Source organism: Mirounga leonina, unplaced genomic scaffold (genome assembly GCF_011800145.1).
Source record: "Mirounga leonina isolate KUSES-001 unplaced genomic scaffold, KU_Mleo_1.0 Mir_104, whole genome shotgun sequence".
NCBI lineage: Eukaryota > Metazoa > Chordata > Mammalia > Carnivora > Phocidae > Mirounga > Mirounga leonina.
The window spans coordinates 17,809,955-17,881,747 of NW_023270231.1; the positions used below are offsets into that span (position 1 = coordinate 17,809,955).

At 46.5% G+C, this 71,793-nt stretch overlaps 1 protein-coding gene across 1 annotated transcript; it reads left to right on the forward strand.

The window, feature by feature from the left end:
- The first annotated feature begins 2,991 nt into the window (after nt 1–2,991).
- Nucleotides 2,992–57,182, forward strand: NSG2 (neuronal vesicle trafficking associated 2). The gene is made up of 5 exons (XM_035012526.1): nt 2,992–3,023; nt 3,931–4,081; nt 19,462–19,545; nt 54,236–54,346; nt 56,991–57,182. The coding sequence occupies exons 2-5, from the start codon at nt 3,953–3,955 to the stop codon at nt 57,180–57,182; spliced, it is 516 nt and encodes a 171-aa protein (XP_034868417.1). The 5' UTR covers nt 2,992–3,023; nt 3,931–3,952.
- The last annotated feature ends 14,611 nt before the right edge of the window (nt 57,183–71,793 follow it).

Below are 71,793 nucleotides of genomic sequence, written 5' to 3' on the forward strand. Positions count from 1 at the left end.
TATTCCACATCATATGTCATCATGGAGATATAAATTAAACAATAATGTAGTGCTACTCCATACTTATTAAATGGCCAAATTCAAGAGTCTTGAAATCACCAAATGTTGGCAAGGATATGGAGTAATAAGAACTCTCATCTCTCCTGGGAATGCACAATGGTACAGACACTTTGGAATATAGTTTGGCAGTTTCCTAAAAAACTAAACATACTCTTATCATATGATCCAGGAATTGCACTCCTTTGTTTTTACCTAAAGAAGTAAAAAACTTATGTCCACACAAAAACCTGCACACAAATGTTTATAGTAGCCACATTCATAATTGTCAAAATGTGGAGGCGACCACAATGTCCTTTAGTAGGTAAGTGGATAAACTGTGTTTTACCCAGACAATGGAATCTTACTCAGTGCTAAAAAAAAGATGATCTAGCAGGCCATGAAAAGACATGGAGGACACATAAATGCCTTTTACTATGTGAAAGAACCAATCTGAAAAGGCAACTTACTATATGATTCCAACTACGTGACATTCTGGAAAGGCAAACTATGGAGACAGTTAAAAGATCAGTAGTTGCGAAGAATTGGGGGAGAGGGAGGGATAAATAGATGGAGCACAGAGGATTTTTAGGGCAATGAGACTATTCTGTATGATAACCAGATGATGGATACATGTCATTACACATTTGTCCAAATCCACAGAATGTACAACACCAAGAATGGGCTCTAATGTAAACTATGAACTCTGGATGCTAATGCTAAGTTTGGATTTAAGTCTACGATTTCATTATTTGTTTTCTGCTTGTTTCCTTTGTTTTTGTTGTTGTTCCTGTTTTTTCTTTCCTGCCTTTTTGAGTTATTTGATTTTTTTTTTTAGTATTCCATTTATATTTCTTTATTGTAGTTTTGATCTTTTCTCTGTATATTTTTGGTTATTCTGGGGATTAAAATAGACATAGCTAACTTTTCACTGTTCAGTGGGAATATACTTTACCACTTAGAATATAGAAACATTACCGCTGTAGTGGCCCATTTATCCTCTCCTCTTCATGTTGCAGTTATCCTATATATTACATCTACACACATGGAAAACCTCATAAAAATGCTCTAGTTTTGTTTTCAACTGTGAAACATATTTCCCAGAACTCAACAAAAGAATAATAGTCTATTATATTAAGCTCCTCTCAATATCGTTTTCCCATAAGGGGCTTTTCCACATCACTCCAGCCCCCTGTTACTTCTTGCAGCCTCTCTCTTGATTCCACACACCAGGAAGCCTGGATTTCCCATTGCCACGAGACAGGCGCTTCTCTTGGACGTTTTACTAAACTATCAGGACCTCTGGCTTGGAGTTATTAAAGGTGTGACTTCTGCTTGTGAATCAATCATAAGCTGTGTCAAAGGGACTTTTTTTTTTCCTTTGGAGACAACAATAATTGGATCAGACACAAGTGTTCACAAGTGACTCCATGTCCATGTGGGTGTCTACATTGTGTTGTCCTTAGATGATGCTTGCACATGAAGATCATCCTGGTCTTTGGAAAGGAGAGAGTGAGAAACTAATATTAAAGTAACTTCCTCTCATATATATGCATACGTCTATTAATAGTACCCTGGGCAGCTCTGATATGTTATAGACTTTACTGTCTCAGAAACATCTCTCTTTACACACACACACGCACACATGCACACACATGTCCATTTCATTACTGAACAATACAGATAATATGCCTGTTTTCTCCTGGCCTTTTAGGTGGTAGAGTGTATGCTCACCATGTGAGCACTAATTAAGGTGACCAAACAATTTATCATGGGAACCAGGATATTTTTGAAAGTGAAAGGGGATGCTATTACTAATGCCAAGACCACTCGACCTCATGATGTGCATCATAAACAGCACTGCAGCTGGGGATAAGTGACCAACAGTGATTTGAACCACAGCGAGGAGAAACCTGTGGCAATAGTCTTAATCTCAGAGGATTCTAAGAGTGTAAGAGCAATCCCCAGAGATGAAATAATTCAGCCACTCAGAACCTTGTCCCTGAGCTAAAAGAGGTTTCCTTGAGCACAGTCTCATCTTATTCACAACCACCCTGCAAGGGAGGTATTATTATTCCCACATCATAGATAAAGAAATGGAGACTTGGGGAGGGAATGCAAAATGTCCAAGATCTCCACAGTCAGAACTTCATAGAGCTGATACTAGGACTTCACCTTCCCTGATTCCAGACACCAACTTGGAAGCTATACAAAGTTGTGGACTGCATGCAAACATCAGTGGCCATGGATCAGGGCTCAAGGTCCAGCTCCTGGTGCTCTACCTGACCTGTGTGATTCCAGCGGCATTGTGAGAACAGTGTGCCCTGCTCTGAGCTGCTTTCCTGTTGTGATCACATTCCCACCTCACACTAATCCCATCACATTTTGCAAATGAGGGAAATAGTCTGAAAGAGCCTGGAAAAGTGCCCACTGCGTGGGAAATAATAAATATAGGTTTCCCTTCACTCCTTACAACAGGTCAGAGCACAGCACAGGTCCTGAACCATTTTGGGTTTCATAATATTGCTCTGGAAGATTTTAAAAAGTGATTCCTTCTCCTAATGAATATGTCTCTTTCTTCTGTTTTTCTAAAGACTCAAGGATTGCTTATTATATGGTTATTTATTATTATTATTATTATTATTATTATTATTATTATGGCCAGAATCCCTCCCACTTTCTTGAAACCATTTTGTCCCATGCCCTGGTTGTGGCCATGCATGAGAAACAGCAGGTGGTGCCAGATGACAGATGGTGTGGGAGCCCGTTCCCCGATGGGAGGGGGCGCGAGCGAAGGAGCAGGCAGGCAGCTGCCAGGAGCTCTTCCCCTCGCTCGCGCCTCGCTCTCAGAAACTCCCAATCCAGACACAGGCAAGGCGCTGTCCTTTCAGCACCACAAGCTCGGGCTGAGGAGGGAGGACTCCTGGCCGTCCTCCTCCTCTTCAAATTGGCTTGAATCTGCTCTGACCCCCCAAGAGTGCATCACAGTAAGTAGGCATTTGTTTTTGTTATAATCACTCCTCAATATCCTCCGACCCTTTACCATCCCTTTGATCTCCACAACAATCCTATTTTGTCTAATAATGTTCCATCAGCAGGATTGACAAGAGAAATCCAGTTGTCTGGGCTTCTAGGGGTGGGGTGGGAGCATCGTTTGACTTCCAAGGGAGCTTGAGAGAAATAAATGTGATTTGTTTATTTAGTTGGCAATCTTGCAATACGGGGGTTGCTAACTTTCCATGGAAGCAAAAAAAAAAAAAAAAAAATGGCCCTTCGCTATTGAGGAAATGGAGGCATTCCATGGCTGAATAACAGGATCAGGTTCAAGCCAGCCTTTTTTTTGTTTTAGGAAATTGTATCTCTTGTACAATCTACATATCATGTGAAAGGGTATGGTACACATAGAGACACTGAATGTATTTATTGTGGTTTAAGGAGATTGCTGAAGAAAAACCAACATCATAAAATAGCAAGGTGGTAATGTGTGGTGGTAAGGTGAAATTTATCATACTGCAGGGTGACCCAGAATAATAGGATTTAATTTTGCGGTAAAAATAAGCTTTTCACTGAAATTATATGACTGTATTAGCTCTAGTATCTTGGATTTTTTTTTAAAGCTTGTGTATTGTTTGTGTAAGTCTGGGATTTCCTTGAGTTTTCCTGAATTTGAGGGCTGTTGAACTCCATAGGCAGGTGGCATATTTTGATGATTAAAGAAGTTTTGCTGGATAATGAGAATCATGTCATGAAATCTAGCAGAAGATATATAGATGACTGATTTCTACACTGAAATCCGAGTGGACCCGTTGAGGACACTGCTGTTTTCTCTGTCGTCAGCCCTCTCTTACCCTGCTTCACCTCCCACTGTAACCAGAACCCCACTGCTTGCCTTAGGTCTGGGAAGAAAGGCATAAGGATGGTGAAGCTGAACAGTAACCCCAGTGAGAAGGGAACCAAGCCGCCTTCGGTTGAGGATGGCTTCCAGACCGTCCCTCTCATCACTCCCTTGGAGGTTAACCACTTACAGCTGCCTGCTCCGGAAAAGGTAAAGCAGTTGCTCTTCTCCCCATCAGTCCCTCATGCTCCCCCCATCTCAGGAAATAAAGCAGTAAAAATTCCACCTCTCCAAACCCTTTCATTCCCTCTGCCAAATATGTCCCCTTTCTTGTAAAATGTGGTCATTCCTTCCAGAGACATGAATGACATCTCTTGTGTTATTTCAGGTTTATGGTAAGTGTTTACTCATTTTTTGTTCACATATACATACATGGGCAAGAAAATCTTTCTTTTTTAAAGTTTTATCATAGCAGATGAATACTAATAAGCTTGTGGATGGTGATGGAGAAAATTGCCTTGATTATTGGGGGGAGGTGTTTCAAAAATTCACTGGTATAGATTTGAGGACAGAGATATTGGATGCAGTCCAATAAGCATTTAGTTTGCACCTGCTAAGGCCCTATCCCTGTGCTACAAGTTGGTTATGAAAAGGCAAATTACAAAATCCCTATCTAGTGTAATGCTTAATGTAATGCATCAGGGTAAATGTTATACCTGAGAATTTCACAGGTTATGAAAGCACAGGGGTGGAAACAATTAAATTCTCTTGGGGTGGGAAGGGACTGGAAGAACAGATTAGGGTAAACTGCAGAGGAGAACATGTGAATTTGGCTTGCAAAGGTGAGTGAAAACCTTCCAGATAGACCATAGGAGGAAAAGACATTTAAGACATATGCAAAGCATGGAGAGCTTTTGAGAAATAGCATGACTAGAGTAGAGTGTCTTTGGGGAGGCGTGGCTGGAAATGAATGACTGGCTGATGGCACATCTCCTGACATGGGAGTAGTCCATGAAGAATGGAGGTGGGCATTTACGCAAAGGTGGGCAATGATACAAAAGTTACCCAATGGGCAGAGCTGGGAGAAACGTTATTGTTTAAGATCCAGTTGAGAGAACTTGGGGTTTTAGAATATGAGCTTTTGCACACTGTAAGAGATAGATTTGGAGGTAAATGATGGAGTTCCCTGGCTGAAGAGCAAACAATGGATCATTCCATCTGTTTGATTTTCTCATTGGCATCTCCAGGAGGGCATTGTGTGTCTTAACCAATTGGCTCTAGCCAATGAACAGAAGAGGAGCCAAAGCTAGATAAAGGGCCTGGCTGATTGGCTGGGGGTTGAGTCATCTGTTTTGAAAGTGCAGAGGTTGTCAATATGAGAATGTGCATGGGGGTGGCAGAAATAAAGAATCCTTGAGCCATCCTGTGAGACTGATAAGGCTTTTAAAAATAAAATGTGAACAGGCACTTAACACTAAAGAAATGTAAAAGAACAGTATTAATTAGGTATCTGCTACATGGATAACAGAGGCTCTCAGTTTTTGGCTGCATATTAGAATCACCTAGGGGAGCCTTTGAAAATCCTGATATCAAGGCTACACCCCAGAACAATTATGTCAGAACCTCTGGGGGCGAGACCCAGGCATCAGTATTAATTAAATCTCCCCAGGTGACTCATGCATGCAGCCAAAGTTGAGAACCGCTGCGTTAGATGCACATTTCCCCATGGGAGTCAGGGATTATGCACTCAAATTTATAGGTGAAAAGGTGAAGGATCAGAGACATTTGGTTAGTTATCCAAGCTTAGAGAAGGAGTACATGGCAATGCTGGAATTTGAACCCAGATATAATGGAAATTGGAGAGGAGCAAGGGGATATTTTCTTGAGGTTTTGTGAGGTTTCAGGAACATTGTTTACCCTTCTGCCAACAGCTACAACTGGGAAGATCTGCATGTCCCTAAAAGGTGCACAAGGAAAAGGGATTGTGGTGAGATCATCCCTCCCCCCATCCCTAGACACATCGCAAGTCATCCAGACATACCGTGGCCTCTGTTTCCCCTTACTCTCCCCATCCCACCCTTTTGCCTTCAAGGGCTTCCTTCTCTTCTTTAGAAAGGAAAAGGCACAATAACCATTGAGTGCCCAGGCCAGATGAACCAAAAGACTGTCCCAAAGCCTGAAGGACAAATACACTGGCGACCTGCACGCATGGAAAGGGAAAGCAATGCATCCTGAAAGATGCAAATCCCTACTGGGACACATCCTCACAGGGGCACATTACAGGCTCTTTCTGATGTTCATGACCAAGTCTTCCTACCAGGCACCACCATTTCCTCCTTTGTGAAGGGGGGAGGATCACCCTTACTCACAATGGTCAGAACAAAGTTAGATACAGCCTCATATGTAAAGTTCCTGGCACAAAAGTAACTATAAAAGAATAATAATGATCATTTTCAAGTGCTTCCTAAATACTAGATTCTGTTCTAAATCATATGTACATGCAGTGCGTGTGCACGCACACACACACACACACACAAACACACTTTTCTTTTACCTGTGAATAGTTAATAGGACCCAATAAAGGAATTGCTATTTTAATCCAATTTTTGATGATGACAAAACTCAGGCACGGAATGATAAAGTAACTTCCCAAAGCACATAGTTAGCAAGCATCCTGGCGATGTCTAGAGAACCCAGAACCTAGGCAGTGTTGTTCCAGAAACTTCACTTCAGCGGGAACAAGGAGCCAGCTGGCCTGGGAGTCCACAGACTTGGGCTTTAGCTCAAACTCAGTTGCAACCCACAGTGTGATTTGTGTAACTTGTTTCTCCTCACTCAGGCCTCTGTCTACTCTTCTCTGAGTCGGAAACTCTAGTAGTGGTTTTCTGTGCTAGAATTTTGATATTATAATATTTACAAGAGTAAACAAGTTTTCCCGACATCAGAACAGATGTGTTAGACGTGAATTCCACTTGAGAAGCCAAATGGGTCCTCCAAATGCTTATTTAGCAGCACAGACTCTGAAGCTACCTCTCTAGGAGGGTTCACATCTCTGCCCTATCTTTTACTGTTTTATTTACCTTGGCTAATGACTTGAAACAAATTTCCTAGACTGCCTCAGCTTCCTCATTGTAAAGTGGGGATAATGATATTGGGACTCAGGGCACAGGACTGTAGGGAAGGTGAGGTGAGTCCTGACACAGGTATCAGCTCTTTGGTTAGGTTCCAGTCAGATGGTGAGTGTTTGAAGCCAAAATATTCATCACAAAGAAGTATATTTGACATCAATGTTAAATCATATCTTTTTTGAAAATGTAAAATACAGAGTGTGCTTGGTGTGTGATATGATAATCATCTTTAGATTTGTTCACTAAATGCACTATAGTATGGAGTCTATGAGTTTCAGGGGGAAAAGCTTTCAGAGGCCAAATGGAGAAATGAGCAGGTCTGAAGCACTTGTACTGGGCTGGGAATGGGCCACAAAGGCATTCATATCTGTTGTTTCAGTTAATCTTCCCAATGGCCCTGTGAGGGGGATTTTAGTGCACCCATTTCACTGATGGGGAAATTAAAGCTCACATCAATAGAGTGGCTTGCCCAAGCCTCACAGATGGAGTGGGAGAGCTGGGGTTGGAATCCCAGTGCACCTGAAACCCCAATATTTCCCTCTGCACTGTGCTGTCCTCAATAACAAGAAGTCTCCCACTTCCAAGAGTGCTTCCTCAAACTCAACATCCCTCATCCATGGCCATGCTGGGTTCCCTGGACCAGCTGATGGGGGCTGGGTGTGATCCTCCAGAGAGAACATCCCAGCCCCAAATGCTTCTTCCCTGCCCAGTACTGGAGGGATTCATGCCTGCCTTAGGAGAGGAGATGGGCTAGCTTCCCATCTTGTCTAGCACTCTAATCGAATCCTCCACACTGCACCTGAGGGAGCCTCCCAGAGTTGGGACCAGGTGCTTCTCCCATGGAAACCCTTTTCAATCGTATTTACAGGCTACAGTCTCAAATCTTTACCTTGGCAAATCCTTATCTGCCCCACTGGCTTCCATTCCCACCATTCCCACTTTGTACCTTGAACACCAACATGTCAGACATATCAAGAGCAGTGGAGGGTGATTTTTCCCCCCAAGGGGACATTTGACAATGTCTGGAGACATTTTTGGTAGTGAAAACTGTAGCAGGGGGGAACACTATTGACATCTAGTGAGTAGAGGCCAGGAATGCTGCTAAGTATCCTACAGTGCATAGAACGTACCCTTCCTCCAAAACTGAAAGAATTATCCTGCCCCAAATGTCAACAGTGCCAAGGTTAAGAAACCCTGCCTTAGAGTTTTCCACAGTTTCCAGGGTGGTTCATGCTCCCTCCTCCTTGCACATGCCATTCCTTGTGCCCGGAATGTCCTTGTCACCCCTTGCCTGTCTGTTAAGCCAGTACTCATCTTCCTAAGCCCAGCTCAGATGGCAGCTCCCCTGGGCTTCTTCCCTAGCCACCCATCATTATAGCTATGATTTATTTATCACCGTGGAAGGTATCTACTCACTCACTCACCCAACACATCTTTTTGGGCACTTCTATGTGCCAGGCACTGTGCCAGGCTATGCATATCCAGCCATAAGAAGCCAGGCCTAGCCACTGCTTTCATGGAGCTTCCAGTCCAGTGGGGAAGAGAGACTTCAAACAAGCCATCATACAAACAGATGCACAGAGACACAAGCTGAAAATGGGCTATTAAGGAAACAATACAGAGCTGTGGCGTGAGAGATGATAAGACTTGAGAGACCTAACTGTGATAGAGGTTGATCGAGGAGGTCCTCCTGAGGAAGGAGCCCCACCTGAGACCTGGAGGTTGGGTGGTCAAGGGAGTAGGGGCAGCGGGTCTAATATGTGGACAGGTATTGAGGGAGTTGGAGGGATAGGCAGGAAAGTAGGTGGGCTGGACACACTGATGAGGGGGAGAGATTTGGGAGATGAGGGGAGGTGGGCATGAGTTCATGGGGGTCTCAGTGTATTTTTTTGGAGGGGTTTAAAGCAGGAGAGTATTGGGATCAGATTTCTATTTAAGGAAGATTCCTCTGGCTGCTGTGGGCCACCCTAGGGATGAGGGACTCATGATGGGTCTCCTCTTCCTCATTCTTTCCAACTTATCCCCCTCGCAGCACCAGAGTAGTTTCTCCAAGACAGAGGTGACTGGTTCCCTGCAGCATGCCCACCATGAATGGTAGAAGTAGAGAAAAGAGTGCAAGGCAGGAGGTCAGCTAGAAGGCCACTGCTGTGTTCTTGAAGGAGGTGGGGGGTGGCACTAGGGCAGTGGCAGTGAGAATGGGGAGGTGGGTGGATTTAGGCTGACTTTGTGTCTGGTTGGCACTGAGGAGATTTGCCCACTAGGCCCAAGGGCCCTGGCTCGGCCTCATCATGAATCCTGGCATGCAATGGGCAGTGGGAAGTACTGGCTGAGCGAGGACCCCTGTCCCTTCCATAGCCTAGAGCTGGGCTTAGTTTCTCCACTTGACAGATGTGGGAATAGACTTGAATGTAAGCAGTTGGGTGACTTTTTCAGCCCATGAGGGCAAGCTCTTGAGAAGCTGAAACATCAATCTGCAGATAGCAAATTCTGGGACATGCCTGTGGGGCCTCGTTGCCTTTGGTGTGTCTAAGTGAGCACAGTTAATCTGGATATGCCCCACAACCCATCTGTGAGGTTGCAACCATTATTGCCGTTTAACAGATGCAGAAACAGACTCAGAGAGGTGAAATGCTATCCTAGGATACCCAAAAGAAAACAGTGCAGCCAAGATCAGCACACAGGTGTGCTGGGAGATGCCAACTAATGGGTGGCAGGTCTGCAGAAAGTAAGCCACAAACGGGCACAGCCCCACCTTGGCAAATCCCCAGATGAATCATGTATTTGGCAAGCCAGCAACCAAGCTCTGGGAAAATGTTTCTTTCCTTTCTACTGATTCCTAAATCTTCACATGTCCTGGATGAGGTTGGCTTACTTGCTTGTGGGAGGAAAAGAATGCAGATATTTGGAGATCCAGTATTGAGGTTTGATACACTTGGTATTTTGTATGGTAAACCACATGTGCTTTGCCATCCTAGAGGTCAGGGTTCAGATCTCAGCTAAGCTATTTCCTTACTGTGTGGCTTAGGCAAGTCGCTTAGCCTCTCTGGACTTTTTTTTTCCAACTGCAAAATGAGCATAATATCTACCTACCAGGGTTATTGTGAGGAAAAAGCATGAAAATTGTCTAATGGCACACAAATGGTGCTTTATTGATATAGTTTCCTATCTTTCACTGGACATCCAGAATATGTGTCCTGAAATTCACATTTTTGAAAGATGACTGTAAAAATGAAACATGATATGAACGGGGTTTCCAAGGTGAAGGTACAGGGGATCCGACAGGGTGGACCTGGACGGATGTGGCCAAAGGAGATGCTTCTCCTGTCACTGAGTCCCGCAAGCCTTCTTGGCTTCTCTCGTGGCTTTAAAAAGAGGGTTCTTTTTCTCCCTGAAGCACAGGATCAGAGAACCGCCAGCCATTCCCTAGGGAGCAGCAGAAATGCACATCTCTGCACATTTGAGGTTCACAGAGCCCCTTCGTTCTGCTCTTCAGACACTCTCAAGACACAGATTATAAATCACCATGAATCCGGGCAAAGGCTCTGACCAGGCAATTCCAGTAAATAGATATAAAAATGACCACTCAGCATATTTAAAATTTTTATAATTTTCAAAATATAATTTTAAACAAAATATAACTTTTTACCTATTAGAATGGCAAAAACAAAACAACCCCCCCCCCCCGACCCCACAACATTTGATAAAGCCCAGTGTTGCTAGTACTGAGGCAAAGCAGATCTCCATACAGTCTGGTCGGTTATATAATTTGGTGCAATGTTTTGCAGAGGGTGTTTTGACATTGTTTATAAAATTTAAACTATGCGTACCTTCTCTTGGTATGCTTCCTACTGGTAGGAAGTTACCTTATGGGTATACTCTTTCAAGTATGCAAAGGCTTATGCATAAAGAAAACCTGTGAACAACTGGAATGTTCCATGCGACTGGGCTGGTTAGATGAACCCTAGCGCGTGGATGTGGAATACTGAGTGGTTGCTAGGAGAATGAAGCATTCTTGCTTGTGCTAATGTGAGAGGAACCACAGACACCCGCTCAGTTAGAATAGCTTTAAAGAGCATGGCACGGAGTCATCTCATTTGTGGAAACACATCTGTGTGTATGTTTTGTTCTTATCATTCATAAAACAATTCTGGACAGATGCACAAGAAACCATTAAATGTTCAGGGAGTAGGGATAGGGGTTGGAGGGTGGACTGTTTAAAGACTTTCATTCCATATTTTTCAAGCTTTATTTTTATCATGAGCATGTATCAAATTTTCTACTTTTAAAAAAATCACCCCCATTCTCACAGATGGTGAGACAGTCTTGGAGCACGGAAGTGACTTGCTCACACTCACACACGGAGCAAGCCGGCATCCCTGCATGTAGAGGAAGGCATTATAGCAGTGCACTTTGAATTTGAACCCTCACTCTTGCACCTACTTGCTGTGTGACCCTGGGCAGGTTTATTAACCACTCTGTCCCTCTGTTTCCTCGCTGGTAAAATGAGGACAATAATCTCTTCCTCTAACAACTGTTTCAGGGGTGAAATGAGAAAATGCATGTCGAGTGTTCACCCCAGTGTCCAGCACAGAGTAGATGCTAGTGCGAGGCTGTTGTTATTGTTGTTGCTTATTACCATTCTCATCTGTTTATGGGCAGCACAGGGCTGGCCCCAGGCCTCAAGGAGTGCTGAGCAGGGAAGTGGGCTGGGCCTCTGGACCACAGAAGACAAGCCCAGGGGCAGATCTGAGGATCTCTACTATAAAGATTCCAGCCCAGGAGGCTAGTTTCCACTCAGAACAGAAGTTGGAGCCCTCCCCACACCCCAAACCCCAGAGAGGACTATATGGAGAGTCCCTCATGTCCCCGCATGCTACGTACTGCCAGGGGGTTGGACAGTCATAGGCTTAGTGGGCTGGCCGGTGCATTTGAAGCCATATGGGCCCACCTTCCATTCTGCCTCGGAAAAAGTAAAAGCCCAGCAAGGAAAAGAGACCTGATCCCATGGAAAGGGCCCTAGACTGGGAATGAGCAGGCCCTTACTAGAGTCCCGCTTCTGACCCAGTCTTGCTGTGTGACCTGTAGCAAATACCTTCCCCTCCCTGGGCTCCCATCTCCCCATCTGTGAGTTGATAGGGTTGGACAACACTACCGTTAATGTCCTCTGAGCACTGACATTTTACCCTGTGTTCTGGGCCCTTACCAAGCTTTGAGGGCCCAGAGAAAGAGAAGAGACTCAAACCCAGAAAGATGGAGTATGGGTTGAGGTAAGCAAGGGAAATGGGAGAAAGTTCCCAACTAAGTATTCAGGCCCCATCTGGTCAATTTCACCTTGTCTCTTTACAGATGGGATTCACTCATTCAAAAGTATGTATGGATTCCCCTCGTGTGTACCAGGTGCCACAAGATCAGAGTTAGAATTCTTGAATGGTGACCTTCCTAGTGGGTGGCACTTGGATCTGAGCCAAAAGCTTAGATTCAAGCTTTGGTTCTGCTTCTTAGTGGCCTTGTGAGGTTATGAGGTCATTTCTGCTCTCCAAGACTCAGGTTCCTCATCTGTACAATGGGGATAATCATTCTTACTTCAGAGTGATTGAGAGGGTTTCGTATGATATAAGATGTACAGCTTTTGGCACAGTGGTAGTGGGTACCCATTTTATTTTATTTAAAATTTTTTAAAGATTTTATTTATTTTGGGGAGGCAGAGAGAGAGAGAGAGGAGGGGCAGAGGGAGAGAATCTCAAGCAGACTCCCTGCTGAGCACAGAGCCCAATTCAGGGTTGGATCCCAGGACCTTCAGATCATGACCTGAGCAGAAATCAAGAGTCAGATGCTTACTCAACTGAGCCACCCAAGCGCTCCTGGGTACCCATTTTAAAACAATGATAGGAAAGAGCAAGGTAATCTTGAGTTTGAACCACCAGTTCAACTACTTACCAGTCATTTGATCATAGGCAAGTGACGAATTCTCTGAGGCTGAATTGTCTCATTTGAAAAATGGGAATAATAATGATTTTAAAGGAGATACATGAAGATTGGAGAGAAGGTTGTGAGGAAAGTTATGAGAATTAACAGAGTACACATCAGTAGACCCCCTAGAACAGTGCCTGGCACATAGTAGGTGCTCGGCAGATTCCCTGTCCTGCTCTGAACTTCTCTCTTAGCAGCAGGGATGAGCAGCAGGGTACAACTTAGATCTATTTTTGGCCTGTGCAAGTGCAGCTCATAAAAATACAATCTTGGTCATTGTCAGCACTTCTGCACTTTTATTTATTGTTCTTGCCAATCCTGGGGCCTCTCCATGTGGGAACCTCTTCATTATTGATAATCCCGGGAAGTAGTATTTTAAATTTTTATGATCTGTACTTTGCGCCATCTGAACCACCATGTATTATCTGGCCTTGCCAGTGAAGGGAGAATATATCCAGACTAGGGGTCCTTTTGGGATGAATAATTTATCCCATTTTCACAATGCCAATTATGTTAAATTATGTTCTTCATATCAGCCACTGACAGGACAATGGGGACTGATGTATAAATATGAAAACAAATTATATCTTTGCCCAAATCCACAATGGTATTTGAAAATCTGGAGGTTCATTTTCCCAAATATTTGTAAGACCCCACTTTAAATGATAAAAAGCATAGAAAGGATTTTTCCTCTTCTCTCTCCACTTCCCTCCCCCCCTTTCTGTTATTAGTCAAGAGCTCAGGGCTCCATTTTCCCCACTTTTTTTTTTCAACTGCAGAAAATAGAGCCTTTCTTTGCAAATATATTTTCTCTTCTCTCTTTCTTTGCTTATGTAAGCTGATTCCTCCAAGGTACAATTAATGATTTGCTAACATTTCTTATGCTTTCCCCTTCATAGTACTAAAAAAAAAAAAAAAAAAAAGCGACTGTTGCTGTATCTTCTTTTATAGAAGGGAAATGTTTCTGGCTCCCCTCCATGGGAACAGAACACCAAATTTCATGACACGCCCAATAGCTGGTTGATTCCAGTAACTCTGTAGGGTTGTATTTCTCCTGTTCTCTGCATCTTTCCAGTGTATCTCACTGTGGCCAGAGGCTTCTCCATTACCTGTAATATACATCTGGAAAGCTACTCTCTGGTTTATAATCCTTCCTTGGATTTTCACAGCTTTCAAGTTAATCTTCAAGATGCTTGGTGTGGCATTCAGAGCCTCTGTTTACCCCTCACTTTCACCTACCCTATGCTCTGGCCACTCAAAGCCATTTCCTGTGGCTCCTCCATGTGCCAGCCTCCTGAGTGTCTCCTGAACGTATGCTGGTATATGCTGTTCCCTCACTCTAGAAAACCCTTTTCCCTAAGTTTGGGGAGGCAAGAATGGAAACAAGAAGCTGGCCAGAGAAACCATTCATGGAGAGATGACAATGCTCTGGACTAGGGTGAAGGCAGTGTGACTGGACAGATGGGTTAATTTGAGAGAAGTTTTTGAGAAGTAGGAGCTGGTGCTGAAATGGATTTGGAGAGTTCAGGGAAGGGAGGAGTCATGGGAGAATTCCTGTATTTGACATAAGCACTGGCATGGATATTGCTGCTATTTGGGGGGGATGGCTTGGGGAAGAAATGTTAAGGGGCAGGTGGATCTGGGAACCCAAGAGCTTTGCTGTGGACATGGTATATTTAGGCAGATTGGTCCAAGGGCAAATGTCCAGTAGGAGAATCTGAATGCTGGATGAGGTCTGAATTTAGTTATAAGGATAAAGATGGACTTGGAAGTTATAGGAGTGCGAACACTCAGAGGAAGTGTGTAGGAGGGAAGCGTGCCCATGACTTCACCCTGAGAAATTCTATCATTGAGAGGTTAAGCAGAAGGGGAGGATCTTGAAAGGGAAACTGAGGAGAGCTGGTCAGTGAACAGGAAGAGAACCAAGAGAAATATGGCCATGGACCCAAGGGAGAAGGGCATTTCAAGGGGTAGGGAGCAAACAAGCCTACCAGTGAGAGGTCAGAGAAGAGGCCAGGACTGTCTGTTCTTGTTCTAGGCAAATGGGCAAAGACCTGCTTTTGATGTGGAGATGGGGTTCTAATGAGCTAACATTTCCTTAGGGGCGATGGTAAAATATTAAGCAACCTGGATTGCTTTTGGGGAAAATGTGGCTTAGCTAAAGAGAGGAGAAGACTGAGGACCAGCCTGGGTCAGGTACCCACCTGACCTGTGGCCTGTGTTTGATCTTGGTAGTTTGAGAAATGGGGCTCCAAAACCAAAAAGACCCCTTTCATTAGAAAGTCACTCAGGGCATAAGCAGCCTGTCATAGGGGTTTAGGGCAAAGCAGGACATGGATTTGAAGGAGGGCTATGACCTCAACTCTGCCTAAACTCAGCACCCCCACCATTACTGCAAATGGTAAACGGGAGACTTTAAAAAGAAATAGTATATATATACTTATAAATATTACATGTTATTTATGTATTTATTATAAATATTATATATAAATTATATAAAGTAATATATAAATTTTCTATATATATTTTGAACTTGATATAAATGAAATCATACAATATACAAAAAAATTTTGTGTCAGATTTTGTTCAAGGTAGTGTCTGTAAGATTCACCCATGTGTGTGGCATTCCATTTTATGAATAAACCATAATTTATGCATTCTCCTATTAATGGACTTTTAGATTGTTCTCAGTTCAGGGATATTATGAAAAAAGTGGCCATGAACATTTTATTTGTATGTTTTGGTGGATCCATTATATTTTGAGGTTTTTTGTTTTTGTTTTTTTTTTTGCTGGTGCCAAAAAAATCTGATTTTTTTATGCTTATTTACTATTTGGCCGTCTTACTAAATTCTAATAGCTTTTCAGTTCATTTTTCTTGGAACATATTTTTTATCAGCTAGAGCTTTTTACCTCAGGTAACAGAAAACCTAATCCAAATTGGACGAAGGCTCAAAGAGTATATATTGGCCCCTATAACTGCAGAGTTCAATGTGAACTTTAGGCAAGGTGTGATCCAGAGGGCAGTGTGTCATCAGGGCCCATCTCCATTTCTCTAGGTTCCTCTTAGCTCTGCTCTCCTTCATATGCCACCTTTGTCTTCATCTTGGCTCCTCCTTATTGTGACAACAATCTCTACAGAAGTTTCAGAACTCAAGTCCTCACCACACCAGCCAGAGGAAGAGCATGCTCTTTGAGGAACACCCATAAAGAGCAAGGAGGCTTCTTTCCCCAAGTCCCTAGTCAATATTGCCTCATATCTCATTGGTCCTAATCTTGAGCCAATCATATTTTGTGATCAAGAGGATAGTAGGCCCTGATTGGCTTAACCTACCATTCCTATCATGAAGGGAGGCATCAATCTCACCAAACCACATGGCTGCCACACAAAGGGGCAGCAGTGGGTTCCCAAAAGGAATATCTGGGGACTTTTGATCTAAATGGATGCTAGGGAAGCAACCACAAAATGTTTGATATGGTATTTAGAATGTTATTCCGACAGTAATATTTTTAAAGTTCTGTCACCTGTCTCAAAATGTCGGCTATGCATAGGGTCTTTTAAATTTATGTGGAATGATGAAAATGATTTTGAGCTTTTTGAGAAGCTTTGGAAAAAAATGTTTATAGAAATTAAGGGGCAGAGAGAAGGACTAAGAAGCAAATGCTTCTTAACATTTCCTCTGTGATGCGTAAACACCTGAGATCTGATGGCTAAGGATCTAGCCGCAAATAGATCAACCCAAAAGATGGTTGTTGGTTGAGATGGACTTGGCAGTGTGGGAAAGCATATCAGTTTTCTATCGTTGTACAATAAATTTCCAAAAATGTAATGGCTTAAAACTACACAAATATATTATCTTGCAGTTTTTGTAGGTCAGAAGTCGGGGCACAGGTTAGCTGTGTTCTCTGCTTGGGGTCTCACAGGTCTGAAGTCAAGGTGTTGGCCAGGCTGCCTTCTCGTCTGGCACTCAGGGTCCTCTTCCAAGCCTGCTGAGGTTGTTGGCAGTATTCAGTTACTTGTGGTTGTAGGACTGAAGTCCCCATCTTCTTGAGTGACCTGGCTGTCAGCTGAGGTCACTTTCAGCATCTAGAGTCTGCCTTCCAGCTGCATAGTCTTCTTGTAACATGTCAGCTTATTTCTTCAAGGCCAGTAGATGACGCTTTCTCTAGTCTGTTATGATGAAATTTTTTTTTTAAAGATTTTATTTATTTATTTGAGAGAGAGAAAGTGAGAGTGAGAGAAAGCACGAGTGAGGGGTAGAGAGAGAGAGAGAGAAGCAGAGTCCCCGCTGAGCAGGGAGCTCAATGCGGCATTCGATCCCAGGACCCTGGGATCATGACTTGAGCTGAAGGCAGACGCTTAACCAACTGAGCCACCCAGGCGCCCCTCACCCAGGAAATTTCTATTCATCCATCACTCCCTACCTTTTTTTTTTTTTCCAGACAGGAGGTCAGGAGCATGCTTGAACAGCATTGTTGTTGAGAAGCCCTTGTGTTGCTCTTGTTGGACTGGGTAGGGAGGACCTGCAGGCTGACAAGTGCAGGCCAGGCTCCATTCCACATCTGCTTTGAACATCCATGGAAGAAAATTTGGCAGCACTCAGAGGCAGTGTGCAAATAAACATTTGTTTTTGAATGAATGGTCTGAGTGCTTATCTTCTATTAACTCATTTAAGCCTCATAACAACCCAATGAGATATTTATGGTTATTGTCCCATTTTATAGAGGAGAAAACAAAGACACAGAAGGCTTAGGAGTGGAGCTAGTGTTCAAACCCAGCACATACCCTTACACCTTCCTACAGTACTGACAGTATCAGTGTCTGCTCCACAGCATGGAATTAAGTGAGATATGCATGTCAAATGTTCAGTGCCTGCTATATGGTAAATTTGCAAAGCATGAGACTTATTTTTATTACCTGTGCCAAAGAAGCTTCTGCTTTCCTATTCTTTGGAAGGGGAGGTGGAAAGAAAATAAAAATAACAGAACAACCCACCCCACCTCCCAAAAGACCGTCACCCTTATTTGGCTGCCCTACTTCCCTATTTGAAGGAGCCAAGGCTCACTTCCATTGTTTGGAGGAGCAGACTACAGAGAGGGGTGGGACACAAGAGCAGACTGACATCTGCAAATTTTGGGTTCTAGGTCATGGGGAGGAAGAGAAGTATTAGATGGGCTGGTCGCCGAGCCTCCTTAACCAGCATATGTAAGTGCCACACAGGCAATGTTCAGTAATAGTAGTCCTTTCTCCATCCTTTCCTTTTTGAGCTACATTTAGTTAATGGCATGCCTTACAGACTTAAAGATTATTCTTCATAGGAGAATTTTTTGCTTGAGTCAGTACACTTGACTACTGTCTCCAGGAAAACGTGGTGGGAGTTTTCAGTGAAGTTTCGGTTAATTTAAGCTCCAGTGAGAAGTAAGAGTGATCATGGTTAGAAGGCAGCTTCCTTTTAGCTGAGTGACCTTGGGCAAGTGACTTAGTATCTCTGAGCTTCAGTTTCCTTATCCAAAGACTGGAAATAGTAGTGGTATGTAGATAAAGGCTTATGAAGTGCTTGATCTAGTTCTGGCACATAATAAATAATTCCAAAAATATTACCCATTTTCATCTCATTTAACCCTCAAAACAACCTTATGAAATAGGGATGATGATTATGATTATTGCCCATATTTTACAGGTGAGGCCCTGAGTCTCAGACAGCTTCTGTGTTCCCCTTGACACTGTGGCACTTGGCCATGGTTATTGATTATCTGTCAGGTTCTTTTTTTCTTTCACTTTGCCTACACAGTGGGATGGAGTTCCATAAATGTCTTGGCAGGTTGACAGCATATCTTGATAAGATATTAACCACCTCTGCAAAATATTCAGACTTTAGAAAAACAAGATGATACAAGAAATTCAAAGACCTTTATGTTTTTCTCGGTGCAAGTGCCTAAGTCAAATTGGAATCAAGTGTATATATAAAGGTTGAGCTACAAGATGTTCATCATAACTTGTTTACATAACCCAAACTGTGGAAACAACTTAAATGTTCAACAATAGAGACTCATCGGATTCATTGTAGTATATGCATACGGTGAAATATTATGCTTCATCAAAAGGCAAAATACAATTGTGTATTTGTCTACATAAATATATGTTAATATATTGTTGTATGTTTAAAGTAGGTTATAATTCATGAAGTATGAATCTGTCACATAAAAAGAAAATATATGTTTATATAAATAGCACACATATATCTAATATATGCGTATGTATGCATATAAAAACATCTGGAAAGGTGCGAACCAAATTGTCACTTATGGTTGTCTCTGTTGGCATGGGGAAGTATGGGTAATTTGAATTTTCTACTTTCTTGTATGTTTGAGAAGGAAGTTCTTTATCTTCTGATCTTTATGCAATGTATAAAAATTCTAGCTACTGAGAAAAAGAAAAGAAAAAAGAAGCAGTTCAAGTCTCCAGTTGTGCTAACCCTCGTTGAACATTTCAGGTGATTGTGAAGACAAGAACAGAATATCAGCCTGAACAGAAGAACAAAGGGAAGTTTCGGGTGCCGAAAATCGCCGAATTTACGGTCAGTTTCTTTACACAAATTGTAAAGCTAAGGCTGGCTTCAGCCAGCTCAAGACTCCCCACGCTAGTAAAGCAGGTGCTACTGGGGAGTGGGAAATGATAGAGGCTATTTCTGGAGGATTTCCTGAGGCCACACTATCTGGCTCACTGAGTCTAATGAAATAACAAAAGCTCTGCCTCTGGAGGACTATTTATGCTCTCTTCTGCTCTGGAATGCTCAGATAATTTGATAATTGATGAATGTGCCTCCTTTCTTCTTTTTCCCCCTGTCCCCATCTCTCTACCTTTCCATCACAATCTCCAGGAAATATGATGGAAATGTATATATATATATAAAAAAAAAACCCTCAGATTTTAGTCAGTGGATGGTTGTAACAAAATACAAAAAAGACGAAGGGGAAAAAACCCCTGACTTCTTAGTGGAAAAAACCCAAATGGTTGACCTTCTATTTCTTGGTGAGCGGTCACTAGGAGGGCTGGTAAATATATATCACTGTGATGAAGGAGTCATGAAGCATGCTCTGCAAGGACGAAGGGAGGAACTTGAGGGAAGTGCCCTGGAGAAGTCACTTAGGAAGCTGAGAAGAGCACAACTTGTGTAAAGGCCCTGAAGCTGGTCCCAACTCTGAATAAGAATACGGGCAGTGAGGCTAGGCTCTTAGAAGGGGGCAGGGAGCAGGCAGATATGAGACAGGAGAAGTGGGCAGAAAGCAGACAATTCTAGGCTGTGTAGACTCTATGGAGGAGTTTGGATTTTATGCTAGAAGCATAAGGGAAGCCTCGGAAGGACTTCAAGAAGGGAAGAGACACGATTTAATTGAGTTTTAAATAAAGTCCACTGGCTTTTATGTGGCCAGTGGACTGTAGCGGGAAAGAGGGAATGTTTGGAGACTATTAGGCTACTGCAATCGTCCAAGTAGAAAGAGACAGTGGCTCCAACAAGAATGGTGAGCAGATGGAGAGACATGGACAGACTTAAAAGGTCTTTAGGAGGCAAAATCAGCCATGATTTAACTAGAACAAAGTGGTTCTCTAGATGGATATTGGAGCAGTCTGGCTGGGTATGAGCCCTGTTTCCACTTTATACCAGGCCAAGTGGCCGCGGCAAGTCTGCAAACCTCATGTATCAGATGGAGGTAATAGTAGGGTCACTGTGAGGGTCAAGTGCAGAAGACATGCAGAGCACTACGATCTGTACATGACAAATACAAAAGAACAGTAGCTCTTCAGTGTCAGCTGTGACTGGGGGCTTTGAAAGTGAAAACAGCCCTTGGTTGGAGTGTGTACATGGATAAACGTGTTGGTCTGTTCCCGTCCCTCCCTATCTCCCTGTTAAATCTGGGTTAGAGCCGCTGGGTGTGTGAGCCTGAGAGGGTGTGCGGCCCCTCTGTATGCATCCCTTGGAGTGTGGGAGCTCCCTGGATGCTGATGCCCTCTTTGAGGGCAGGGGCTGCTCGTATTTTTGGCAGTAACTTCAGTGTCTGGCTCACAGTGTAGGCCCCGTGAATATGGACCTGGCCTGAACTGCATGCCCACAAGAATGAGCCTGATCAGAGCTTCAAGGGGAAGGTGAGGGTACCTTGGTGCACAGGGCCAGAGAGTAAGCTGACCTGTTCTCCTGGCAGCGGAGACAATTAGAAATATGCCCAGATTCACATGCAAGAACTTTTACTGCAATGTTATTTAGAACATCAAAGTATTGGAAATAATGCTACATTTTCAACAACTTCCTCATGATTCTGTAAATAAGACCACAGCCATACGATGGATTATTTTAGCAGTTTCTCAGGGTTCCCTTTCTCTCAGAAAGTATTTCATTTACTCAGAATTATGGGCTTCTGCAATATTTTCATCTCTTTTTACTTTCCCGTGCTTTCCAAATTTGATATGAGCATGCATGATTTTGATAATCAGAAAAAAAGTAGGATTATTAATTTCTTTTTTTTTTTTTTTTTTTTTTTTACCAAATAGAGTGTTACAAGCTTCTGATGGAATTATTCCTTATTTATCAGTTGCTTTACAATGATAGCTATGAAGACACAATAATTTGGGCAAATACTTCAGAGGGAAAGTTGAGTGAAGAAAGCAAGGATTCAAATTGTGTGTTTTCCAGGATTGGAACTATGCAAAAACCCACAAGTAAACAGGGAAAAAGACATGGCAAGAATGTATCAGTATATGCCCTCTGTGGCCATGTTACAGCGGTGATGTTGGATGATTTTTTCCTCTTCTTTGACCACTTTTGGTGATGTTGCTATTTAATCGTATTTACTGCCCACAAGCCCCTGAGAGACTGATGTAATCCTCCATTTCTCGAAGGGGAGCCATGGCTCGGAGCAGTGACGTGATCTGCTCCTCTAGCCAGCAAGTAGCAGGGCCGGGGCTCAGAGCTGAGCCAGAGCGACTTTTCTGTTCAGCCACGCCACCTGTCGTGGTGGGTCATTCCCCATTCGAGCAGAACAGAAGTGAGTCAACGAAGAGAAAAGGAGGGGCTCAGTCAGGGTCTGGGGCTGCAGAAGCTCCCCCAGGCAGCTTGACTCGATTAGTCCTGGGGGTCAAGAAGGAAGGGTGTTGGGTTTGGGGGCAGCAGTCCTTTGTCAGCACGGGTGTCAGGGGTGGGCAGAGGACCCTGCCACTAGGAACAAAATGGGAGGAATGGAGGAAATCCGTTTGTTTATGTAAAGTTGTGAGCATTCATTAGCCTTTTTTTGCTTTCTTAAAGAGAGCTGCCTCTGGGTTGTGTGGAGGATATATCTGTTGCGGTGAGGGTGGCTTGAGGACCTGGGAGGAGGCTTTGTGGGAGAGTCTGAGGGTCTGAGCTATTGGCTGCAACAAGGCTTGGGGCCCAGGTGGTCTGTTTTGAAGATAGAATTTATAGGACTTGTTCCTGGTGGGAAAAGGGGGACTCCTTGGTGTTTGGCTTGGCTGGCTGGGCAGGAGGACTCTGTCCACTGAAGGAGAAACTGGGGGACCTAGGTTGGGGGCATGCATTGAGTGAGAGGTGCCTGGAGCATATGGGCCATGAATGGTGGTCTGGTCACCCTTGTATGTAAATGGCCTGGGGCTCAGGATGGAGCTCTGTGCTGGAGAACCAAGGCTGGAAGTCAGAATTCCCAGTTAGTCTTAGAGAGTGTGGTGCTGGTAAACAGTGGCTGGGCTACTTCCCAGGGATATTGCTCGTGGAGGAGTAACCATGGGGATGGCAACGATGCATCTGTCCCTTATTCCAATACCCTCACAGAGGTGGAAAGGCTTATGACTTCACATTTCAGAGCTGATCTAGACAGAGCGGCTCAAAGCCACATAAGAGAGAATGAGAGGAGAGAGTGGCGGGGCAATGAAGTGAGAAAGCCTGGCTGAAAGAATTGCCTGGACTTTTTGTCTTTTCTAAAACCAAGAAAGCTCTTGTGAGAGGTCACAGACTTGAGAAAGTGTTCAGCAGACTATTTAAGAAAACAGTAGCATGCAGAGAGGAGCCCCTCCTTCTTTCTTAGTCTTGGGAGCTGAGTGTTCCTCTAAAGCTCATTTTGCCATGGAAGGCGCTGTGCAGGGTGCTGTTCTGTGCAGGGTGCTGGTCTGTGCAAGGTGCTGTTCTGTGCAGGGTGCTGGTCTGTGCAGGGTGCTGGTCTGTGCAGGGTGCTGGTCGGTGCAGGGTGCTGGTCGGTGCAGGATGCTGGTCGGTGCAGGGTGCTGTTGTATCCGGCCATGCTGTCAGACCTGGTTGTCCCCCAAGCTGGTGTGAGAAGGAACTGAATTTTTCATTTGGAGGCCACTGTGTTAGGTTGATGAGAGGTTGTTCTAGGGCCTCGGGGCTAGAATGACCTGGGAAGCTGAGATCACATCTCTGTCACCTCTTAGCTCCATGACCTTGGGAAAGTCCCTTCACCTTTCTGAGCTCCTGATTCCTCATCAATAAACCAAGACACACTGTGGACATAACAAATAGTGTAAGTCCTTGGCACACTTTAGATCTTAATGAATGATCATCTTATTTCTTTCCTGTTCAGATCCCCTTTCTTCCTCCTGGGTTCTTAGTTTCCTGCCTAATTAGCCAGCTTTTGTCTGTTGGTTGAGACAAAACTGGGCCTACCTTTCTGGCTTTCCCCTTTGGGAACATGGCTGGGGAAACATGCAGAATTGTTCAAGGGTGGCCAGTTCAATGTCAGGATTCATGGGCAGCCCCTGGCTGCCTACCGTGACCTCTTTGCCTACTGGGGAGTGTAGGCAATTTTTTTTTGTAGGCTATTTCTCAACACATTGGTTATAACATGAATAATCCCGGTATCTATTAAAAAACGCTTTTAATCTACTTTCCAGCCTAACAACAACAATGCTTATTGTTATCCCCATTTTACAGATGAGGAACTTGATGCTCAGAGAAGTGAGGTGGCTTCGAAGGTCATTCAGCCCGGAAGTGTTAGAACAAGATAGGAACCCAGCTATAGCTCTCTCTGCCACACCTCCATGCCACCTTGCCATTGCCCGTGCCCATTCTGTGGCTGGCTTGCCTTCTTTCCTTCCTTTTTCCCCCTCTTTCTTTTTTGTCTTTATTAATATTTTTTCTGGGCTGGTCCAAATGCTTGTTGCTGGGAGACACAAAGATGCATAAGACAAAATCCTTGCTCTGGGGGAGTTCACAAATGTGGATTCGTCAAGAACATTCTGGCCACCTTCTCAGCTATATTGTGCCTATAGGATCAGCTCCTCTGGGATGCTTCCCCTGATCCTCTCAGCTGGGTTTGGTGCCTCCTCTTGGCTCTGCAGGTCACATGGGGCCTTGAATGCCGCTGTACTGTAGCTAGCTGCTCCTGTATCTGCAGACCTGCCCCCAGCCTCTGGTCCCTGGAGGACAAGGTCACTTCTGGCCTACCCACATTGTCTCCAGTTCCCAGCACGGGGCCTGGCATAGAGTGGGTGTCTGCTGTGTGGCCACTGGAGCCCCAGTCTTATGGGACTGCCTCAGTATTCGTCTCCGACCACAGCCCGATTTGGGGTCCAGAAAGTCTGACTCTGGTGGCTATGGCCCGGGCAAGCTCAGGTAGGGGGATGTCTGCAGATCGGACCCAGAACACAGTCAGTGGGAGAAGTCAGAATGGCAGGGATGCATAAGTGGTAAGGGACTAGAACTCACCATTCTTGTCAGGCAAACGGACACATTACCAGGAAGTCAGGTGGGGGAGGACTGGAAGTGGGAGGGCTAGTAATTCTTAGAGAATAGGGGTCTGTGGGCTATTACTAAAAAAAAAAAACAAGCAACAACGAACAAATCACACAAAATAAACAAAAGTCCAGTTGAAACTTTAGGCCTAACATTATAAGGCTTTGCTTTTTCACTATTTCATCTACCTGCTGTGATCCACTCAGTTCTTTTGGATTCCTGCTCTGCTCCTGACCTGTGATTGGTGCCTTATGTATGCTATCTCACTGAGTGATCCTGGCATGCGGGGCTGGTGAGCTCATCACCCCACTTACAGGCAAGGGAAACAGGCCCAAAGAGCCTGTGCTTCCTCCAAGTTCCACACCAGGAGGCTGTGTGGCTGGGCTGGGCTCCCAGGCCCTACGCAGGGGCTCAGCAGTCAGGCAAGGCTGCTTGCAGTGGAATGGGAGCTGGGCTACCAGTGAGTAGCTCTCTGGGGATGTTGCTGAGCCAATTTACCTGCCGGTTGTTCCTTTCCTCCTTCCCTTCTGTCTGGCCAAAGGATGGGGCCTTGGTACTCCATCTCAGGCCTCTGCTCCGCTAGCGTCCCCCCCGCCAAACATGGGAAAAGGTATGGGGCAGCCCTGGAACCAGCCTCGCCAGGCTCAAGTGCCACGTGTAAAAGCCGGCAGAGTCCAGGCCCCTCTCCCTCCTGAAAGTCTCCAATAACTGTACCTTCTTCTCCGTTCACCCATCCTCTCATTGCCCAGCCTCATCCTGGGTCCCTCTGCCTCCTTTCTTAGGCTCCTGTCCATTCTTCTCACCACTCCAGAGGAGGACTCTTCCTAAAGCGCATATCCCATGAGGGCTTTGCCCCCTTTAAAGTCCTCTGCAGCTCCACAACTCACCTGCCTCTCCCACAAGCGCTCTGACCGCCCAAAGCACTTCCCTTATGACACTGTCCACAGTATGCCTCCCTGTCTTTCTTCGTGCTGTGCCTTCCAGCTGGAATGCCTTTCCTGCCTTCACCAGTGGGCATAGTCCATACTCACCCTTCAACACCCAACCCAAATGGCCCCTGGCCTGTGCGGTCTTGCTGGCTTGCCCACATGGTCTGTCCTTCCTCCTTGGTTTCCTGCACCTGCTGTACGAGCCTCTATTCTAGCACCAGTTACACGGTGTTGGCGTCATGGACTTACCTGCCATGTCTTGCACTGACTTGGGATTGGAATGGTTTTCCTTCATCTTTGCACCTCAAGAGCCTAGCCAGTGCCTGGCCACGTTAGGAACTAAAAGATGCCTTCAATGACTGAATGAACAGGTGCACGAGTAAACAAAAAAATCCCCCTGGCTGACCAAGAAACTCCGCATTTGAATAACCCCAGAGCTCTGGCTGCCTCGTTTTCAATATCTTTATTTAAAATCAGGGCTTTATCTCTGTTCCTAAGCTTCTTGACGATGACACATTCTCATAAATGTCTTCTTCTTGATGCCACATTCCAAGGGAGGTGAGACCCCATTTATACCTTTGCCATTTGCTTCTGCCAATTTTTCATCAAAACCCCAGGGGCTGCCTTCCTTGGATGGGATTCTAATCTTTGCTGACAGCAGCAAATGGAGATAAGACATTTTACTTTATTATCTGTTGTCTTGGTTCTTATTGCTCTCCTATTTTTTTTTTTTAATTTTTTTATTCTGAGGAACATTCTAGGTGAGTTATTAAAAACATTGCCTGCTGGGTTAAGAACAGAGTCATTATCTGGCAGGAAAGGAAAGAATTTGCATATGAGTACTTGGTAGAGAAAGGCCCTGATCATATTTGATGTTTATTATTGCATTTCTGGCTAGGGTTTTATTGAAAATCAGAATAAAGATGCTGGCCTATGTTTCTGTCTGGGTGCTTTCTCCAGGCCTGATAGAATCGTACTGTTAGAGTAACTTCCAGAAATATATATATTGTTATCAATTGATCATTGAAAAGCAAATGTGGCTTTTTTTTTTTTTTTTTAACAAAAACTTCCATGGTGCTGTCTCAGAAGGAATGTGCTCAGGGTTTCAGTGAGGGCCTGGGTGTCTGGGTGGCTCAGTGACCACTCTATAGCTCAATAACTGAAGCTGCTTTTAATTGCTGACTTCTCATGCTTGTTGACTCAAACAAACACTGGTAAGTAAATGCTGCAATAAAGCAAGTGACTAGTTAATACATTGGATGTACAAGAAGGCTGCTAGAGTTTAGTGAATATTCTTCTTTCCTACGGGACTCCTCAGCGGGGGCTGGAGCTGGCTCACATCCCCTCCTGAGGGCCAGTTATTAAAAGTCTGCAAGCCAGTTGTTAAACTGTTGCAAGCTTGTAACCAACCATAGTGGGAGTATTTACACCATGGAAATGGGCAAACACAGACAAATTAGCCCCCCCCCACTAAAAACAATATGAAAGGCAATATGGAAGAAGGGGGAATACAGGGGTCGGGGATTTGTGTGAACTAAAGCAGGTCATTTCACCTGTTTGAACTCATGTTTCCTGATCTGTAAAATGGGATAGTGACATCTACATTATAAGCCTGATGTGAGGACTGAGTGAGATAATATAAACTAACACTGTCCCATGGGAGCTCAGTAAATGTGAGCTTCCTCTTGTACATTTCTGGGGAGTTGGTCATCTGATCGGATGGAATGCATCCAACCTAGGTCGGGCCTCCGGTGGGAAGCCTGCCTCATTCCATCTCTGTGAGCCCTTTGTCTCAACTGACATTGCCTGGGCACACCTGTCCCTTCCCACTCGCCCTTTCTACTGTGCCAGCTTTTGACCCTCCATCTCCCTCCCACCTCCTTCCACCCATTATGAGCAACATCAGATTGGATCATTGATCTTGCCTGAGAAATCTTCAGTGGCTCCCTACTTCCTACAGGCAACAGCATGAGGACCTTATTATGGCATTGCAGACTTGTCCCAAGGTGGTCCTCGCTGCTAGTTCCAGTCGCTGTGCCACTGACCTCCTGCACCCCCAGGACTTCAGCCTTCTCGTAGTTCTGTAAAGCCACCATGCCTTTTCTCACCTCCGGATCTTTGCCCGTACAGTCTCCCCCCACCTCTATCCCATGTTCTCTGACTTGTGACCCAGCTCAAATGTCACTTCCTGCAGAAACTAGTCTTTGATTCCCCAAGTCAGGTTCTCATCTGGGAGTCCCAAGGTCCCAGCATTGCCCTTTGTCCCTGTATCTGTCTCTGCTTGGGCAGAGTTCTCCTGCTACCTGGTTGGGTTGCTGAAGGTAACACTGAAGGCAGGGCTTTATAATGTTTCTTGAATCCCATGTGGGGGTAGTAAGAGGAAGATGTTCATAGAAGGTAAAGCAGTATTTAAAATTCTTTGTAATTAATTAATAACAATAACTTTCATTTTATTGAACATCTATATGTGTCAGGTAGTTAGCTAATCATTTTCCATCTCATCTTTACTATAGCTCATGAAGTAGGCATCATTTTTGATATACAGAGGAGAAAACTGGGGATCAGAGAGGTTAGTTAAGGTACCTATGATCACACAGCCAAAAAGGGGCAGAATCAGGCTTTTCTGACCCAGAGTGGTGTGTGTGACTATGGATGCTTTTGAGTATATGTGCTCTTTTGTCTATACCCATCTTCCAAATTGGGAAACCCTGCACATTTTGGGAACTGGCTAAATGAAACTAAACTGAAAAGTGGTTGTTAGAATTCTAAATTTTGCTGCTTTTCCTTGTTATTTGCCAAGAATTAGGCTAATTTTGCCTTGGCTCTTTCCCTTTTTCTTTTCTTTGAATACACTGTTTGGCCAAGCCCTGAAATGCATTGATCCAAAAAAGAAAAAAAGAGAAGCAAAATTTCCCAAGGGAGAATTGCCATTTTCCTCACTGCTTGTCATGTGGCTTGCCTCATGGTCCCATCACACGGTGGGAGGGTGAATCTCCTGACTTTCTCGCTCTCTGGGCCTCCACTGCTGCAATGCATGATTATATTAAATGTGATTTAAAAAAATTTATGATGTTTAAGCTCCTGGAAGTGTCAGAGGCAGACAGGTCCTAACAAAGTGACTGTATGTGCAGCTTGTGTGTCACCACCATGTTCTATAATTATAAGAAAAGTAGTTGTCATAGCAACTGCCAGAGGCCTAGCTTTCTCCTGGAGATGCTGACAAGCTCCTTAGCTCCGTGATCCAAGAAACTGGGAGGCAATTTGGTTCTCTGAGGACATTCAACTTTCACTTGGGTGTTAATCGTGAGCTCACTCTAATTCTCCACAACTTGAACTCAGTTGTGTTATGCATTCTGACAGATGCGGGTTTGAATCTGGTTCTAGAACCACTCATTGGCTCACTGGCTGTTTGACCTTGGGCAAGTCACCTCACCTCCATGAGCCTCAGTTTTCTCTTTTGCAAAATGGGGATACTAATGCCCACTTCAGAGGATTGTTGTAATGATTCTGTTTGTGATGTATCTGTCAGGGGCCCCTGATATGTATTAGATATGTTCCCCTTAACCTCTTCACTGTGAACAAATAAAAAATGAAAAATGCTGAATTAGAGAGGGTAGTTGTTTTAATAATAACAGAATTATAATAATAATAATTTTGGTAGCATTTGTGGCTAGAAAACCAAATTAGTAAATAGAAATTCTACGATGAATCATGTATATGAGGCAAAGAAAGAGAGAGAGATGGAAAGAGAGAAGAGAGAGAGAAAAGATAAATGAATATGCACCTAGGTGAAATTGACTTGAATGAAAATTCTGCCAATTTTTTTTAAACTACATTTCTTTGAAGCTAAGAAAAAGATCTCTGGTCTCCAAAAAATCTCTAACCTGTGTGAGGAAAACTAGCTTCTAGTCTCAGTCTCTGGACCTCAGTTTTCCCATCTGTAAAATGGGCAGTTGGGTAGGATTGCCCCCAAGGTCTCTGCTGTCTTTGATGTTCTTACGGTGGTTCTCAACCAGGGATGATTTTGCAATGAGGGGAGGCGTTTGGCAATATGTGGAGACATTTACAGTCGTCACAGCTGTGGGGGGTGTGTGTGCATGCATGTGTGTGTGCATACTACTGGCATTTAGTAGGTAGAGGGCAGAGATGCTGCTAAACATCCTGGAATGCACTGGATGACCCCTACAATGAAGAATTATCCTGCCCCAAATGTCATGGGTGCCAAGGCTGAGAAACATTTGCCTAGGACTTACCACCATGTTTATCGGTCTAAAAAGAGGAATCATGCCATTGTCGCCCCATTAAGATGTGTCAGATTTGTCTGGGTATTCGGTTTCTTATCCTAGTCATCTCCTAGAGAGTTGAAGCCCTAGGAAAATTAGTTAAGGTAAAGACAAAGACTTCTCAAGATCCCAGGGGCTTAATAAAAAATGAGATGGCCTTGGGAGGTGGGGAAAATACGGTCCTGTGAATTTTCTTTTTTCTGGGTACTGCATAACTCTAAACACACCAAATGTGATTGTTTCATGGGCAAACAGTGCAATTTTAGACCCATAAATATTATTATTTCTTTATTATTATTGCTTTATTATATTATTATATAATAAATGCTTTATTATTATTTCTCTATAGAGAATAAAAATAAGTCTTTGTGTATATTTCAACTGCACCCTCATTTCTAGCTTCAGCCTTTGATTTTGACATTCCAAGTCACAGTCAGTGTGTGTCTCTCCTCAAAGTCATTGTGATCACTCCTTACTCCTGCTTAAAATTATTTTGGGGCTTCCCCTGGCCTTCAGGGTGAAATCTGAACCCCTTAGTTCATTGTACCTGGTCCTTAGAACCTGTCTTTTGCTCATCTCTTCAATCTCCTCTCCTTCCTTCTGCCAAACTCCTCCCACCAACCTACATTACCCACTGAATCCTGGGCACACTCTGCCCTATCTCCTCCACTCCTCAGCTTGGCTGTTTCTTGCACCCTGAATATTTTTCTCTCCCCCACGGTCTAGTGCACACCTGTTCATCTCATTAGCCTGGCTCAAACATCACCTCCTCTCTTCCCTGCTGTCAGTTGTGGAACAGACCGTTTCCTCTGGGATCTTCCTCACTGCACAGAGTTTGTCAACTTGACTTCCTTCATGCAGTTATTTCCTTACCTGCGATTTTCCATGGCCCTGTGAAAGCCTGGGCTCTTGGAGACAGATGTCACCCCTGGCTGAGTTCTACATCCCCCATAGCTATTGATCATGGGGCCTTGAAAACAATAGGTGGTCAGTAAGTTTTCTTTTTAAAAAAGAGTAACACATCTACATGTGCAAAATTCCCATAGTGTAGAAAGGCATAGAATGAAAAATGTCTCTTTTTCTCTCCCTTTGTAATCCTTCTCACCTCAAATACTCATCATCTATGTCTGTGCTGTCCAAATTGGAAGCCTCTAGCCAGATGTGGCTATACTCCTTTATCAAAATGAAATAAAATTCAGAATTTAATTCCTCAGTCACACAAGCTACATTTCGAATGCTCAGTAGCTGCAGGAGTCCAGTGGCTACCATACTGGATAGCTCAGATTTACAGGACGTTTCCATCATTGCAGGAAGCTCCATTGGATGGCCCAGGAATAGTTAATGTTCTCATCTAGAGACATTTTCTACATGTCAGCATATATAGATTTATATACACATGTATACATTTGATATCCTTTTTGTTTTCTCAGATGGGACCATTTTATATATATTCTTCTGTACCTTGCTTTTTTTCTCTTAATAATATAGCTTAGGGATCCTTGTACATCAGCACATTGAGATCCTTTTATGTTCTTGTTAATGACTGTAGACCGAGGGTTTTCATAATCTTCCTAATCAGTCTCTTATTGTTGTTCTAGCTTTCAGTCTTTTGTCGTTAAAAACCCTGCTGCAGTGAACTTCCTAGTGTGTGTGTCTACACACACACACACACACACACACACATCTTTCATATATTTTACAAGTATATTGGTAAGCTATGAGAATCTTCATCTTACAAGCTTTGCCAGAGAGTCTGTGAATCTTCGATTTTAATAGATTTGGTCAAATTATCTACCAAATTTTTTTCCCACCAATCTATACTTCCTCCATCATGCCTACAAGTGTGTTCTTCCCCACATTGCTAGTTTTAGCAAACTTTAAAAGTTTTACCAATCTGATATAGAGAGAATGGCGCCTCTTCTTTGTTTTAGTTTGTATGTCTTTCATTATCAGTGAGATGGAGCCATTTTCTGTGTTCTAATTGACTGTTTGACCTTTGCTTCCTTCCTGGAACACATCTTATTTGGTTGGGTGACTTGCTGTTCCTTCCTACTGATTTGTGTGGCCTCTTCCCAAAGCTAAGAACTTAGTCATTCTCACCTATTTGGTACTTTCTTAGTTGTCCTTTGCCTTTTGGTTTTGTTTATGGTGTAACTTCTTTTTTAAGCCTGCAGGATTTCCTACTTTTGCTTTAACTGAGATTAATCACCAACTCTAGAAGTCATAAAGGAAAATATTGATACATTTGACTCTATAAAAATCAAGGCCTTCTCCCACCCTAAACTCATGTTTTCTTCTGGTACTTTTATGATTTTATTTTCTATATTAAAATTTTGATCCATCTGGAATTTGCAAAGAGCAAGGTAGGAATCCAACTTTCTTTCTTTGTGAACAGCAGTTTGCCACTGGTTCCACATTTATTAGTGAATCCTTCCTCTCTCTGATTTGACATACCCCCATTTTTAGATAGTGCATTCCCATTTGTATTTGAGTTTATTTCTGGGTTCTCTTTTCTTCCATTGATCTGACAGTTATTTGATATCAAAAATTGAGACAATACCAAATTGTTTCAATTACATAGTTTTATTATTTATTTATTTTTTTTAAATTTTTTTTATTTTTTTAAAGGTTTTTTTAAATTTATTTATTTGAGAGAGAGAGAATGAGAGAGAGCACATGAGAGAGGGGAGGGTCAAAGGGAGAAGCAGACTCCCTGCTGAGCAGGAAGCCCGATGCGGGACTCGATCCAGGGACTCCAGAATCATGACCTGAGCCGAAGGCAGTCGCTTAACCAACTGAGCCACCCAGGCGCCCTATTTATTATTATTTTTAAGTAGGCTCCAAACCCAGCATGGAGCTCGGTGTGGGGCTTGAACTCCCAACCCTGAGATCAAGACCTGAGCTGAAACCAGGAGTCAGATGACCAGGAGTCAGAGCGCCATCCAGGCGCTCCTTTGTCATTTACATTTTGATGGATTTTTTTTTTTTCCTCCCCAAATACCTTTTCTGCATGTACTGAGGGGATCATATGGTTTGTCTTCTTTGGCCTGACATTATGGTAAATTATATGAGTAGATTTCTAAATACTAAGCCATTCATACATGTCCACATTTGGTCATGGTGTACTACTGAATTCTGTTTGATAATATATTCTTTGGAAATTTTGCTTTAGTAATGTTGTGAGTTTGTGTTGAGTAATTTTGTGAGTTTGTGTTGAGTACATGCCTTTTCCTTTCTCTATGCTCTAGAAAATTTGCAAGAATAGAGAAATACTGTTTCTTTGAGTTTTTTTTTTTTTTTAAGAATTAACACATAAAGTCATCTGGCTTAGTATTATTGGGAGGGTGTGGGTAGTTTTCAGTAAATATGGAAAGAACTAATAAACAAATTTCATTTGTACCCAGCTTCCTCTCTAAAGCTTTGAAAGTTTATCTTTTGAAATGCGCCCATTGTCATTCTCTTAATTGTAACTCCCTTCAGCAATTTTTCTCTAAGTGGCCGCATTCAGTAAATAAATATTTACAGAATAGCGACCAGGACCCAGACCTTGGGGTAGGTGGTGTGGGTGATTCATGGAAGTACCAGACTTGGCCCACACTCTCATGTTCCCGGCATAAAGCTAAAACCTCCATTCGTGTGCATCTATTTGATTTTAAAGCAATATCATTTATCATTGAATATTAACAGAGCTCCAGGCTCTGTATTTACAGTTTCCCCTTTAGGCATACACGAATTATTTTTGGCTCTAGAGTGCAACATCTCACTCCCTCACACAGCAAATTGTCTCTCCTTTTTGTGTTGGAGCCTGCTGCAGTCTCTGACTCTGGTCTGCAGAGCAGGGCCACGCTGGTCTTCAGTGGGTGGAGCTCCTGGTGCTACTCACCTCTACTTCTCTAAGCTAGGTTTTTTTTTTTTAATCTGTAAAATGGAGATACTGATCTTGTTTTGTGATACGTAGATGGGAAAACACTTGTAAAACATCAAAATGCAGTGGGCACCCAGTAAGCCTGAGTTTATCTCCTTATTTTGGTATTTCCCCAAATACCTAGCTTAGTACTAGGCTATCAAGAAGCCACTCATGGAATATGTGTTCAGGTCTGGATTAGTTTTAGAGCCCTTGACTGGTCTTCCTACCTCCCAATTTTACCACCTCCAATTCAGTTTCCATCCAAACTGCCAGAGTAATATTTAATGCTCAAATGGAACCACATCAGTGAACACCGGATATTAAACACGGGTTAGCTTTCTGGTTCTCCCAATAAACTCTAGTCTGACATCAAGCTCTTTCTTGAGCTTGCCTCTGTTTACCTTTCAAGCTTCCTCTTTCACCGTCACGTACCATCCACACCCCCATACCTTTGCACAGGCTGTTCTCTCGGCCCACATCACCCTTCCCCGCCTCCTTCCAGGCTGCCTTAGGAGCCCTCTTGCCTGGTGCTGTCTTCATCACAGCTTGCCTTCTAAAGGGCTCTCCTGAGGGTAGAGACCACATATCCGTCATTCCTATGTCCCATGTGCCTGGCCCTGGGTCTGCTATGGACTAGGTGTTCTGCCAGTATCTGTTGTCAGGTGCATGATTAGTCTTTGGGTTACATGGTAAAATATGAATGAGATTTTCTCCATTTCAGTTCTCAGAGGAGCCCGGGGGAAATAGTTCTTTAAAACATGAAAATGAGGCCAGGGAAATCAATTGCATTTCTCGGCTGCAGGAGATGACGGAAAAGCGTGACTTTCGGGAGCCTCCCAGGGCACGACACTATAATGGGGAGTTGGAGGCACCTTTCATTTAACGTGGATTTCAAGCAGGGCCCAGGCTGGAACTCACCAAACCATTCAGCCACCCACTGCTCATGAAATTCAGAAGCAGGCTTTCTTGAAAAGCCCCGAGACACCTTGCACAGCTCCTTTCTTCTTTTTAAGTAATAATGAGCTGGCTGGGCAGCCTTGCCAATGATTTTACAGTTAAACACCCACGCTCCAAAATCCCTCCTTCAATAAGTGGTTGGGGCAAAAATGTCAGAGAAGAGATAGGAGGGCGAATATTGATGGAGTATCTTCTGGGTTCCAGGCACTGGGCTTGCTATCTTTATCATCTCCTGGACCTTCCTAACTGCCCTGTGATGGGGACATTACTGTAATCACTCCCTTTGTACAGAGGAAAAAACAGAGGGTGAGAGAGAGGTGACTTGCCCAAGGCCACACAAGTCAGATAGGAACCATTTGTGCATCTTCTGAGCAGTCAGTTGTTGTTGTTGTTGTTGTTTTAATCTTCTGGACTCTGAATGTTCTAACAGATCCAGTTCCTTTCTTTTGTCAGGCTGCTAGTAAACATTGAGCATATTTTTGCCCCCCTGCTCTGAGTATGGGCACTGTTATAACACCTGCTTCCAATTTATGCCCATCTTTGTTCCTTCCACTTACTTCATTACTGTTTTCCTCATCTGTAAAATGGGGCTAATCATAATAATCCCCTCACAGAGGATTGTTGTGAAGACACACTGGAGAAACCACGTAATGTACTCAAGGCAAAACTTGGCACATCGTGAGCATTCAATGAATGGTAGTGATTACTAAATCATGTAGCTTGTAAGTTGCCTTAAATCATTTCTGGAAAAAGATGGGGGGGGTGTAATAAAAATCAGATGAATGAAACTGGTTAGGTGGCATTTATTTACTCAGCACATATTTACTGGACACCTACTGCAGTCAAGCCTTGGACCAATACAGGGGGTGCCAAGATAAATCCTCAAGGCTGGGGACCCTCAAGGAACAGACAGCATGGGGCAAATGTCAAACTGGCTTTCTTAGCCATGGATCCTGTCGCTAAGAACATTCTACACTCTGCATCTTCTGCCCTGCTTGATTTCCGTGTCCAGGAAGCCACCCTGACCTGAACCTCACTCCCAACCCTTTGGTTTTCTGCAATCCTGCAAAGAGCAGCATCCAGGAAATGACACTGCCCCTTCACCCTGGGTCACGATGCTCAACTCCTCCTACCAGGGCTGTTGGGAGGGGTCGAGCTGAGGTCACCGTTGAATAGCACACAAACGGGGGGCCCAGATTGCAATCCCTTTAGGGAACTCAGCAGAGGGAGCGTAATTTCATTAGGTTCCAAGCCCTTGCGTTAGTGTTCTGCAGAGAGGTTTCTCTGTGGCCCTGCAGGCTGGCTGTGTGCTCAACCTTGTGTGTCTACTGGGTGATTTGCTCATCTTTGTAGAGTCAGAGCAATTTATAAGGGACATGCACTTCCATTATTTGGAGTCAGGGAGAGTGGGCGAAATGCAAGGGTCTGATTTGTGCCCCAAGAACACGATGCAAAAGTTAATTAAGATTCTGACTCACCAGACCATTTTGATGAAATTAAGAGGTTCAGCTAAACATTGACTATTTCAGTGACAGGAAGTCAAGCAGTTGGCTCTGCAGACGACTGCTTAAGGAATGTATTTCAGCAATAATGACAATAATGATACCCAACAATGTTGGGAGCTTTACATCAAGTGTCTTTGGGAGTCCTTCCAATGTGCCTGGTAAGTAGCTGTTATGATAATTCCATTTTTGCAGATAGGATATGGAGGCTCAGAGAGGTGGCGCTACTTGCTTAAGGTCCCACAGCCAGAAAATGGTGGGGCAGAGACTGGATCCCAGGCCAGTCTGGTGTTAGAAACTGGTTCCTTCTCCCACCTCTCACTGCCTCCCTTTTAAACCTCTGCATCCCAGTCTCTGCAAAGCCAAAACTGAACTGCTATACCCCTTGTATCCTGATCCCTTGGAAGCCTTTTGTCTTCTCCATAATAAATTAAAATCATAATCACGGCAGCAGTAAATCAACTTCATGACCTATCTGCTCAAAGCCCATTTGACTACATGTTGGGACAGATTTGTAGCTATAATCACTCCTTGTGGAAACAGCAAGGCTTGTGTGACATCTTAATTTACTGAGTTTCCCTGGTGCCAAAGAGCCCTGGCAAGATTTGTGAGGGTCTCTTTATCTGGACCATATTTACAAAATGCTGGTGAGTGACAAGGTTGTAGGGGAGACTCCAGGGCTCCCCTCACTCAGCAGCCTAGGCAGGAGGAAGGCCCAAGTGTGCTGGGCTAATGTTAGAAAGAAGGCCTTGACTTGGCCTTGCTGTGGGACTCTGGGAGGTCCCCTAGCTTGACCTCAATAAGACAGGGACAATAACAGCTTCATCAAACACTTGTTGTGTGGACTTGATAAAGCAATGTGTGCAAAACCCAGTGCCTGGCTCATAGCAGATGCTCAATAAATGGTAGGTCCTTCTTCTCCACACCCCCAAATCCCCTCCCTTCCCTGTGGTAGAAGGTGCTGGGCCTCTTTGGAGATGTTTTGTGGACACATGCTCCGGGCCCCTTGAGTCCCCCCACCTGACCTGTGCAGTAATCGGTCATCCCCTCCCTTGTAGAACTGATTGGGGGCAAGTCCTGGTTTCACACTTTACTGCTATCTAACCCTGAACCAACTACTTTTTGGAACCTGACTTCCTATAAAATAGGATTGAAAAGGCCAATTTTATAAGGAAACATTTAAAATGTATAATGAAAGAAAACATAATTTTGTATCTGCTGCCCCCAATTTAAACATCGGGAAATTTCACTTAAGGTTCAGAACCTCCGTCTTTTCTTGAGAAAGCAGATCAGCTGTGATAAGCCCTCATTCCTGTCCTTGACAGCACTTGCCTGGGGCTGAGCAGCTGCTGTACCGTGGATGGGGTGCTTTCCCTCCAGTGCCTCGCCCCGGCCCTCTTCCCTCATTTATGTTGCTTATCTACTCTGTGCTCACACATCTCGGGAGTCTAGGAAACGTTGACTCCCTCCCCCTTGATACATCGTTTAGATCAAGTTGCATTTGTTTAGATCTCTGTTCTGCATTTGTCTTTATCAGCTTAGAAAGACACAACCTTGTGCTGTAAGGCCTTAGCCTCTCCATCCTGTGAAAGCATTACTGTCTTAAGGTCCTCTGGTCCAAAACGAACAATGGTTTGAACTTCTGAAATGAAAAATATTTCAGGAGGCCAGAGTTTTGTCTCCCACATAAGCTGGGCCCCCAGACCCTCATTTCTGCTTTCTAATGATTATGCCAATAGCAAACTATATTGAGAGATAAGTTATTGCTTTGGAATGTTCCAGTTTAAACTGTGCTTCTTCTCTTTCAAGGGTTCCACAATTATTAATGAATTCCTGGCTCGAGCAGGGTCCACACTTGGGCACCACTCCTCCTTCCGTGGGGAATTTCCCCTTCCTGGGTTCTGAAAGAGACTCTCAAATTATTGCTCATAAAAAGTTTGAGGCCGCAGATGTTTCCTTTTCTTTTCAAAAGGCAATTTACTGAGTGGGATTCATTTGGGGCCCTAGAGGATAGGCTTCCTTAATGGGTTTTTGGGAGCTCCCACAGGGAGCCAGCCAAACAGTGTAATAATGCCATCTTTTTGGTTTGGGGATGGAGAGAACCTTTGTCTTCCAAAGAGCCACGCTACTAGCCGCCAATCCAGAGGAAGTAGTGTGAGTGGAAGGTACACACAGCCTTTGGGATCGCACCTGAGTTCAAATTCTGCATCTTAATTCATCATTTGAGTCTACCTAGGCAAGCAACTTAACTTTTTGGGTCTTATGTTCCTCATTTATAAAACAGGAAAAATGAGAAGACCTACCTTATAGAGTTGGTTTTAAAAAGCTACCAACAAGAAATAAAGTTAAAACAACCAACTGTGTTTAATAATTCTTACTGCCCATCTTAAACCTTTCCAGTGAAATCATCTTGGATATGGAAGCACAGCCCATAAGCATAGCCAGCTCCCTCTCTAGGAACTAACTCCCGTGGAGGAATTAAACAGAACATGGGAGTGAACAAAACACACGCTCACTCTCCAGACCTTGCCTGCCACTTTAGGGTCAGCGTTTCTACCCCAGAGGTAATATGACAGAAATTGTTCTGCCCTCTGCTGAACGTGTAGAGCAAAGCTGGGCTGCTGATCTGTATGATCCACACGGTACCTTTCAGTGCTTCTGGGGGATAGGGATCATTGTAACTCCCATCTTTAGGTGGAGAACCTGGGAGGCTTAGAGACATCATGGAACTTGTCCAAAGTCATGCAGAAAGCAGGGGAAGGAGCTAGAAGTAGAGAGCAGGTCTGTTCTGAGTCTGCACGGGCCTCAGACAGGCCCTGGCCACTACTGATGGCTGTCTTCAGTCTTGCCCGGAGAGTTCATAAAACCCAAACAATTTCTTTTCTTCTGATTAGGCCAAACAGACCCACAAAGACACCAAGGGTCTTTGTTTTGGTCACTCTGGTTATCTCTCATTCACAGGTATGTACTTGAGTCCAAGGAATCCAAAATAGGAGAATGAATTCATCAGTATTCAATGAATGCTGTTTGTTTGGCATGAAAAAAAATCATTCAAAGCATGGAACTGTGGGACAGTCAGAGGAAATCAGATTTTAGATCCCGAGGCACCTTTATTCTTCCCAGATCCTTGGTGAGGACGAAGAATGGGCTGGACAGCTCTGGGCACTGGCCCTGCACCAGGCACTGGGCTTGGTATTTTCACACAGCAATCTCATTTTATCCTCACCCCAGTGCTTTGAAGTAGTTATTATGATCCCAATTTCCAGATGAGAAAGCTGAGGCCTGGGAAATCTAAATGGGACAGCCATTGCATTTTTCTCTCTTTATCAGGATGGAACAGACTGATGGTAAAATGTTCCGCCTGAGGCCACACTGAAACATCCTTGGCTGACCTGAGAATATTTGGGCCTTGAGGGCGGACTCAGCTCCTAGGTGTGACCTAAAGGTGAAACTGATGAGCATCCTGACTGGGCAATGCAGCTGTGGAGTCAGCTTACATACCCACATGTGTACTTTGCCAAGAGCTGGGAAGACAAATGTTTTGGTGCCAGAATCCTTCCACTCTTTCCTTCTGAGGCTCCCTGCCAAGGCCGTCTGTACATAAGGAGGCAAAGTACCCCTGGAGAGTAGCCGATATCCTGAGAGACCGCTTCTTCCGTGAGCAAAGCGGGCATGAGGCAGTTGGGGGGAGGCTTCAGAGTCTTTGGCTTCTCATCTTGGCCTGCTCACCCTCAACCCAAGGAGGGATCTCGTACTACACTTTGAGAAAAGAGCAGTCCAAAGCACATTCACCACCACCGGAGGGAAAAAAATGTGAGCTGGAAGATAGGAGAGAGAGTGTTTATTCCCAAATCCCAACGTCAGGCTCACCCAGTGATCACATGGGTCAAGAGGCCACAAGGAGAGGAAGTATAGACCTGAAAAGAGATGTGGGCAGGAAGAAGAAGACCCCTACCCTGTCCTGATCCACGAGGCAAGAGGTAAAGAAGAGAGATTCAGGGGGCCTGAACTGGAAGGGGGAGGAAGGGAAAGGTTCAAGGCTGGAACCTGGTGCCTGTCTTTAAGGCATCAGGTCCATAGTAACAGATATTCCTGCCAGGCTCTGAAAAATCAGGTCTGTGATGCCTCTCCTTTAGGGGAACCAGAAAGGGAGCCAATGAGGGGAGCCGTACTAGAGGTCCCTGAGACCACCCCCAGGCTGGTGAATCACGAGAAGAACTCATAGGACCCAGCGTATAGCTGTATTCGGCACTCTGTTTTATTACAGTGAAAAGGAGACAAGGCAAAGGAAAAAGGGCCACCGTCAGGCACGGGCTTCCAGAGTTTTCTCCTCATGGAGTCATGCTGGACACAGCTCCCACAGCAATGAGTTGTGACATGCATGAAATTGTGGCCACCAGGCAACTCATTAGGATTCAGCGCCCAGGGTTCTTACTGAGAGCTGCTCACATAGGCACCCCTTGCCCAGCACGTCCCCACATTCCAGACCCCCAGAAGGAAGGCAGGTGTCAGCATCACCCATACTGTCTGTGTAAGTTAGGCACAGTGAGCCACTCTTACTAGTTCTGGGAACGTGCATGTCCCCAGGCACCAGCCAAGTGCCAGCCTTGCAAGTAGACCTTCTGAAGGTAAAGGCCTCAGGCCTGGGGCTTTAACTCTTTTCTGTGAGTCTCTTCCAAGACTCCTCCAGGTGGGGAGGGTGCACACGTCTGTGTGTCTGTGTGTCTGTGTGTGGGGCGAGAGGGAGAGGAGGTAGAAGGTGGGAGTACAGATTCCTTCCTCCTCACGGACAAAGGCAGCAAATTGAGGAGAGGAGAAATGCCGCCTCCCCCAAGCACAGCTGCTTTCTGTCCGAGGACCCTCTGCCGTGGGGCTGCTGTGGTGTTGGCAGGCATGGTTTCTCACCCTTGCAAGATTTATAGGAAGACGTGGAGTGGCTTATCCAGTTCCGAAACCTCACTGGCATTTCTAGCGGTGCCACACATTGGAACATGGAGGATGATTTCTAATTTTCCAAACTAATCTTGCTGACCTGCTTCTCTCTCTCCTTCTAAAATCAACTCCTCTGCCAAGAAAGGGGATTGAGGAATGAAAGTAGCTTAATGGAACTGGGTATTTGGGCTGCAGGGCTGGTGTCTCCATGGAGATGGGTCTAGACAAGGGTTGGCTGGGACACCAAGAGAGCTGTGTTCTTCTCACTGTGGCTATGATGTGCACGGAGCCCTGGCTGGAGGAGACCCGCCCTGCTCTGCTCGGGGGCCCGGCTCTGGGTGTGGCTGAAGCAAATGGGTGTGAGTCCTTCCCAGCTCCCTCTTGGGTTCTTTGTGGCAGGGCCCGGACAAGAACTGGACAGGTCACGGAGGCATGGCCCCTGCCCTTGCAAAACTCCTGGTCTAGTGGGGTAGGATGATGGGGCAAGAAGTCATGACAACACAGGGTGCTAAGTGACCATGGCCAGAACCAGCACTTGGGGGCTTCAGAGTGGCCTCACTCCTGAGGGAAAGGTCTGGGAAGGCTACCTGGTGTGTGCTCTGGGACCGCCCTCCAGGGAGAAGGCAGTGGAGAGGCATGCCAGTAGCAGGACGTCTAAAACTTTCAGGAACTAAGGAGAGAGAGAGAGAGGGAGAGTGTGCGTGTGTATGTATGTATGTCTGTGTGTGTCGGTGCGTAGGTCTCTGTGTCTGTGTGTCTACCTGGGTCAGTATGTTGATGTGTGTGTGTGTGTGAGGGTTGCAGGGGCAGTAGTAGTTGGTGATGTGGGACGGGTCAGCAGAGGCCAGATGATGAAGACAGTGCAGTGCTGAGGAAAGAAAATGTGTTTTGGATCCAAATAGATCTGGCGCCTAGGTCTTGCCCCATTACCGATGGGCTGGAAAACTCTGGGAACTGAAGAAGTGCCAGCAATCCTCAGGTTCGTCATCTGGAAAGCAAGAATATCAACCATACCCACTTTCTGGGACACTGGGTAGGACTGAGTGAGCTAATATTTGTAAAGTGCTGAGTATCTGCCAATCAAGAATGTGAGCTCCTTGCTCTCTTCTCTTAGAGGCCAGGCAAAGAGTTTTGGTCTTTGCCTTGATCTAACTATAGTTTCCAGGTTACTTGAAACCTGGAAACTGTTGGGCTTATGTGGAAATGCTGGTTTCCAGGTGTCAGGGCAGACTGAGGGAACCAGAATCTCTGGGTGTAAGGCCCGGGACCCTGCATCTGCTCAGTCTCTTCAGATGGCTTTGATGCTCAGTAAATCGTAGACGCACCATGACCGGACATGAGGTCAGCCCCGCAGTGGGCCGAAATGAGATCTACAGCCGCTCCCACAAAATGTGCTGAGGAATAATTTAAGAAGATCCCTTTGGAGGCCAGCAGAGATGATGGATTGAGAGGGGAAGGCAGGAGAAGCCAGAGAAAAGATGACCCCCATGAGAGGTGCCTTTCTGTCCCATCAACAAGAATCACCGGTGGGACCTTTGGGCCCTTGGAAGCCCAAAGGCAGACAGCACTGCCCTTCAGGGGCTGTCTGTCAGGGAGGACAGGTCACAGGTGATGGCAACACAGTGTAATACCCGATGGTCCTCTTGCTGCGGAAACACCTGGACCAAACTCAGCTCTGAGGATGCACAATTTTAACAGTAACAGTGGTGGCCACGAGAAGTGTTAGTTCATCACTTTCACATTTACGTGGACCTTTGGCCTTTTGCATTATTCATCTTGGTCATACTTCATGACAGTTTTGTGTAGATTAGTGTAATGACCTAGAGCCATTGGCAGGTGGTAAAGTGAGGTCTGTATGGTGCTGGGAGGGGCCAGGCTTTCCTTGTGATTGTAGAAAGTTGGATGGGCGACGAATGGGTAAAATGGGAAGAAATGGAAGAAATCAAGATTTATGCAAGGATGCATGTGGATAAGAATAAATAGAAAGTGTGTAAAAACAGAGTTGAGAGGATGGCAGGATTGTAATGGGTGTTTTCCTCTTGGATTTCCAATGTTGTTCTTATTATAATGGTGCAATGCACTTTGAATAAAAATAAACTCTGACATAGTTATAGATTTATCAGCAGTATAACCTATGGTAAGGCAGCTGTATTTCTTAGTTAGACCTGAGTTTAAATCTCCACTCTGTCTTCATATATGTCAAGTCATTGCCATCCGTAAAATGGGCACATTGCTAGTTAGTACCTTCCCCACGGAGTTTTGAGGACGTGAGATGATGTGAGCCATGTATGTGCTCCATGGGTGCTGAAGTCATTACCACGGGCCGGGCCTATCCTGAAGGCTTCATGCGTTGCCCGGGGTCACACAGCAAGTCAGTCACGGAGCTGGGCTTTCTGTTTAGACATCCTGGCTCTAAAACTCTACTCCATTAAGTGCTTGGTGCTAGGGACAGGGCCAGGGAAACCAGGATGTCATTGAGGCAGGATTTATGGAGAATTTACCATCCCCTTGCACTTTCCACTCAAGCCCTATTGTCAGGATCTTTGGGACCGAGCCAGGAGCAAGGCATCGGGTGGCCTAATTCAGTCTCTGGAGGTTCCAGCTGTCGCATACAAAAGATGAATGTCTGTCGGGCAGCTCTGTTTTTATCTCCCCACAAAGTTTAATTTCCCCGATGTGAGTGGTTCGATTGCTTTGAGGTTTCCAGGGTTTGCATTCTTCATAGAAAGGGTGGTTTCCTGGGCATTGTGATGCCGCGAGGCTGCAGTACATGAATGTGAATGAAATTCACGTTTCCTGCCACAATGAGGGTCCTAGATCAGTGTACTGGCTCGGCAGACAGTGGGAGGCTTTTGTTCTTCTCCTCTGTCTTCCTAACTCCTGGATTTCCACGTCCACGTCTAGGTGGCATCCCCCCTAGAATTAGTTAAGAGTATAGATTGTCCTCTTTCATTGAGCTATTGCAAGCAAAGGCAGCAGCAGGGCAGAGAAATATTTACCAGAAGTCTCCTTAAGGTAGTGGGTAGGGTTGAGAATGTCAGAATCAGATATTCCAGAGCTCCACTCAAACTCTGCTGCTTCAATAACCAGGTGGCCTCAGGCAGGCTACACGGTGCCTCTGCGCCTTTGCACAGCTGTAAAATGGGGGTAATAACTGGGCTTATCGGTTTCCCATGAAAGATTTAAAAAAGGTACTACCTACAAAGTGCTGGACACGGTACCCGGTGCATTACCGAACAATCAGTAAATGATGGTTATTATCGGTTGAGCCTGTGCACCAGGACAACCTTGGGCATTTTTACAGACAGTGAATCAATGGATCCTCTTAGCAGTCCTGCGGGCTGGGAGATTTGTCCCCATTTAACAGATTAGGAAATGAGCTCAGAGAGGTGAATCATCCTGCCCAAGGTCACACAGCTCATCAGAGGCAGACGCAGGCTGAGAGCCCTTTTGGGATGGGGCCACCACTGCTGCACAGAACTTCATGGACAGTGCCCAGAATGGAGGAGCCAGTCCTCCCAGCCATCAGAGAGAAGCCTCTCATCTTTGACAGGCACAGCAGACAGATGAGGAGATTGCTCCAGGGGCAACTAATAATTCTTCCAGCGTCAAATGAACTACTCAGATGGCCTTATGCAGTGATTTTATCAGTCACCCTGCCAGGCAGTGAAACAGTTAAGAAGGGCCCTGAAAATTTGCTACTGCTAGTGCTTTGTGCTAAAGATGAGAAAGGGGGTGAGGGGTAGGGAATGTGGGATATCCATTAGCATCCCCTCTACCCAGTGCCAGCTCCTGAGCTAGAAGGTGGGACCACAGAAGCAAACAAGATACGGTCCCTGCCCCATGACGCACACAATAGAGTGGACAGTCGTGGTACGGGGCCGGGTGCTTAGTGGTGGAGGAAAGAAAGTGTGGTGAAAGCACAAGTAGGCAAGGGAAGGCTCGCCAGGGAAGGCAACATGCTGTGAGTTGGGTTTTGAAGCATGCCTAGGAGTTCACTAAGGGAGGAAAGGCTGAAAAGGTGCATAAGAGCAACACATGTTGAGAAAAATGGCAGTCTTCTGGAGTGGTTGGAAGTTTTGGAGTACATGCTGAGGAGCATGGCAGATTATGTGGAGAAATCCAAGAGCTCCCATTTGCAGCACTGCCAGGCACTATGGGAGGGCATTCTATCAGTTTCCTGGGGCTGGCATAACAAATTACTGCAGACTGTGTGGCTTAATGCAATGGAAATGTATTCTCACAGCTCTGGAGACCAGCAGTCCGAACTCAAGGCAGGGTTATGTACCCTCTGAAGGGTCTTTCCTTGCTTCTTAGATTCCGGTGGCTCCAGGTGTTCCCCGGGCTTGCAGGCGTATCATTCCAGTTTCTGCTTCCCCATTCATATGGCCCCCTCTTCTCCTTGTGGGTTTGTCTTCCTCTGTATGTCTCTTATAACGACACTTGTTCTTGGATTTGGAGTCCACCTGCATAATCCACAATGATTTCATCTTCAGATCTTTAACTTAATTGTATCTACAAAGACTTCTTTTCCAAATAAGGCCATATGTATGGGTTCCTGAGGTGAGGACGTGGACATCTGTCTTGCGGGGTGAGTCAACTCACTACAAGGCTTCACATGCATTATCTGATTTAATCCTCAGAACTCTGAGAGGCAGGTACTATTATTATTCCCCTTTTACAGAGGAGGAAACTCACTCGAAGGGGTGGGAGGAAAACTATGAGAGCAGGGCCCTCCCCTGTCCTCCTCAGCATATGTCCAATGTGTAGAATTATTTCTGGCACATTGTAGGGGCTCAGCTGATATTTAATGAATAAATGCTTTACGAGGAATACAGCATGGGTGAAGGGCCCAGGCCAATACTTCCCTGAATTAGACTCCGGGCTGTATTATTATTTTTTTTTAAAGATTTTTATTTATTTATTGAGAGAGAGAGAGAAAGAGGGAGAGCATGAGAGGGAGGAGGGTCAGAGGGAGAAGCAGACTCTCTGCTGAGCAGGGAGCCCGATGCGGGACTCGATCCCAGGACTCCAGGATCATGACCTGAGCCGAAGGCAGTCGCTTAACCAACTGAGCCACCCAGGCACCCCGGACTGTATTATTTAATTAGCTGTGTGACTCTGAGAAAATTACTTAACCTCTCTGTGCCTTAGTCTCGTCATCTAAAACAATGAAGATAAACCTACCTCGTAGGGCTGTTGTGAGATTTACAAGAATAAATCCATGTCCAGTGCCAAGAAGAGTGCCTGGCACATAATCAGTGCTTCGTAAATGGAAATGCGAAGTGTTATTCCACACGACCTCTCGAGAGGGGAAGCAGACCATGGTGGTTAATGACGGTGCACTGAGAAAAGTGTCAGGGAGCTGTGAGCAGACAGGGGAGGGGCTGAGTACTGCCTGAAGACTTTGGGGGAAGACTTCTGGGGAAAAAGAGATACTTGATCTGGGCCTAGGATGAGCTTCAGGACCAGCAAATACAAGAGACCTGCATTCAGGCAGTGGAGGGAAGGGACTGAGGCCTGGGGGGGACGCTGAACACAAATCCCACTGAGGCAGAAGACAACGTGGCTGATCCCGGAATGGAGAGTTCAAGGTGTCCTTGAGGCGCCTTGGTGTGTTGTCTGAACCTATCTTTTACTCACTGTGGGACCTTAGGCAAGTCACTTAACCTGTCAGAGCCTCAGTTTCTCCATCAGCAAAGTGGGCATAATAATTCTACTTGCAGTATATGATTGTGCCGATATTAGTATACAGTAAGTTCCCAATAACAACACCTCTGATTTTTTTTAAAGATTTTATTTATTTATTTGAGGGGGGGGGGAGAGAGAGAGAGAGCACAAGTGGTGGGGGGAGGGGCAGAGAGAGAGAGAAGGAGAAGCAGGCTCCCCATTGAGCAGGGAGCCTGACTCGGGGCTCGATCCCAGGACCCTGGGATCATGACCTGAGCCAAAGGCAGACGCTTAACCAACTGAGCCACCCAGATACCCCAGTACCTATGAGTAATATCAATATTACTCCCGCTGCTACTATTATTGTATGGATGTGTGACCCATGGCAGGTGGTCATTATGGCCCCTGTCCCAGCATGGCTTTGCTGGAGTTGTGAGCTGCATACTCCTGTGCTGAGTTCTTTCTCTGTTCTCTCTCTGACCTATGCTCAAAATTGTGAGGAGAAATCTTGGGCAGGTCTTAGCAGATTCCAACCTAAACCCTGGCCCTTTTCAAGGTTCAGGTACTTTTGTTTGAGCGTGTGTTGGGGGTTGTGGTGGATGGGATTGAGAATAGGGGATGGAAAAGAACAGAAGGCCAAGTGCAGGTATCTTAGTCCTCCATCCTAGATAAACACAATGTGGTTGGGACCAGGTTGCATGTCTGTCTGCTTGTGTATGTCTGGGGAAGAGTGTGTTTGTGTGTGTGTGTGTGTGTGTGTGTTTGCACTGTGCAGTCTTCGATTCAGCATTTCGGTTCAGGAGATGTTTACTGATCCCCCTCTGTAGGAGTCATGGTGCCAGGCACAGAGTAAACGATGAGATGAGCTCGCTGCCCAAGGCATTCCCCGGGGAAGGGAAGGTTCAGAGGTATGAAGAGGTCACGATGACAGAGGGAGCACCCTCAGAGCGGCCAACGCAGGCCCTGGTACAGAGCCAGGCAGGGAAGGGATAGCGGGCTGGACTGGAAGGCTGAGGACCATTCTCTGTGATCAGGAGGGACATGTGGGAGTTCCACGCTGAGACATACGAGTGCAGGAGGGCTCAGTGGGCTGGATGTAGCTGGAGGGGACCAGGCCAGCTAGAGAGTGGTGGCCTGTGTGGCTGGAGGTGGCAGAGCAAGGCCAGGCTGAGCAGGACGATACCTGAAATATGGGATGGATGTTGTGGGAAGTCGCTCTCCTGGGCAGGACAAAGGTGACCTTGGTCTCAAAGCCCTGTGGCACATCATCTCAGCGTTCTCTGCCCTTGTCCCCTGTCTCAGCTACCCTGCTCCTTCCAGACCCACTAGGACCCAGGTACTCCCTTTGTGGGTCTTTGGGCTGGCGCCTCATCCTGGACCACTCTCGCCAGAGTCTTCTTATGCGGGCCTCCTTCTCCCACCCTGGACCATCCTATCCCTGCTATGTGCCCTTCCAGATCCCGCTCAGGGCTTGTTTTAGAATTCTTTCTTTGTGCTTGTTCAGCGTCTGACCCTGTCTCTGCCGTAAGCTCCCGAGGCGATGACTATAGGGCAGCATCTGGCTCACCGTGGGCCCTTCATAAATGTGTGCTGCGTGGATGCACGGATGAACGCATGGCGGGGGCTGGAGATGGGGAGGGGGCCTATGTCCAGTGGTGAGGACTGCATCTCCGAGGAAATCCAAACCTAGCCCGGAATTGATTTCTAGTTCCAGATTGTTACATCACGAGGTGAAGCCGAGGGTTGTAGGACCTCTCTGAGATTATACAAACCCAGTTAGTTGTTACTGACGTGCAGCCAGGCTTTCACATTGCGAGGTGCTCAGTGGGGAAGTGGGAGCTTCTCTCTGGGGTCCTCTCTGAGGACCCTTCCAACAATCAATGCTGTTTACAAGAATCCAGACCAACGCAAATGTCACCCGTGGTCCCCAGAGTCAGCCCCTTGCTCCTCCACCTCCCATCTCCCTGCTCACCTCCTAGGAGCCTCTCAAACCATGCACTCCTTTCCACTCTCACGGCCCCATGTCCAGCCTCTGCTTTTGGGGCATGCCCTAGTACATCAGCCTCCCTACTGACCTCTGTCTCTAGCCATGCCCCTGCAAACTTGCCTCCACATTGCCTCCAGAGACATCTTTCCAAAATATAATTTGTATCCTGTCACTTCCCTCCTTAAAACCTTCAGGGGTTCCCTGTTACCCTGGAGATACAGTGCAAGTTTTAGCCTGGCCCTTCTTTATCTGTTCTCTTGCCACCTACCCATTGCCCCAGACCTCTCTCTCCCTCACTTGTACCCTCTGGGCCAGCCATGTCAAACCGTATGATGTTTCCAGAATAGCCCCAGCTTCCACTCCACTGCAGATATGACTTCTCTGCCCAGAACCTTCTTTCTTCCCTATCCTATTTTCTTCCCTGAAGTCACTTCCAACATTGCCTCCCCCAGGAGGCCTTCCATGATCCCCTACCTCCAGGCTGATGAGGCCCAGCAGTCCCCTGTGCCGATGCCCTCATCAGGGTGCCACCCCTGGTGTGCACGTGCCCACATCCATCTGTCCAGCTCTCCCTCACCCTGTAGGCTGGGAGGCTCCAAGTGAGGGCCTGTGCTTGATTCACAGCCCTGTATTCTCTGACTTCCACAAGGTTTTAAGGAGTGACTGGCCTCCAGCTGCAGAAGTTACCAAGATTCAGGACAGGGAGGCAAAGTCTCCTTCCCTTAAAATGGTCTCTGCTCAGCCTCGTTCCGGGGCTTGTTAGCCTCACTCAGCAAAATCCCTCAGGTGGCCACACTCCTGGCACCCTCCTCAGCACCAGACCCTGGTCTCTGGCAGTGATATTGGGCACCCTGCCCACAGTCTACGTGCCAAAGTCTTCTCAACCCTGCGGACACACGACGGTCACCTTGGGGATTGGACTCTACCGTCAGAGATTCTGCTATAATGGGTCTGGGGCAGGTCCAGAGCATCAGCATTGTTCAAAACACTGCCCAGGTGATTCTAAGAATGTGTAGCCAGCTTGAGAACCACTCACACCTAGTCATCCTAGAGTAGTGGTCCTCGTCCTAGCTTGTATGTTATAATCACCCAGAGAGTTCATAAGACTCCCCATGTCCTGGACCTACCATCCCTGACCCAACAAATGAGAATCCACCAGGGTGGTAGCAATTTTGGCATCAGCATCGAATCCTACAGGATCTTCCCTCCCTCCCTCTTTCCTTGTTCCAGAAACATTTGCTGGGCTTATCTTTGGAGCTCTGGGAGCACTGAGGTGAATCAGACCCTGCCCCTCCTAGGTGGGGGCTTAACAGGGCTTAACTCAGAGCTGTTAGGAAGGGAAGAGCCCAGGCCCCCCCACCCCCCGGCTCCCTAAGGGGAACGTGTCCCAAGGACAGGTGTGCTGGGCCATGCTCCGGCTCCCAGTGCCTCCTCCTCTTCACCAACCTGCTGCTTCCCCGGAGACGCCCATGCTGGGTCAGCCCAGAGACTGGGTCTCTGTTCAGTCAGATCACATTAAGATGGGGGCTTCCCTGGGGCTTCCCCCGACCCTGCATGAGGCTGGCGGTGGTGACAGGGTGGGGCTGCGGGTCTCTGCTCTCTCCTTGGCACATGCGAGCTCTGCAGCCGTCCTTTGTCCAGGGCTGCGCCTGCAAGCATGTCTGTCTCAGCCCCACGCACGGCTCTGGTGAGAGCGTGCCAGCAGGACTTTAAGGGCCTTTTTTTTTTTTAGATTTTATTTATTTATTTGAGAGAGAGAGAATGAGAGACAGATAGCAAGAGAGAGAAGAGGGTCAGAGGGAGAAGCAGACTCCCTGCCGAGCAGGGAGCCCGATGCGGGACTCGATCCCGGGACTCCAGGATCATGACCTGAGCCGCAGGCAGTCGCTTAACCAACTGAGCCACCCAGGCGCCCTCTAAGGGCCTTTTGATGGAAAGAATGAACCTGGGCTCTGGGCATTTTTTAAAAATTGAGGTAAAATCCACATATAAAATTAACTAAAGTGAAAACTCCAGTGCCATTTAGTGCATTCACAATATTGTGCAAGTACCATCTCTACCTAGTTCCAAAACACTGTCCTCACCCCAAAAGGAAACTCTGTTCCCATAGTCCCCTTCCTCCCAGCCCCTGGCAACCACCAATCTGCGTTCTTTCTCTTTGAACTGACCTATTCTGGATATTTCTATAAATGGAGTCATATAATATGTGGCCCTTTATGCCTGGTGTCTTTCACTCAGCGTGTTTGCAGGGTCCATCGACATGTGTAGTATCTACCAGTACTTCATTCCTTTTTACGGATGAATAATATTCTATTGTATGGATGCACAATGTGTTTATTCATTTATTAGTCCATGGACATTTGGGCTGTTTCTGCCTTTAGCTACTGGGAAATCTGGGCATTTACAAATCTTTATATCTATACTCCAAACACCTGCTGACCAGGTATTCCCAGGTCCTTAGCATTAGCCAGAGGTCTGCGGTGGCCCCCTTCCCTGTACTAATCAAATCCTATCTCCGAGGTCCCTAAAGGGGTGTATGCATGCAGGCATCTCTGACTCAGCTTCCAGCCTCCACTGCCATCTGCAACTCTCTCCACATCTTCCCCGGGTGATTGCAGTCCGGTCTCTGCACTCGCCCACCCCACCCCAGTCTTGGGCAGGAGGCTAGTGCATGCGCAACAGGCTGCAGCTGAGGGGTCAGCATGCAAATGGAGGGGCGGACAGTGCACTGTGCTGACAAGAGTTTAGAAGTGAATTTTGCATGTCACCATCTGAAAGGAAAAACTGCTTTTTCTCCATCCTTCCACAATACTTCTGACATCAAACGTGCGAGGTGTTCCCCACACCAGGTAATTCTCCAATTCTCAGGGGACGGTGACTAGATGTTCTATAATTTAACTGACCTCTGACACTAGCTGCTGGGGTTAGTGCACACCCAGCAGTTGAGGGGCTCCGTCCCACAGACTGTCCCCATTCAGATGCCAGTCCCAAGTCCCAGGCTGTGTCTGTGCTCCTGACCAGCTGGCTATTCACGGGCAGCTCCTACTATCTCTTCCTCAGTTTTAATAATTTGCTAGAACAGCTCACAGAACTCAGGAAAGCGCTTAATATTAGTCTTACTGATTTATTATGAAGGATACAGATGAACAGCCCCCTGAGGGGATACACAGGATGAAGTGTGGCAGGGTCCTGAGCACAGGGGCTTCTGTCCCCATGTAGAGTAATGGGGTGAGCCACACTCCTGCATATGGACGTGTTCTTGTTCACCAATCTGGAAACTCTCTAAATCCCTTCAGCTAAGGTTTCTATAGAGGCCTCATTACATAGGCATGATTGATGAAATCATTGGCCATTAGTGATTGAACTCAATCTCTCCCCTCCCCGTGGGTGAGGGGGTGCTGTCAAAAGTTCCAACCCTCTAATCCCATGGGTGGCTCCCTGGCAACTGGCCCCCCTCCTTAGAGGCTTTCCAAAAGTCACGTCATTAACATAAACTCAGGTGTGGCTGAAAGGGGCTCTTTATGAATAATAAAAGACTCCTTTCATTTTTATGGATCTGGGCTATTTCAGGAACTGGGCGCAAAACCCAAATATTAGAACAAAAGATGCTTCTAGTGCTCCTATCATTTAGGAAATTATAAGGGTTTTAGGAGCTCTGTGCCAGGAATTGGGAACAAGACCCAAATATATATTTTTCTTATATCATAATAGCTCACTGTCCTAAAACTTCATACACACGTGCACAAGGTATTTCTCACAGACAGTGTCTGCCCATTGGGTTTGGATGGACACCTCCCATCTCCATCTTCCTCTTGCCTTTTCCAATGCCTCCCACCCAGTATTTAAAGCTGCCAACAAACAACTCCGTTCATTTGGACCAACATAGACTTCTGTCTTCTCTGGTCCGTATAAACCATGACCTGGAGTGGAAAAGGAGATGGGATGGGGACCCCCGAGGTTGATTTTATTTTTCTTCTGAATCAAAAGAAACCTCCTCTCCATGAGAGGAGTTCTGCCATGTGTCTCGTCCAACTGGCTCAAAAAGCCACCAGCTTTTAAAAACAGCATGAAAAAGAATTCTGCGAGTAACACTAGGTGCCCCATGTCATGGGATTACCCTACCACTTTGTACACGGGGAGTGGGATGGGGTTGGTGCAAGCCTGGAGGCGCCTCTGAAATTAACCATCTACTCCTTTCTGGTAAATCCTGTCTGTTTAGTCTTGTATTATTTTTTTAAAGTTTGCTTGTAGATAATGGTTAGGAGCTAGGCTTTCACTGTGAGCAATTTGGACACCATGAGATGCTTCTGAGCAGACAAGGGACATGCCCTGACTTAGATTTTGAAAGGACCTCCCTGGTTGCTGCATGTGATTGCATCGAAGGGGGCAAGAAGGCTGCTAGTTTAGAGGCTGCTTTGGGACTAAAGATGAGAGGTGGCGATGACTCGGCTGGGTTGGAGACAATTGGGAGGTCAGAAGCCATTAGATTATGGGATATATTTGAAGGCAGAAACCATAGCTTCTGATGGAGGACTGGATGTAGAATATAGGAAAAAGAGTTGAAGGTGACTCCAAGGGGTGCCCAGGTGGCTCACATGGTTAAGTGTCTGTCTTTGGCTCAGGTCATGATCCCAGGGTCCTGGGATCGAGTCCTGCATCCGGCTCCCTGCTCAGTGGGGAGCCTGCTTCTCTCTCTCCATCTGCCTCTCCCCCTGTTCATGCTTGCTCTCTCGCTCTCTCAGATAAATAAAAATTTTTGAAAAAAGGATGACTCCAAGATGTTTGGCCTAAGTGACTGTAAAGGTGGACCTGGGGGAAAATGTAGGCAGAACAGATGTGGGATGGCAAGGAGCAGGGGTTTAGTTTGGTCGCATGTCCTAGCAGAGGTGAAAGAGGCAGGTGTACCTGAGATCGGAATTCAGTAGTTCTAGGGAGGGTGGTGGTGATGGAAAGCAGAAGCACCGGAAGTGACAGGTGGATTAATGACTCCCCCCCGCCACACACCCTGCCGCCCCCTGCTTCAGGCTGTGCACCCGAGCACACACACACTTAACAGGAAAAGTGAAAAACAAAAACAGGAAAAGTAAATGAGGCGGGGAATCACACCTTGGGCCAAGAAGGAGTTTCAGAAAGTATCTAGCAGAAGGGGGAAACTGAGGCCCAAAGAGTACAGGTACTTTGCTCCAGGTCACACCGCAAGTTAGTGACAGAGTGAAACAGAGCCCGTTCTTCGGGCCCCAGGCCGCCCCTGCTCTCTCTGACATACCACTTTGCCTACCGGCTCCAGGATTCGAAGGCTGCCTGTGTGCTGGGCTCAAGGCAGGTAGGGCTGAGGCTGGATGACTCTCAACGTTGTTTTCCTCCAGGTCACCATTCTTGTCAGCCTGGCCCTCGCCTTCCTCGCCTGCATCGTGTTCCTGGTGGTTTACAAAGCCTTCACCTATGACCACAGCTGCCCAGAGGGATTTGTCTATAAGGTAAGGGGCTTCTGGCAGGTGAGTGGCCCCAGGTGACTGCCAACCTCAATTAGAGGGTTTATCAATGTCTTCTCTTCGCTGGTATCCAAATTCAGGGGACCTCCCTGCAGACTATTGAAAATGTAGTCTGTGTCAGGCAAGGCGTTTCATGAAGCACTTGGTTTCCTTCCAGTAGGCAGTAGAGTTCTTCCTCTCAGATGGTGCTCTCTGGAGTCAGGAGTAAGAGGTGGTCCAGCTTCGGGCTGGAGGTCAGCGGGCAGGGAGAGCTCGCTTCCGCTTGAGATGGGCCGGTCCATCTTCAGAAAGCTCTGCCTTGGCACCCATCTTCCTGGTTTGATGTCCGATTCCCGGTTCCTGTGGTGGGAGTGGGTGCTTTTGAAGTCTCCTGAGTCCTTCTGTTGTTGGGCCCGTCCCACTGGACCCTGCTCTGATCGCACTCCTTCCCTTGAAGAACCGAACCAGCTGCGTGACTCTGGGGTGTCTCTTCGCCCCTGAACCTCAGTTCTCTTGCCTGCAACATGGGCACTGGTAAAACCTGCCTGCAGGATTTTTGTGAGGCCTTAAGGAGAGAATTTAAGTTAGCAAAAGACCTATTAGATAATGGGCTCTCAACGAATATTAGTTGTCATAAAGACCGAATCTGTTCTACAGCGAAAACAGGTGATTCAAATGTTTATAAATTGCCATTTACTGAGCACCCATTATAAGTCACAGCCTTTCCTCGATATTTTCATAAACATTATCTCAATTGAGCTGTACATGCATTCTTAAAAATAGATTTTATTGCTCCCACTTTACATACGAGGAAACAGGGGAAGAACATGTAGGGTAAGAGAGTTTTCCAAACCGTCACATTACATTCCTAAGTGAGGGAGTCAAATGGGGTATGTTCTGCCTTAGAAACACACATCCTTCAGTTCTGCTCCGTGGCTTCTTCAGATTACATTCCTGGTAGTTAAAAGCTGAGGTTCTCAAAGAGGCAACAATTCTCAAGAGGGGACAGTTGAATGAACGATGACATGTTCACACAAGGGATTTCTGCGCAACCGTGAAAATGGGTGGGAAGGTCTCCAGACCCAGGCCTGGAATATCCTCCAGGATAATAATGAAGAGAAAAAGGCACTGCCTTTGTGTGAGGAAAAGGGGAGGGGAAGGATATTTGCTTATATTTTCAGAAAGAAATTCTAGAAGGATAAATGAAAAAACCAGGAAAATGGTTACTCGGTGGGGGGGGCGGTGTGGAAGAGGGAAGAGAGTAGAGGGGACAGGGAAGAGGAGCAAGGCTGTTCTGGATACATCTTGCTATCCATTTGTCCTTGGTATCTGTAAATGTCTGACATATCTAAAAAATAAATAACAGCAAGTCATTCCTCAAAATCAAAACAAACTTAACAAAGAACCTAGCTCTATATCAATTTGGGGACATAAACGTACAAAGAAAATAAATATCCCAAACGAGAAGAGTGCATTGACTGTAAACCCACAGAGGAATATATTCTTTTTTTTTTTTAAAGATTTTATTTATTTATTTGAGAGAGAGAGAATGAGAGACAGAGAGTACGAGAGGGAAGAGGGCAGAGGGAGAAGCAGACCCCCTGCTGAGCAGGGAGCCCGATGTGGGACTCGATCCTGGGACTCCAGGATCATGACCTGAGCCGAAGGCCGTCGCTTAACCAACTGAGCCACCCAGGCGCCCCAGAGGAATATATTCTAAGGATACAGAAAGTTACAAAGAAATCTTAAAGTTGATTTAATAATCTAACTGTTGGTCCTAATATTCGTGTTATTTTGTGACTATTTGGATATATATTGTAGGATAACGCAAATAGGCCATTCTATCAATGTTTGTTGGGAACCAAAGATTTGGATCAAAGAGAGAGGAGTTACAAATATAAACTCAAAGAAATAAAATAGACAGCCATAGGCTGGAGCCATGGCCCAGAGAAGCAGCTGGGGGATGGGTGAATGAGCTGGATCAAGAGGTCGGTGGCGGGGTGGGGGCGGAATTGGTGCCCTCTGTGGCCTCACAGTCACTGAGCAGAGGACTGTGGATTAGTACCAGCCTCAGGTTTCTTTCTCTCTTTTTTGCAAATGGAGGGATAATTGACATACAACATGTTAGTTTCAAGAATCAACGTGATGATTCAATATTTGCATATATTTTTAAATGTAAGTCTAGGTAACATCCATCACCACACAGTTACGAAAAAAAATTCCTTTCTTATGATAAGAGCTCTTAAGATCAACTCTCTTAGCAACTTTCAGGTATACAAGACAGAGTTCTTAACTATAGTCACCATTGTCCATGACATCCGCAGGGCTTATTTATTTTAAAACTGGATGTCTGTGCCTTTTAGCCACTTTCACCACCTTCACCCCCCGCCCCTGTCCCCCAGCCTCTCGCAACCACCAGTCTAGCATCAGGTTTATTCTTTCTAGTGTCGAGTAGGTGGTGGCTTTGAGATGGCGATGGTGATGATGTTGGGGAAAGAGTGCTGAGGGCCGGGCCCAGGCCAGCTGACATCACCTGCCCTCCGGCACAGAGCCCCCTATGGCCGTGGCTCCCGGATGGGGTGGCTGAGGCGCAGGGTGAGTTGGAAGCAGTCCGCTGAACTCCCCCTGACTCTGTCTCTCTCGTCCTCAGCACAAGCGCTGTATCCCGGCCTCCCTGGATGCTTACTACTCATCCCAGGACCCCAACTCCAGAAGCCGCTTCTACACGGTCATCAGCCACTATAGCGTGGCCAAGCAGAGCACCGCTCGGGCCATCGGGCCGTGGCTGTCGGCGGCTGCTGTCATCCACGAGCCCAAGCCGCCCAAGACCCAGGGCCATTAGAGGCCCACCCCCAGCCAGAATGGGGGGCACAGAGGGGAGCCCCCCTGTTGGCTAAGCCAAGCTCCAGTTACAAGACACCACTGTACTCCTGGGATATGGGGGCGGGGGTGGGGCCGGGGTGGGTGGGGGGGAACTCGCCGAAAATATCGTGCACTGGAGTTGTCTGAATCGGTATTTCTTTTTGTCCTTTGGTATTGTTGATTCGTCCCCAAGTCAGGATTATGTACAAAGGCATGTTTCGTGTTGATTGTTCCCATGTAAGATATTTTCAAAGCCACTGCTTATTACTTGTTAGGAAAATTTAAAAACAGAAAAGGAAACAAAATGATCAAAGAAGGATTAAACTGGCTGCATCTGGAAGGCGTTGGCGGGCAGTAAAGAGCACAGACTCTGGGCTTCTTCGATGAGAAGCCGTAGTTTCAGTGGGGGTTTGGAAGGTACAGAAAATGTGAGTGATGCAGGCGGGGGCTACGTGGTTGGCCCCTGCTCTGCAGGAGAGGAAGAGAGGAAGTCAGGACTGGCCTATTTAGAGAAGAGGGCTGATTTTGGCATGGTTAGGTCTGGGACACACACAACCCAAAGTCAAGAGCACCCACCGTGGGTGTGTTTTGCCAAGTTAACACAGACTGTCCATACAGGAATCTGAGCTGGGGCTTGGGCCGGCGCATGAGGCCTGGGGATGCAGAGTTGCAATCAAACACTGAGCAGAGGCAGACTTTCTCTGTCTTTTTCTTGCGTGTCTAGATCGACACCGGATACTGCCTATGTTTAAGAGACAGCAGGGGTAGGCAGGGAGAGGGGACGAGAGGCCGCAGGACGAAGCAAGGCACGGGACAGGCGTATCATATGTGGCCGAGCTATAAGCACAAGCAGCACATTTTGCAAGTCTTGTTTGCTTGTTGTTTCCCAAAGTGCTAATAACAATTGGAAGAGTGATAAAGGTCATAACCGGGACCCGCAGGTGACAGCCAGGGAGCCTTTAAGACCAGGGTTGCAACAATGCCAAATCACCCCTAAAGGAAGCTGAAAAATGTGACCGTCTTTTGCCCGCTTGTTGTACTGACAGCTGTTGGACAAGCACCCAAAGTCCCCAGTCTAGTTCTAGAAGCTCCTGACTAGGGCAGCGTCTGGCATTGCCCGGGGCTCCCGCTGCGCTGGGACCACATCAGGTACTCCCAGGCGGCGCTCCTGCAAAGGTTTCCGGAAGGCCCACTCAGTGGGACGTGGCTCCAGGCCTGCAGGGCCAGAATTGGCTGGGAGAGTTGGTTATCTGAGATGTAGTACTGTTTCCCCACGAAGCTGCGACAGGCTGTTGAATGGACATTTTCTCCTGGCTCGCTATGTTGCCGAAATCATACACAACAGCTGGGTAAGAAGACTAGCATCGCTCAAACTATCCTGCCAAACGCTATCATCTGACTTTCCTCCTCCCACCCCATCACCTCAAGTCACCTGTAAATTCATTTGTCATCTGAAGCGGAATAACAAATTGTCCCTAGCAAAACCGCTGAGTGCTTTATAATTTTGTGGTGTATTTTTGTCAGTAGGTAGCAGAGGCTGAAGTATTTTTTGGTGTAATTCTTGAACTTTTCTGACAGGAAACAAATAAAGATAGATGTGTCTGAAATTCTTGACCTTCCTTTGCAACTTTCCTCACCTTTTGTTCCGTGAGCCTGGTGGGAAGATGCTGGGGGAAGGGATCAGTCCCCGAAGATAGGGTGGGCTCTGGGGGCAGAGTGTCTTGTGGGGCTGGGGCTGGAATTGGGCTGTGGGGGACCTCCATCCTCTGGCAGGTGGGCCCTGAAATGATGCTGTGGTCAGAAGCAAGGACTAAGAGATACACCTGGCCACTTGGCTTGCAGTGCACTGTCCTTCACCCCGTGAGTATCTGCTGAGCACCCTTGGAGGGCCAGGCTATGCTGGGCATGGAGCATTCAGGGATGAATGATGCATAGTCAACACCCTGACATCTGGAGATGGAGTTGGATGTGGACAGAGATGCTGGCAAAAGAAGAGTTTGAGGATGCCACTGGTGTAATACAGGTGGCTGTTAGCCAACAGCTTGAGGAGGAAGGTCGTGAGTGATCAGTGGGGTCCTCTTCATAATTAGCTTTAGGTTTATTATAACCATGGCAGGGCGTAGTTATTGACCCCATTTCACAGATAAGGAGACTGAAGCTCAGAGGGATGGAGAGGTGCCCTAGGGCCATAGAAGATGAGCTGGGATTCGAACCCAGGTGTGTATGGCTCCTTTGCCCCCCACCCTGCTTCTCTAAGACCTTGAACAACCCTGTCAAGGTTATAGTTCATTTCCCCCCCTAAAGTCAGGTCACTGTTATCATAAAAGCAAACTAGCTTACTCTCAGCCAGAACTCAGTATTAACGGTTAATGTTAAGAATAGCAAACATGTGCGGTGCCTGGCTGGTTCAGTCGGTAGAGCATGCAACTCTTGATCTTGGGATTGTGATTTAGAGGCCCCCCCCACCCCCGATTAAAAAAAGAGTAGCAAACCCGTGAATGCCCCTTGCTCCGTGCCAGGTACTACGTGTGTTATATAACCCTCCATCAGCTCCATGGGGTAAGCACCCTCATCACTAACGTCACTGTTGTCACGCTGTCACCCTCACCCCCACTCTGGGAGGGAGGCACGGAGGCACGGAGCAGTGCCCCAGCCTGTACAAGGCCACGTGGTTAGGAAGCCACCGCCGAGCCATGATTCTAACCCACAGGTTTTGGGACTGGTGTCCTAACCGCGGTGCCATTCAGCAGTAACCGCTCATCCCTATATTTTGCTCGGTAGTTTATGGTTTGTGTTCTCAGCTCTTCTCAAACTCAGATGACAGTATGTTTGAGGGAAAGGCTGGGATTGACTCTGGGCAGAGTTGGAGGCTGAGGCTCCAAGTTCATTGCTGCATGGGGGATTGTGGCCATTCATGCACACCTGGTGGGAAGGAAAAGGAAGAGAGCAGGGCTCCCGTGCTTTGGGGTGGCCCACGCTGCTGAGCTCTGGGGTGAGACAACCCTACCCGCACCCACAGAGCCCTGCAATTCAGCCTCTCTTCAGGCCGGGGTGAAGCCAGGGCAGGGATCTGGGCCGGCAGCCCACTTGTTGAGGCAGGCTGATCCATATGGCCAATGCGTAAACACCCACTATTTTTTTCAATTACACAAAGTCAACTAAAGACTTAATGAACACATGTTCAAACATTCTGTCATAAATGGATCTGCCACTCCATTGCCTCAAAAAATAAACCAAAGCCATCTTTTCTCTGGAATGAACAGGCTATGGGTGTGTAACTGGAAAGGAGGCACAGGATGGGGGACAGGGGATGGGCCACAGACACTTCTGTTTTTAGGGGCAACCCTGGGGCCATGCGCTCTGCTCAGTAGAGTCATACCTTTCTCAGCAGAAAAAAAGAGGATACCTAACTCTTCCCATAAGACCCAAGGAGTGGGAGATTAGTTCTCGAAGAGAACCAGCGGGGGTTTGGTCAGGGAAAAGCTGCTCTGGTTTTTGGAGGAGGGGGTTTTGCAGAGCGCCACTGGCTGATGGAGAGTCAGGAGAAGACAGGAAATCACGAGAAACCAGCCCCTTGGTCCGTAGGATCAGCTCCGTCTGTGGCTTTTGCACCCTTTGTAACCTACTCACCGACACTGGGAGCCGCTCTCTTGAGAGGCTCCTAGTTGACCAGGAGAGAAGACAGACGGAAGGGGTGCAGGAGAGGTGGAGGGGAGGGCCGGACAGCGTGGCTGTCAGCCGCGGGTCCCTGGAGGACAGGGCCCTAGACCTGGGCCTTGAAGGACGGCTTGCGTTGGGATGGAGAGACTTCAGGAGGGTGGAGAGAAGGCGCCACGGATCAGACAGCACTCCCGGGTAAGGGAATGTCTCCTCCATGCCCGTGCTGGGTGCAGAGACGAAACAGGCCCACGACACAGCTGCCGCTCCCCTGTGGCTCCCAGGCCAGGCTGGGGGCAGGGGCGGGGGCAGGGGCAGGGGCAGGCAGGGGCCGGAAGAGACCATTGCTGCACCTCGGGGACAGGCCGTGATGGCACCATGGTAATCCCAGAAGGCAGGCAGGTCCGGAGGTGTTCAGAGAGATGTACGTTTTTCTTGGAAAATCGAGAGACTACCTGTCAGAACTGTTATTGATCAGTTTATCCTGCCCCCCCTCCTCATCCCTACCTCATGTTCTAATCCGACTGGAGAGTCATGTGGAAGAAGAAGAGATAAATCCCTGATCATTTTTCCAAGAAGCACACACCACCATCTCTTTAGAAAAATAGTGCTCCCGAACAGTTGAGGGAAAAAGACTGGTTTCCATGGCAACATCAATGTCATTCCCCATAGATCAGCCTCAAATCTGGCACAGCGGGGTGTTTATCTGATTCTGTCCTTTTGTCAGAAATGATCTGCTTCTGAGAACCCAGACCCAGAGTTCATTAGTCAAAGTTGTCCTCAAAGGTGGCCATCCCCTCCCTGGACGCTCTCTGCCTCTCTCTCTTCTCTCCGTCTTTGTCTTTCTCTCTCTCTCTGCCTCCTTCCAGCGGAAGGATGTCTGGAGGCTGTGGACCGAGTTGATGTAATTTATATTTCAGTTCGAGGCCCCTGGTGAGTGCTGTGCTGGGTGTGGGTGGCAGAGGGGGAAACAGAGTCCCTGGGAGGCGCTGCCCTTCCTGGAGCTGCAGCCTTGGCTAACTCCGTTTCCCCCCTCTCAGCTTCAGCCTCCCCATCTTTAAAATGGGGACAAGAATTTTACCTACCTTATTTTGCCAGAATTCAATGAAATAATATTTAAAGATTTACCTATGGGCCGTATTCAACAAATTATAGCTGCCATATCTTGAACAACTCCCTTCCTCAGGCTCAGTTTCCTCATTTGTAAATTGGAATTATTTATTTAAAAAAAAAACAACAAAAACCCTCCCCTCACAGGATTGCTGTGGTTTAGAATAAGGCAGCGCTGTAATGTGCCCATGACCCAGAAATTGGTCACCTCCCACCTGCCCTTAGGAAGCCCGTGGGCTCTGGCACCATGGCACGTCCCAGGCCCATCTTGTATTCCTTTTCCCAGACCTGGTATCAACCATGTTTCCAAGGATTCCTGGTTCCCTTTTTGAGAAATGGTATTTAGAAACCAAGATCTGGGTGTTAGTTGTGTGTATTCCAAACACTTTCAGCGGACAGAGTTAAGAAACTATAAATGTATAGTAATTCGTGTGTATATCACTATCTCTCTTTTTGTCCATCTATTATCTATCTATCATCTTTCTATCTACCATCTACTTATCATCTGTCCATCTATCAAAATCAAACAGACATGAATTTATTTTGACACCTCTGTTTCCAATGCAAAACCAAAGCGTTCATGCTAGCATCCCTTCTTTGCTTGCTTGTAATTTCTATCTCTGACAGTGGAAAATATGACTCTATTATCTACCATATATCTCCTGCCTTATTTGTCTCTAGTATACAGGTAAAGTCGTTTCAGGTACATTTTTTTGACATTTAGAATTTCTAATATCACTAGAGACAATTTTCGAATCTTTAACTTTGTGTTTTGGAGTATATCACTTTCCTTTTTTTTTTTTTAAGATTTTATTTATTTGACAGAGAGAGAGATAGTGAGAGCAGGAACACAAGCAGGGGGAGTGGGAGAGGGAGAAGCAGGCTTCCCGCCGAGCAGGGAGCCTGATGCGGGGCTCGATCCCAGGATCCTGGGATCATGACCTGAGCCGAAGGCAGACGCTCAACGACTGAGCCACCCAGGCGCCCCTATCACTTTCCTTTGTGCTTAATTTGTAAAGACTCACAGGTAGACCCATTTGTTTCCTGAAGGTTAGCACTTTAGGAGGTCAACGCATCATGGTATATTTCAGCTGAGTTTCCCAAGGCCTCACCACTGAGAATAATCATGGGCTCTTATTAGCAACAATACCTTAAATGTCATAAACACATGCCTCCATCGGCTCCTGGAGGATTCAGCTCCTTGTAAAGACCTTCCTCCCCAGCCCAGGCGGAGCCTCATGTGCGCTTGAGGACAGATGTGAACTCCTGCTGGGTTCTGCTGAGCTCCACGCGTGCCCCAGCTGTTCTCAGACACCGATGGCCGATGCCACAGATACCCTAGAGGCAGCGTGGTTTGTTTCCTCAGGCTCTGGTGGAATAAGGGGACATGGTGTTCTCTGCCCTTTAAACTTCACCTTATTATCAGGGGCCCATTGCGGGACTGCTTGTGCCTCCAGAACCTGACAGGGTTTTAACCAAAATAGCTCTCTTGATTCTTTTATTGTATCCTCGGCACTCCTACCTCCTCTGTGCCCTCCACGGGACCACTGTGGGAATTCATGAGGTCTGCACTGAAAGACAAATGGGAGTAGCGTGCTTGGGTGCTAGGGAGATGGCCAGCACCCTAGCTGCTCCTGCCTGCACCCAGGGCGGACCGTGAATTGTTCGTGTCACTCTCTCTCACCCTTATGGGGCCTGCTGCCGCCGAGGCACCTCTCCCTGCACCGGTCCTCCACACTCGCTCTATTGCTCGATTTGATGTTGTCGGTGAGAGACACCGTGGCTCTCTAAAACGTCTCCTGACCCCCTCCCAGAGCATGCAGTTATTGCCAAGAGGGCCTTGACTGGTGAGGGGCCATCTTTCCCAGGCCCCCTCATATCCAAGCTTGATTAACACTGGTTTTCACCCTTAAATGTTAGTAGAAGTGATGTGTCACTTCTCGGTTGGCACTTTGAAGCAGGGGACAGGGCCTCTCTACTCTCTTCCCTCCCACTCCTCCCCACCCTGCAACGTCTTGAAGCCGAGGACTCGCAGGACTTGGGGTAATGGAAGGAGCCTGGATTCCTGGATCTCCGTGTGGAGGAGAGCCACCTGCCTACATTGGGTTATTACATATGAAAAACAACTTTCATGGTGTTACTAATGAAATTTTAGGTTTTATTTGTTACGGCAGAAAGAATTGCCCAGACCAATACACAAATGAAACCCATTTTCCTTCTGGACACCATACGTCATTTAGAGTTGATTGCAACAGTGACTAGGACTTACACTGGCCTGGACTCATGATACCAGCTCCGTGGTCCCTCAGGTAAGCTCTCCAGCCTCCGTGCTCTCTCAGCCATCAGGCACATTCTGGTTCATGCTGCAGGAAGCAGACATCACTTGTTCTGTGAAGTCTTCCTCTCTCTCCCCAAACTGGGTTGGATCCTCCACTGCTACGCCCCCAAATCCTGTACATCTCTGTATCTCAGAGGTACGCAGTCTGTTTTATCATCAGATTACTTATCTGTGAACTCCGGGTTAAATTGATAGATAAAAAATGTCTTTATGCCAATAACTCCTAAATGTCCATCTCCAATCCAGATCTCCCCTCTGAGAGTCACACCCACATGTGCCTCTTCCTGTTGACCATCTCTAGTTGAAGACCTTGCCTGCACCTTAAACTCAACATGCCCCCCAAAACCTTCATCATATTTTACCCAAGTATGCCTCATTTTTCATGAAACTGGGCGATGACTTCATCAACTACTCAGCTTTCCAAACTGGGAACCTGGGTGTCATTTTAGACGCACCCTCCCCCACCCCATCAACCAACATTTGGTCAGCTGCTAAGTTCTGCCTATTCCACTTTCAAAGTGTGACTCAATTCTGCCCTTTCCTCCACCGGAACCTGAGTTCATGCCTGCTCACTTCGCCCTCGCACGGCCTCACAGTCTCCCTCCGCCCCTCTCAAGGGCTTGCATCGGTCCTGTCACGCTCCTGCCTACAGACTCTCACTGGCTTCTCCTGGCCCTCAGGATTAAATCTAGCCTCTTTACCTTGTCATGGGAAACCCGTTGCAGCCTGAGCCCTGATTTCTCCTACCCCTCATGTCTTCCGTGGACAACCCTCCCCTCCCGTCCACACTCAGTCCCACCAAGTAGGCCCCTCACAAGCACCCACAGCCTCAACTGCCCTTTGAACCGGGATCATGTTTTGGAGATTAAAGTTTCATTCCCTGCCCCTTTCTCCATCCTCCTCACCATGCCTGACTGAAATTGGGAATTGTCTTTGTGCTCATTGTGTGGGAAAAGGATACAGCAGGGCGTGAAGCAGAAAGTGCCTTCCTGACCTTCTTGCTTTTGTTTCTAAAATCTATATCTCAGAGGGGAGATAATTCCTGCATACAGATGAAGTGTCTTGCAGAAACATGGAGAAGGATTTGTCTTATTCCAGAAAGGATCCTCTGGGCTGAAGGGAGCAGGGCATGGAACAGATAGCTCTGTGGGTCACAGAGAGAGGAGAGCCGTGCATGCCACTCACCCCCACCAAGGGGGGGGCCCACCAAGGGGCACTGAGGCCCCAGAGAGGACTGGCTAAGGGGTGTCCGCATGTCCAGAAGACCGCAGGCGCCCATCGGTGGCTCAGAAGCAGGCTGACAGAGGCCCCAGAGACAGGCACACTTGTTTCTAAGAGACGCCTAAGATTCCAGAACCAAATTCCTCAAAGGCCTGAGGTTACCTCTCCTGCTGTCCCAGCAGAATGGGGACTTAGATAGGAATCTCATTGAGTTTGGAGGAAAAAGAGAGAGGGATCTTGCCCCCCTGAATTTACAGAGTGAGGGTCACACTCTTTCTGCCCTTTCACCACCTCCAGCCCTTCCCTATTTGTGCGCTCACTCTGCGGGAACCCCTCCTCTGCATGCCCACCGCATCTCATCTATCCTTCTAGTGTATTCCTTATTCTGTAATTGTTTATGCAACCAACAGAGTATGGCGTAGGTATTATCATTATGATTTCAGTTTATAGATGAAGAAATGGAGGCTCCGAGAGGTCAGGTGTGGTGTTTGAAACAGCCTGGCCGCTGCAGCTCCTGGGTGCCAGCCGTTGTCCCCTCGCGTGGAGTTGCTGGCGCCCGCCCTTGCCCCCTCCATCCTCCTCACGGCCCTCTGCCCTCTGGCTTGGAGGCCCCCCAGTCCTGCTCTCCTGCAGGACAGAGATCATCTGCTGACTGTGTACGGGGCTGGGTTTTTCCCCTGCAGCTTTAAACAAACACATTTGATGAAGAGGATGTGTCTATGCTGGCAATTTATTCCCTTCTATGCAAACTGTCCAACTAATTAATAAAGAAAAAAACAACACAGTTCAGACCCGTGAGCTCTTGAAAGAAAACGAGAGAGCTGTCAGCTCATCAGTGGCATCCAAATAGTCCTGGGCTTGGGTGTGAATCCCGGCTGCACTGATTCCTGCCCTTGGGAGCTCGGGCAGGCCACGCCACCAGTCCGTGCCTCACTTCCCTCATCCATGGAGCGACGGTGCCAATCCCTACTTCACGGGGTTGCTGGAAAGGTCATTTGAGTGTCCAAATGTTTGGGGAACTCCGCGATGCTACAGAAGTAGAAGTACAGGAAGAAGAGTCCTTTACATTAAATTGCAGAAAACCTTGCAAGTGGTCCGCGCCTCCGCTCAAAGACTCTAGAGCATATGGTCACACTGCTAGAAACTCAGGGAGTCATGACCTCATGGTCTCTTAGACTCTGTTGTGGCTTGAAGTGTGTCCCCCACCAAAAAAGTATGCTGACATCTTAGCCCCTAGGGCCTCAGAATGTGATCTTACGGGTAAATAGGGCTATTACAGAGATACTCAAGTTTAAATGAGGCCATCCAGTGTGCCTGGTCCTTCTAAAAAAGGGGGAATTTAGATACAGGGGCACAGACAGAGGGCGAACCCGTTGGGACGGCCGGGGTTTGGAGCGATGCATGTATGAACCAAAGCGCGCCGAGACCGCCAGCAAACCGGCCGAAGCCAAGGAGGGCCCGGGCGCATTCTCCCTTGGAAGGCGACCGCCTCGCCAGCACCTTGACCTCAGACCGCCAGCTGCCGAGCTGGGAGACGTGTTTTGGTTCTTTGCAGCCCCTCGGTCTGTGGAACTTGTTAACAGCAGCTCTAGCAAACTAACAGAGACCCCAGAGGCTGTGCTCTTTCTCCAAGGAGCTTGCAACAACTGTTCGCTGTGTTATAAGAAATGAATACAGGTTTGAGTGAGTCTATCCAGCTCAGCGTTCAGCCCACCGCACCGCACCGCATGCCAGGTCTATGCTAGGACCTGGGGAGCCAGGGATGACTGAAAATGCAGACCCCCACCTTCAAGGTGAGAGTGAAGACGCCCAACACATACACACACACAGCTCCCAAGGGCTGCCCTGCATTCTTGCCGACCTCCCACACCCCCACAGGCAGTGCCCACGCCGCCTGGAGAGCTGCTGGGAACTGGAGGAGGGGAGCCCCCAGCACGGCCTCCGGGGCCCGGGGCCTCCCGTGTGGTGACGGGGCACAACCCCCAGATAATAACGACCGTTATCATGCTGGGGTGGGGGGCACACCCACAACAGCCTATCCTGCGCTGGCTGCGAGAAAAAAAAAATAGGAGCGAAACTTCATTTGGACTAGATGAGCTGGAAACAACCCCTTTCCCTCACTTATTGCTGTGAGCTCGCCAGCGCCTTTGCAATCATGAGTTAGATAAAATAGCATCAGCAATTTGGGCTTGAAATCAGCAAAGGTAGCTGGCATAAAGAAAACAGAGGAAAATCTTTTAAAGTCATTATTGCATTTTCTCTAGCGTGAGAAGTGGTGTTTTAATGAGTTGTTCTTTGACCCCCTCCTCAGCAACCCGGGTGTAGCCTGGTGGGGCTGGGCTCAAGCCAGCCCCCGGGCAGCCCCATCTTCTCAGGGCTGGTGCAGGGGCTGGTGCAGGGGCTGCTGCCTGGGGGGGGGGGGGGGGTCGGGGGGGGGGGGGCGGGCCCTCCAAGGGAAAACAGCCAGGGGCTTGGGACTCAGCATTTGCTTTTGGCTTGGGCTTCAGCCTGCAGCCTCTCCCTGCAGCTCTGGGAAGAAAGCGCCTTTCAGCGGAGGCCTGCAAAAGACGTGTGGCCCAGAGGTGTTGCCTTGTGAGTCTGCGCCTCTGTGATAGGTCTGTCTTTCATCCGGCCGGGCAGACAGCTTTGCTGTGGCTGATGGAATCTTTTGCAGATGAATTTCTTCTTCCAAAAGCAAAGGGACAGTTTTGTTAATTATTTTTCCCTCCCGCAATGAGATAGGGAGAAGTCAATTTGCCAGACTTCCTTCTAAGAAGAGCACTGTATTTATTTGGAAGAAACACCTTGAGCAAGCAGCTCGAGTGGATGAAGGGTGACATCCCAACGCAGAGAGCTTCAAAATGTTTTACTCCAAGTCCCCGTAAGACAATAATAATTTAAAAAGCGTCGTTTTCCCTTGCACATTTTCAGGTTGATGTGTAAACCACAAATTTAAATGGATGCAGGAGATGCAGCTTGCTATTTATTGTATGCTAAGTATATGCTTTAAATCTATTTTCTTTGGAACCTTGAAGCTGCACATTTAAACCCTTTCAGTTTGGCAAATGTCTGCCACCTCGTTTAAATGGCAAGGCCATTTATTTAAACTAGTGGCCAAATCAAACTATCAGAAAACACCTGATTTCACTACTTAGTTCAAAAACTTGACCTTGTCACAACTATCCCCCTTCTGAACTCCAGTTCTAAGTTGGATAGATCGATAGATAGATGATAGATAGATAGACAGATGGAAATGGATAGATAAATAGACAGTTGAATAAAGTCAGAAGGGGAAGCCCTATAAGGTATTTGCTCCAGTGTTCATCACTGGAGGTCTTTGCTTTGCTAAGGGACTCTCCCCCCTTCTGCAGCTGTTCCTTCTCAAATCTTTCCCTTTATTTGGGCCTGGCTACCTTGGCCCCTGAGGCAAAGACTACAGTCATAATTAGGCTGGAGGGGAGGCAAGGCTTTCTTCGGCTAGGTGCAGGACGGTGTTGGGCAAAGGGGAGAGGGGAAAGGAGAGCAGAGACCCTAGAAGCTGGCAGACGGCCCATTTTAGAATCATGGGCTTTTGCAAACTGAAGATCTGGCAACTGATTAAATAAAACACACGCAAGTCCTTGTGTACCCCCAGGTCTCTGCTCCCCCAGTTTGAAGGTTCCCAGGTAGTATAAGGAGTTTGAAAAAAGGATTGATTACAATTTGCTAAGAGGTTCCCAGATTCCCAGCCCAGATGAGAGGGCTGGAGACCCCAACTCCAGGCTTAGCTTTCTGGACAGCATTCAAAATGCTGCAGTGGGGACAGATACAGAGGCCAATTCACTTAATTCCCTGCAACAGCTGCAGGCCAGGGGAGGGATGGAGAAACCACACTGAAGGACCCTCATCTCTTAGCCCGGACTGTTCTGCTTCAGTATTAAATAGGTCAAACATCTTCAGAGTTAATAAAAGAATACGCTGGCATGGATGTTGAAATATTCCATATTTGTAAGTCTTTTTTTGTTCCAAGAAATTACTGTCTAAAGCAAAAATGGAGCTCTCTCTCTCCCTGAGCTCCGTCTGGTGTCCTGGTCGTGGTTTGGGGTTATTCCGAACAGACACGGAGGATCAAGATCATGCTGCATTATAATTTTTTTAAAACAGAGGTTTTGTGACCTGGGAGGTACTTGTCCAGCCTCTGTTATCCTGTTCCAGAACATTGCAAATTCCTCCCAATTGGTCATCTGCCTGGTCTGGGCTCGTTCTTCTTCTAATCCATCTTTCTCAGAGGCCACCAGAGTGATCTTCCTTTTTTAGTATCTTAGGAAATTGTTGGTGGGAATATAGAATGATACAACTACATTGGAAAAAGTTCTGGAACTTTTTAAGTGAAACAAAACATAACCCTACCCTATGGCCAGCAATGGCACTCTTCAGAAATATGAAGGCACACGTCCACACAAAGACTCGTGTAAGATTCTCCATAGCAGCATTTTTCACAATAGCTGAAACACAGGGGAGAGCCCAAGTGTGCGTCAGTGGGAGATTGGGTAAAGGAACACGATGGAACACTACCAGGAAGCCAAAGGAAGGAACACTGGTCTACACAATAACATGGAGGAATCTCAGAAGCATTATGCCAAGTGAAAGTAGCTTGCCTCAAAGAGGACAGACTGTCTGATTTATTTATATAGTTTTCAAACTTGTCCCTAATGATGGAAATTAGGACAATGGCTGTCTTGGAGGGTGGGTGGGTATAGAGCTTGACTGGGAAGGCACGTAACAGAAGGTTCTGGGGTGATGGACATGTTCTGTGTCTTGACAGTTGCTTATGTTTCACAGAGGTATCATTTGTCAAAACCCATCAACAAATACTTTTCAGATTTGTGCGTTTTGCTGCATGAAAGTTTACCTCACAATAAAAAAAAAGAACTATAAATAGATACTGAACACTGGTTAATGATATGCAAACTGAAATGTTTAGGAAAAAATGTATTTCGAAACGCATAAAAAATAAGATGGAATGATGACAGGATGGCGGGGATGGCTGGCTGGAGAGATACGAGGGGGTGGGTGCATGGCTCTTCACTGTACAACTCCTTTAAGGTAGGCTTGTCTTCAACATCATTCTATACCCAGGGCTTAGCACAATGCCTGCTATGAGCTACTTATAGGGCATTTTGCTCACTGAGTCATCATAACAATCTTATGAAGCATGCACCACCTGAGGTTACAGATGAGAACACAGAGGTTCATGTATCAAGTCATAGAGTTGGTTAGATGTAAGCCCCGATTGCAGCCCAGGACTCCGCCTCTGGAACCCACATTCTAAGCATCTCACCAAGCCCATGCTTTTAGAGGTCAGTAGCTATTTTAAGTTCTGGGAAAGAAAGCTGGATAAATCAAAGTGTTCCCGGTGCTCTAGCTATGGACCATGAGGACCTCACGGAGGCTGGTTGACTTCGGTGCAGTGCATTTTGTTCCCTTACATGGCCCCTGCTGTTTCTCTTTGGAGCATTCTGATTTTGAGACAATGACTCTTATGGATTGAACTGTGTCCCCCACAAGTTCATGCATTGAAGTCCTAACCCCTAGAATCTCAAAATGTGACTTATTTGGAAATAGGGTCTTTACAGATGATCAAGTTAAAATGAGGTCATTGAGGTGGGCTCGAATCCAATATGACAGGTGTCCCAATAAAAAGGGGACATTTGGGACACAGACACAGACATGTCCATAGGGAGAATGCCATGTGAACGTGAAGTAGAGATCAGAAAGATGTACCTACGAGTCAAGGAATGCCAAAGATGACCAGCAAAGCATCCAGAAGCCAGGAAAGAGGCATGGAATATGTTCTTCCTCAGAGCTGACAGATAGAACCAGCCCCACCAACATCTTGATCTCAGGCTTCTGGCTGCCAGAACTACAAGACGACAAATCTCTGTTGTGTGAGCCATGCACTGTGGGGTGCTTCGTTACTGCAGCTTTAGGAAATGCATACCACATCCAGGTAATTCTCAGCGCCAGGCATTTTATACTGTGACTTATTTTGAGAACCATCTCGCATCCCAGTGTGTGATATTGTATGTTTAGCTGAGTTCTTAAAGATGATATGGCTTAGAAATACACTCCCAGAGAAACTTGACTGATAACATAATGAGGGCCAGGGGAAGACAAGATGTAATTTATAGAAATGTATATTCCAAGTGACCTTTCACGAATGAACCTGTATATAATGTCCTCCCAGAAAGATCCTGGGAATGAAAATAAAACTGCTTAATAAAAC

Excerpts from the sequence above, each read along its gene's own strand:
- NSG2 (XM_035012526.1), top strand. The coding sequence starts at position 3,953 with ATGGTGAAGCTGAACAGTAACCCCAGTGAGAAGGGAACCAAGCCGCCT. Across the intron at positions 19,546-54,235 it reads CGAAAATCGCCGAATTTACG|GTCACCATTCTTGTCAGCCT; the intron begins GTCAGTTTCTTT and ends GTTTTCCTCCAG. Across the intron at positions 54,347-56,990 it reads CAGAGGGATTTGTCTATAAG|CACAAGCGCTGTATCCCGGC; the intron begins GTAAGGGGCTTC and ends TCTCGTCCTCAG.